The sequence below is a fragment of the Prionailurus bengalensis genome, chromosome C1, assembly GCF_016509475.1.
Source record: "Prionailurus bengalensis isolate Pbe53 chromosome C1, Fcat_Pben_1.1_paternal_pri, whole genome shotgun sequence".
In the NCBI taxonomy this organism is placed as follows: Eukaryota; Metazoa; Chordata; class Mammalia; order Carnivora; family Felidae; genus Prionailurus; species Prionailurus bengalensis.
Window position 1 is genome coordinate 141,840,384 of NC_057345.1, and position 72,089 is coordinate 141,912,472.

The window sequence follows — 72,089 nt, forward strand, 5'->3', positions numbered from 1 at the left end:
TGATACATCCTTTGATATGGGAAGTCCCTTAGATCCAGATAACAGGAGCAAGTACTCCAACTTGTAAGGTCAATGGGAATACACCTAGATCAGTGTTACCTGAGTTGAGATTTGAAGGAACAGAATGAGTTTACCGGAACGAAGAGAGAGAGAAGAATATTTCTGGGAAGAGAGAAGAGTATTTCTGGCCAATGGAATAGCATATGTGACAGAGAATACAATGACAGTGGCCTTTTTTCTAGTTTTCATGCAAACCAAGGAATGCAGGAGAATATATGTTAGTATTTTACTCTTTTATTTGGAAGGAGAAACAAGCTTACATCTATATATAGTATTATATAAATAATTCCCTTATAGGCAATCCCTACAAACTCTAGGATCAGATTATGACTGATGTGGGGGGACTAGTGGTCCACAGACTGTAAGAGTTATAGATTTAAGAGAACTTAAAGAAGCTCCTTAAGGTTGGAGCAGACCACAGAGGAGGGCAAACTAGACCGGGAAGAAGGAAAAGGTGGTAAAAGATGAGGTTCAACTGGCAAACAAGGAACAGAGGGGGCTGTACCTTATAAACTATGTAAAGACGGTAGCACGTGACTGTAAAAGTAATGGGAAGCCATCGTTTTAAGTCAATTTCTGTTGTTTCACAAGGAAAGGTAGCAGGTTGTATTTTATCCATCCCTTCCTTTCTTATGACTTCCTTTGCTCTCCATTAAACTAGAAATAACAGCAATAAAAAGTGAATTGAAATGATACTGTCTCCTATCCCAATTTTATGAGAAAGAGTCCCATTGATAATTCTAAGGTAGTTTGATTACAATAGATCCATATTTATTTTTTTTAATTTTTTTTCAACGTTTTTTATTTATTTTGGGGACAGAGAGAGACAGAGCATGAACGGGGGAGGGGCAGAGAGAGAGGGAGACACAGAATCAGAAACAGGCTCCAGGCTCTGAGCCATCAGCCCAGAGCCCGACGCGGGTCTCGAACTCACGGACCGGGAGATCGTGACCTGGCTGAAGTCGGACGCTTAACCGACTGCGCCACCCAGGCGCCCCGCAATAGATCCATATTTAAATTACCACCAGAAACATTTTCTCACCATCTAATTTTGGGCAGCCTTTAAAGGAGTAACAGCGTACAAAAAAATGCAGAGATCTGGGGTCTGCTGCTGAAAAGCTTATCATTTACTGGGGCCCCGTGGTTGGCTCAGTCCATGAAGCGTCTGACCTCAGCTCAGGTCATGATCTTGCAGTTTGTGAGTTCAAGCCCCATGTCGGGCTCTGTGCTGTCAGTTCAGAGCCTGGAGCTTGCTTCAGATTCTGTCTTCCTTTCTCTCTGCCCCTGCCCCACTCACTCTGTCTCTATCAAAAAATGAATAAACAGTAAAAAAAAAAAAAAAAAAAAAAAAAAGCTTATCATTTACTATTCTGCCTGTGTTCTCCCACAGACTATCATCATTTCTCCACCTTTCCTCAACCTGTTTTGTGTCACTAGGGAACTGGAAATCCAACCTAATTTTTCTTTTGTGTGATATCAAGAGATGCCAAGGAATTTAGCAAGTATTCTATCTGGAAAGATATTTTCTTCTCTCCCCAGCAGGACATCAGAGAGTGACAAAAAGTAGCCATGATATGAAACCTGACAAAGTTTTGGTCTCTCTTGGCTGACAGCTTCATTTCAGGGCCATGCTTTGCCAACCCACCCAGCCTTACGCAGCTGGAAGGTTTATTTCCATAAATCTAGATGACTCTTTAAAAATAGAAGCAATCTGTTCCTTTTTCTCCAGACACCCATTTCTTTATAATTAAGTCAGCATTAAGGGGATTTCCCACCATCTTTTATCTAAAGCTGCAGAGAGGATGACTCAGTTCTGCCTAAGGTGGGTTTAACAGATCCTGGGTAAGCAGTGTGAAAGTCTCACAAATTAAAAAATGGCTTGGTATGAGAAGGAAAGACACCACTCACACCGTCTCTCGTTAAGGAATTAAGGTTTCGGATTTGAATTGCTGAATTCTGTTCTTTAGGACAGCTCAGCTGTTACTGCCGCTTTGCTCTTGAAGTTAATTGGTCTTACCTTCTAGATCAGTGCCCTTTCTCCAGCAAGACACACTCATGTTATGGTGCTTGTGTCTTTATTAAGAAATCATTTCACTCCTTTTATTATTGATTATGGAAAGTAATACCCTCCTGCTTCTGTATATGGGATCAGGAGAACACCTGTGCCTTTTCTCTTTAATCCCAGGAAAATCATAAGCTTGCATTTGAAGGACAAACATCACTTTTTTTTTTTCATTGATAGAATTAGACTAGTCATTGTCCTCAATAGAATTATCAAGTAGGGGGTGGGGATAACTGCAATTTGTAATCTGATCTTATTTTTTGTTTTGTTTTGTTTTGTTTTCTAATTCTTCCAAGAATCTGTTTTGGAGATATACAGGAGCAGAATACACCAAAAACAGTAATAATAACAGAGAAAGGAGAGACCTGTTTACACTATCCCTATGTTACTTATCACTCTGAATTCTGATTTTACTTATATTTGTCTTTCTCACTGTTAGACTGGCATCTGTAAGTATAAGGGCAGGGTCTGATTTGTCACAGAGCACAGTGTCTGAAGGAAAAAAATACAAGAACACAGTGTCTGATACACAGAAAGTACTCAAAAAGCATTTGTTGACTATGGTAATGACTGTGTCCCCAAAAGCATAAGGCATCGCCCAAACAACAATTTCTGTTATATTATTTTTCACTCTCAGAAAAGTTTTGTTGCATTTTCCTGTAGGGCCGCATCCAGATTTGGAATAAACCACGTGAAATATTCCCATGAAATGGCAAATGCACAGTGACAGTGCCTCCCCATGCGATAGGCTGCTCATTGGTCCAGATTGGGGAAAATGGCGACTCGGGAATTCAAAGGCCTATGTTTAGTCTGTGCCGTTAGCTTACTTCTAGCGACCTTTGGCAGTCCCCAAATGTGACTGGGCTTCCATTCTCTTTGCATAATAGAGAAGTTGGACACAGGAATTTCTAGCCTGGAGAGCATAGATTTATGGATGAGTATGAAAGCAATCCTGTGAACTTCTGGAAATTAGGTGTAAAATGATATGTTTACATGAGTAAATGCATGTATGCATTTTTTTTTGAAAAAAAAAAATAAATTATCAAGTTTTTTTTTTTAAGAAAAATAACTTAAAAAGTAAAGGTGAATAAAATCCTGAATAGATAACTTTGATATCCCTTTCTCTTATAAAGTTTCTAGACTTCTAAGTAAACATCTAAAACTCCTTCAGCCACAATACTTTTTTCCTCTGATTGTCCATTTTGCCCCTGGTCATTCACTGCCTCATGATATCTATCATGATTTAAATATCTATGTATGTCTTGGGTAAACGCCATCTACATTATTTGAGTGTGGAGCTAAGCCCTTCAGTTCTCCAAATGCCCATAGTAAATATTGAATGACAATTTTTGTAGATGTGTTTTATCCTAGAACACTGACTATTTTCCCTCAAATACTCTGTGTCTTCTGGGATCAGATCTATAAATATTATTAACCCAAAAAGAGCTCAGGAGACAGTAGAAGGACTGTTTGCTGAGACTATCCACATAACATGCCAGTGGGTAAGACCGTAGCCTAGGAACTCTGGAGATAAGATTCCTGACACTCATCAGGAATGGGAGGCAGACATTTAGTGAAACGAGTAGCTTGGGTCTGTGGTAGCAATGCTATGAGCAAAGCCTGTTACCTCATAACATAAATGAGCCGAGAGTAAGGGATGAAGGAAGAGGAGAGTTTTGTTTAACATACCTGTATTAGCTTCCTATGGCTCCTTTAACAAATTGCCACAGATTCAGTGGCTTGAAACCACACAAATTTATTATAGTAGAGTTCTTGAGGTCAGAACTCTAAAATAGCTCTTCAGAGGTACATTCCTTCTGGAGGCTGCAGGGGAGAAATCTTTTCCTTGACCTTTCCAACTTCTAGAGGCCAGCTACATCCTTTGGCTGTTGGTCCCCTGCCTCTGTATTTAAAGCCAGCTGCTTAGCATCTTCAACTCTTTTTCTCTCTGTCCCTCTGCAGAGCCTCTGTCATCACATTGCCCCTGTCTGACTCTGAGTCCTTCTGTGTCCCTCTTATAAGGATTTATGATTACACTGGACCTAGCTGGATAATCCAGAATGGTGTCTTCATCTCAAGATCTTTAACTTGATCACATATGCAAAGTCCCTTTTGCCACGTAGGGTGACATTCACAGTTAATGAGGATTAGGAAGCAGTCATGCACGGGAGCCATTCTTCAGCCTATACAATACCTTATGTTTGCTTGCTTGTATTTATTTCTTATGCCACAGTTTTGTAGGAAGAGTCATGTTCACAGATATTATGTGCAGAGAAGGAAAAAGCAGAGAAGGAATTCATATAGCTAAGTATGAACAGGTGGTAAGAAAAGGGAGAAGGAACTATGTGCTTGGAGCTGAAGGCAACCTAAAGTTCTTAACAAGTCGTCAACTGCGTCTTGGAGACATAAGGAATGAATAAGTCTCCCTCCCCAGCAATTTGTCACATACTCCACTTCTACACTATTTATGTAGAAGGCTGGAATATTGGGAAGATTCTTGAGTAATAATATCATATTATATTGCAATAATATTATTATAATACATGAGCTGTGCATTATAACTAAATGAAATGAGAATGTTCTGTAACATTCTCATACATTGATGTTTTCCTGGCAGTAGAGATGTGTGCAGTGGAGCAGGGGAAAATGTGGGGAGTGGGTAAAGGTGGGGTGAGTATATTCCAGATGGCCACAGATACACAAAGATTTCCTGTGTAATCTTGTCCTATGAGGGTAATTCCAGATCCAGCAAGCTTCTTTAGGGCTGAGACAATCCTAAGAACTCTGCTTAATTCAGACTGTTAGAAATCATTCGAGTCAGACCTTAGCAACCCAAAGAGCACCCTTTCATTTGGTACTTCAAGTTGTGAATTAATTAATTAATTAACCTGCTAGCTACTGTTACAAATGATGGATATACATTGGTAAATAAAATATAGTCCCTTCCTTGCAGAGCTAAGAGTCAAGGGCATTCCAAGACACTCTGGATGTATGGCTGTCAGAGAAAGAGGTCCACACTCACAGATTGGGGAAAGTCTGGACAAAAAGTGGCCAAGGAAGTCCAGATCTTTTGAGACTTTTTGAGGATGTTAACATGATTTATAAATGTCATATTGCCTGATTGCGTTTGGCTTTCTTGCCACAGGATATGTTAGAAGAAAAATGAGCAAATGATTAGAAATGATTACTTAGTCCAGTTGGACCGCGAGTGGAGAAAGGGCAGAGCCTGAGAAAGTTGAGACCTACGCAAACAAGAGGAGTATGACAAATTTCTTTTCCAGAAGGATACAATGGCACTTAAAAAACAGGAAACCCTACCACACGATCCCGATAACAGGTGAATGTAGCATTTTCTCTCCCAGCTCTTTTATGGTTAGCTAAATCACCTTGGTGATGATCAGTCAAATGGAAGTCACTGCATTATTCGAATTGGGTCAAGTTTTCTCTGTCCATCTCTGTTCTCTAGAACTATGTCAGCTCCTGGTGAAGGAAAGTAAGTTCTAGCTACTCTTCGACATCCTTAAACAGCAATTTACTGGGGATGTACTCTTGGGAAACCAAAGTGAATAAGAGTAGCTTCCTCCTCTAATTGGCTTCCTGGGATTTTGAAAGGCCTTATGTGTCAGCCAACCCTGGGTCCTGCTATAGACTGAATTGTGTCCCCCAAATTCATACATTGCTGCCCTAAGCCCCAAAGTGACTATATTTGGAGATAAGTCTTTTAGGAGGTAATTAAGTTTAAAGGAAGTCATAATTGTTGGAGTCCTAATCCAATAGGATTGGTGGCTTTTTAAGAAGAGGAAGATTCTCTCTCTCTCTCTCTCTCTCTCTCTCTCTCTCGATCTCTACACGCACCAAGGAAAGGCCATGTGAGCACACAGTGAGCAGGTGGCCATTTATAATCCAGGAAGAGAGGTCTCACCAGGAACACAATGGGCTGGAACCTTGATCTTGGACTTCCATTTTCCAGAACTGTGACAAATAAATATACTTAGGCCACCCAATCTGTGGTATTTTGTTATGACAACCTTAGCAGACTCAGACAGGTCCTTTCATTGTCTCCTGGAAATGCTCTCACCACCCAAGAAGCAGGGAAAACATGCATAGAAATAAAGGCAGAAGTGAAAGAGGGAACAAAAGTGTGAGGAGAGTTGGGAAGTAGCTAGGATTATGGAAAAGACTAGTATGGGTACAGACCTGGGGAGATCAGGGTGGATGTATTCACACTGTAGCTCAGCAAGCAGATGCATGGCCATGATGTTCAGTTTTCATGCACTTGGGACACACACTATACACATGAAATTTTTGTCTATGGCAAGATAGTATGGTGAATAACGTGGAACTGCAGGGCCAGACTGCCCTCCCTGAGTTCTAATCTTGGGTTTTCCATGTGATCCTGAAGAAAATATCTGGTTCCTTATCTGAAAAAGAGGAACTTGATGGTACTTAACTTATTGAATATATTTGTGATGGGGAATGAGTAATTATATAAACCATTTAGAATATGTACAATTTCAGCGGTAACTATTACTTTGACAGGGTTGACCATACACTGACCTAGTTTTCATTTCCACTGTGGAATTCCTTTTAAAAATTTGTTTTAAAATAAAGGCCCACTGTCAGTATTTCACTATTCATGGAAGAAAGGCATTAATGATTCCCTTCAAAAGAAAATCTGAAAAAAAAAAAAATCCCAAATAGTGAATTGGCTTTGCCAATCCTGAGTTTTCATTTTTGGGTTCATTGGAATTTGTTTCCTGTGTTCCCAAGAGGGTCAGAGACAAAGAGTTTTAGAATTCACTGTTAGTCAATACTGTTAAAAAGATTTTTTAAACTCCCACCAAACACATATTTTCAACATTAGGTGAATAATGGGTTCTTCATCTTCACCCAGAGTGCTATTATAAATTCCCCAAGTTAATTCTGTAATCCCTTGAAAGGTCACTTCATTTTATTTCATTTATGACTTTTATTTCATTTATTTCAAACTTTATTTCCTTTTCACTTTTCCAGTATGTTTAACAAATGAAGACTTTACAGAAGGAAAGTACAAATTTCCACACATTTTATAACAAGCAGATTAAGGATCGTTCATGTTCAGTATGGGAAGGATGTTTTCCCCCAACGGACATCTAAGCAGCCACAGAAATCTGAGGTATTGTATAAACACTAGAATGATGACTGGCAACCGTCATTCACATTGCTCTTATACGATCCCCATACACGGACACCAGCTGTTAGGACACTCTTGAAAATTCCTTTTGCACCATCTTTATCGTAGCTTTAGAAATGTGGTGGAACACATGTGGCTATTGCCTTGGTGTACCTGGCTGCATGTTGGAATGTTTACCACTGACCCGGCATCTATGGCTCAGTTAATGTCCATAGCAATCACACCCAGACATCTTGCATGGTGACTGTCTCCCTCTACTAGATTGTAAACTCTCCGGGACAAAGATTTTTCTAGCAGTGATTCTGTTCCAAGTCTAGGAAAGTGCCAGGCACATAGTTGGTACTCAAAAATGTGTGGTCAATTAAAGAATGACATCAATAAAAACTGGCAGATTTAAAACAGAATACTAATGTCAAAATAATCCATCCAAAAGAGAATGTGAAGCTCTCAGAGTTTCAGGAGTCTTAAGGAAATGAGGCTTTTTTTTTTAATTCCTTTTAATAAAAAATACTTCCCTGGGTTATTTCTAAATTTGCATTTGAGGCACATTTTCTAAAAGACCAGAATCTTCCAAGCAACTATTCCTAGAAAAGATTAATAGAAGTGAGAGAGACACAATTAAAGTCTTACTCAAAGTTTGAAAATCACCTTTTAGTATTTAAAGAGGCATTAATCATGATCATTAATCAATAGAAAGGAATGTTCACAGAATGCTTAGAATAAATGTTTGCTGAAGCAAGAAGTCAGAGGAGAATAGGAAGGCATACATGCCCAGGGCTGAAGACAAAGTTTTTTTCTTTTTGGTTTAACAAATTAAAGCCGCTGGAAAAGAACAATTCACTAGAGGGAAATATTACTGTACAATCTATAAAATACTGCCAAGGTCAGCAGAACCTTAGCTGTTTTTTCTTTTTCTTTCTTTCTTTCTTTCTTTCTTTCTTTCTTTCTTTCTTTCTTTTTTTTCTGTGCTAGTCGATGTTGAGAAACAAGTTTCTCACAAGCCTGATTTAGATATTAAGCCTAGAAGTTACTCAACACCAAGGATTAGGAAAGTACTTTTATTTCCTTTACTGCTTACTGACAAGAATGAGTTACATTCTTGGTAATTCTTTTTAAATCTTTTTTCTAAGGCTATCCTATTATGTCAATGCTCTTTCATTTGTTCATTCATGCCAGCCCCTCTGGTTTTCCCCTTGGTTGGTGCTTCTGAGAATTATTTCCAAGGAACTATACCCCAAAGATTGCTAAAGCCATTTTTTAAAAAGCCACAAGGATGCAGTTTTCATATGAAGTGACTCAGCTGTACAGAAAGCTGAGTTTTGAAGTCCTACATGGAATATCTTTGGATGTTTATGGAACTCATGTGTGAGAGTTTTAGCTAAAGACTTTGAACCAACTAGATTTATGGGGACCCAGGCCACTCTTGGTTCCATGCTATTCCATGCTTACATCTTTCAAGTCCCTGGAGAAGTTCATATTGTCTCCCTGTGTTATTTAGAGATGCTGCCTTCAACAAGGGCAGTTTTTCTTGTCCTCTTTTCCCCCCTTCCCTGTAATTGTTATTAATAGCTAGGTCCTGGGTCATCTACCCAACTGACCTCTGAACAAAAACATGCAATCCAAGGTGGATGGCTGGGTTAGGGACTGAGGCTGGAAGTGAGGGATGGGTTGGGGGACAAAGGGCAAGAAAGCAAACAAAGCTCATAAGCAGAATTAAACGTGTGACCTGAGACTACCTCACACTGTCTCATTACTAAAGAGTTCAAGGCATTTCCATATTTTTTATCATTTAAAATTTTTTCCATGTTTTTTAATCTTATGCAGTATCGTAGCTCTTTTTCTATGATCGAACCACTTAGTCTGGTAATACTCCATTTTCTTCTTGTGATTTGAAATTGTTATGAAAAACCTCTTATCTACGCAGATTTAGCTTTTGCCCAAGAAACTTCCACCACCAGGAAGAATCAAAAACTTCCAAAGCTTACGAGTTTAGAAAACGTGAGGCTGGATGCTCTCATCATCTCCATTAAAGAACAAAACCAAACAGCTAAACCAGGAAGTAGATAATAAAGGACAAATCATATTTAGACAAAGACATGGTTACTTTTTTATTTGAAAGAAAAACAAAAGTATGTTTTAATAAATACTGCGGAAACATTGACCAAACAAACATACAAAGTGACTTCAACATTTAAAAAAATGCAACGCAAGTTCTGCTTTATAACAGTTATAACTTATTTTCTTTTTACAATATTTAAATACAGAAAGCACTTGCCAGCTATTTTGTAATACTGCCCAAAGCATAACGCTGCATCAATCAAAGCATATTATGTTGGTAAAACGTCTGTATTTCGTGGGAAATGACTGGAATGGTATTTTCTTGCAGAGACAAAACAAAGTGCTTGTAAGACAAAGGACTGAATGTTGTAATTACCTTAATCTCCTCTTCTGCTACAATTTAATGGGAGCACAGCTTCAACACTTCAAAAATGAAGCTTTATCACTGGAAAGAAAGCTCGTTTTCAACAAGCGCCAACAATAAACAGGTCAGATATGGTTTCTCCTCTGAAAGAAGTTCTAAAAGGAACTGGTCAAAAAATATCTGTAAACTATTTTAAATGCTGATTATTTTACGTTAACAACAGCAATCAAGTATTGAACATCGGCCTTGGCTGAATCTGGTTAAGTGAGGAATCTGGGTAAGCAATCGCTCTATGGAATTGCCCTAGTGTAGTGTCAGGACTGACATCACACTTTTCTTCTAAGGATTCTCTAAAGCTTAGGTAAGAAGGTCCTTCTCTTAGAGATGTTCTTTTAAAGAAAGTGAAATAAACCACGAGTTATCAGATGCTGTCAACTTTGGAGCTTCATCCCAAAATAATAGGCCTTTTGCTTTGTACTTTTGGTAACTTAATTCCAGACAGCTTTACTCACAAACTGTGCTTTCTGCTACTATTCCTTCATTATCTCTTCAGGTGAAAAGAGTACCTACATTTTAGATATTTTCCCCCCTTGGATCATTTTATGACGTCAAACCAAGACACCTCTCATTTGACTTTGCACTTTCATCAATGATGGCAAAAGAAATCACACACCCTCTTTTCTAAACAGCGCACAAAAATATTACATTGAGCAATTTACCACTTTTTAATGACAATCACAATGATGAACAGAACCATCAGACTGCATAAAAACGGACACCTTTTTTCTATTTGATCTATTTGATCTTTGTAGTGCTGGTCTGCATATCTTGCAAGACTCCAAAAGCCTTTCTTTAGAACCATCTCGCTCAGCTATCTTCAGGAAGGCAAGATTTCAAAGCCTTACAAACTTTTCCTCTGGATATCCCATGGGTCCTGATACAATTTCCATTTTAATGATGAGCTAGGAGGAAATTAGATCACATCCTCTAGAAAACTAAACGCTAAGGTCACAGTGCCAGTTCCCCAGTGAGGACGGTATATTAATATATACTTTTGTAAAGGAGATTAAAACATTTAAAAATTAAATCAAAGTAGAGATCCATGAAGAGATTGTAACAAAGAAAACAAAAACGCAAGCACCATTCAGAACGTGATTCTTCTTCTTGGAGGTCCTCTCGTTCCTCTTTATCTACTTCTAGCCCATTTGAATCTCTCTTTTTTGGCATATTTTTCAAGTCACACTTCAACACTCTTCAACGTATTCACTGAACTGCCTGTTCTACATGCCGAACCTAAGGACAGGATTCCAAAAAGATGAGCATCTTTCCAAACACCTCCTAAGCCTCCAGAATACGTGACTTTGGCTGTGCGCTTCATTCAGACTTCACCTTTCTGTTTTGTTGTTTGTGTTTTTTACACTAGACTTCCTTGTCCTCATTAAAGACAGAGATTCACATCACAGTGCAACTCTTCGCTTTGTCTTTTCGTAAGTCCGTAGCAACTGCAGAGAGTTCTGGTCTGCTGGGCATGTGTGAGATCCGCTTTGTGGCCCTCTGTGATTTGTTCCGCTTAACGTTTTTATTTGTCTTGTTTACACATGCCAAGGTGGCAACGTGAAAAATGTCTCTGACACTATTTTCTGACTGTAAAGCTGAGCATTCAATGTAAGTGGCTGCTCCAATCTGTTTGGCCATATTTGCCCCCTGAGAAGCAAAAGAATGGATTGCAATCAGCAATAAGTCCTTGGGAAAGTTATAAAGTGTCTTCCTAATACCACAGAATAATAATGCATTGCAAAACATTTCAAATATGTGAGCTGTGTTTTCCAAGTGTTGCTGCCTAAAAACCCTCCAGTTTTTAAAATGCATTCTTTTGTAATAAATTATAACATATTATTTCATAAATATTTGCAGTCAAGACTCGGTCTTAAAATGTTCAGTTATCATCACTCAGTAGACAGTGCTTGACTTCCCAGAGGTGTGAAAGCCTGATTTTTCTTGAGTCTAAATGGTGCTCAAAACTAGTCAATAGGCTGCATAAAAAACAAGGGTAAGGGGTGGAATTTAGAATCAAATTTGAAATGTATGTGATTATGTCTCAGGGCCAAAATAAACTGAGGAAATGAATAACACTGTTATGAGACCTATAACTTTGGGAAACACAAAATACAGAATTTCTAAACATGGACCGGACAGACAACCAGGGAACACAGTAATAAGCATGTGTGCATCAAAATGACTTCTTCAAGTAACTAGATTTTTATTAATTGCACATGTAAGACAAACATGACTACGGTATTTAAAATGATGAATACTAAGGAAAATTCTAGCTATTTCAACATGAACTCTCTTTAGAATCTGGTTGTTAAGTTTTCAGAGAATGAAGTTCTGAAACAAATTCTTTCTAGATACTTGGGGGAGATGCCCACAGAAATGATGAATCTCTAAAAGACAGTTTTATGCAGTGTTCTACTTTACTGGCAATGTCCTTCTTAAGTATTTTATTGTTCTGCTGAGTGTAAAGTAAGATGACCTCTCTCACAGAGTATTACTGATTTGACCACATTTTCCCTTAGATCCATCTAACTTTAAACCCAGGAAGAGCTGCAGAGATATACAAAGGGTAGAATATGATCCACTGTTTATATACTCAGTAACCAAATATCATGTGATTACCCTACTGAATGACAGAGCATTTCTCATTTTAAAAGATGTTTTCCAAACTCATCTTACTGATGCACACACATATCCTTATCTAATCCTTATAAAGTAAACTACCAAACAAATATTGGAACGCTTTTTGAGAGGGTCCAGCATCAAGGTACCATCAAAATCTCAGCTGAACCCTGCCCCAGATCACTTTGCAGTCTTCACAGTCTGAGCTATCAGCTGTCATGAGGGGCTTAGATGCTCGCTGTAGGAGGCACCAGGACAAAGAACGCCAGCTCTTTCCTCTGTGTTTTCAGATGGTCCATCCGGGCACATGGGTCTCAGAATGCACCTTACCCAAGGGTTTTTAACCTGGAGCTGACTACTGGTGGAGCCTTTAGAAAAGCAGCTACTTTTTCCTTTATTTATAATGAGTGATGTTCCACTTTCTTTAAAAAAATTTTTTTTTCAACGTTTATTTATTTTTGGGACAGAGAGAGACAGAGGATGAATGGGGGAGGGGCAGAGAGAGAGGGAGACACAGAATCGGAAACAGGCTCCAGGCTCTGAGCCATCAGCCCAGAGCCTGACGCGGGGCTCGAACTCCCGGACCGCGAGATCGTGACCTGGCTGAAGTCGGATGCTTAACCGACTGCACCACCCAGGCGCCCCAAGTGATGTTCCACTTTCGTCATCCTTTTTGAAATCCACATTTATACACTGACAACATACATACCTGATCATATGACACTGGTGTCTGTCTGTGATTTGAGAGCTCTACTAATGTACTAACATCTGTCCGAAGGTCAGATTTGCAGCCAACCAGCAGCATTTTGGTGTTGGGGCAAAACTCCTGGATTTCACCTTTCCACTGAGGGTGTGGGAAGAGAGAAACAAGATGAAAAATTAGCATAGTGCCGGCATCTATATATCAGCAAACAATTCCTCCACTGGCGGACGTCGGAAATGGAGACTCAAAAAGAACATTTGAAAGAAAATGTCACGTCAGATGAAGAAGCAAACTTGCCTGTATCTTTCGAGTAGATTATTAAGTTTTACTACTTTTTAAAGTGGATTCATTAAGGAACACTTATGTATGTTATTATCTCTTCTCCCTCTCTGTGACTCACTACCTATCCCTAAGCAAGAAACTTGTTGGGTGGTGTCAGAAGGTAGCTCCAATAATTTCTTAATTATTGGGGTATCTCTGAAGGATAAAAGTGCCTTAGGAATAATTATATATTCTAACACATGACTGTATCCTCAGATATGTTGAGCTGGTATGGTACTTCCCAGCCTGGAAGGTTGAGAATAAGGCAGAGCCAACACAAGCACAGGTATGCATTCACAAATCCCACCAAGAAAGGCTGAACAGCCACCACGTGCCAACATTTCCAATGAGATTTCAGGGACTGGAGACAGTGTTAATAAACAGAATGGCCTGCCTTTAAGGAACTTCCATTCAAGTGACTGAATCAACACAGATCATGAAGTTTACAAAGGCCCATCTCTAGGCTATCAGGAAGGCCTCTGGTCCTATAGCTGATATGCCCTTGAGTTAGTTTTAAATTGCACAAGTTGTTTAATATTTCAATTTAGTCCAACTTGGCTAGCTGTTTTCGTGACCTGACAAGACTTATTAGAGCCTCCAGAAATGCCTAGGAGGGAATTCCAGTTGTCCTCTTAAAGAGTGAACAGCTGACTTTGTGTGGTTTCATTTCCTCAAGCTTCAGATGACCATCATGATGGGAGACAGGGATTCAGAGTGTTCCCAGGAGAGCTCTGGCTCCTGGGGATGGGGGAATGGAAAGCCAAGATCAGGAACCAGGCTGGCTCTCCCAGCCCACACACACAAGTACACATTAAGTGATCTACTAAGTACTGTGGTTGTTACAAAGATGATTAAAACATAGCTGTGGGGGTGCCTGGGTGGCTCAGTCGGTTAAGCATCCGACTTCGGCTTAGGTCACGATCTCACAGTTCATGGGTTTGAGGCCTGAGTCAGGCTCTGTGCTGACAGCTCAGAGCCTGGAGCCTGCTTCAGATTCTGTGTCTCCCTCTCTCTCTGCTCCTCCACGCACGCCCTGTCTCCCTCTCTCTCTCTCCCTTTCACACACAAACACAAATAAATAAACATTAAAAAAAAAGAAAGAAAGAAAGACATAGCTGTGGAATCCACCCAAGAGCAGGGTTGACAAAGTCATGTATATAATACTAGATAAGAGGGACATGCTACCAGAGTCATTTAAAAGACCACTAAAGGGGACATCTCCAGATCTAGAGGTATACTTTGGGCAGACAAAAAGGTACAAACATGCTTTCCACAAGAGCCTAATTTTTCTGCCAAATCCCTCCTTCTCTCCTCCCTTCCTTCCAGAGTTATTTAGAAGCATCTACCATTTGCTAGATGACACTGGAGTTCGAACTGCAAGATGAATTGAAAAAGAAAAAAAGATCTATCCTGCTTTATGTCACTCTAAACTCTTTGATATTCGAGGACTTAAAGACTCAATTAATCAAGACAAACCACTGCACGGGTTATCACGAGCCTTAAACTTCACACAAATGTAAAACACATTCATTAATATCTCTAAGGCCAAAGTCACTATTCATTAGGTCTTAGAAGACAAAAGCAAAATAAAATAAGAGCAAGGCTTTTGATCATAAATTATGCACAACCTGATACTACATCAAGTAAAAACTCCAGTAAATAAGCAATCTCTTTGATCTACAGACAAGCGGTAGACATGTCGTTATGTTGTTCTTCAGCGGTGTAATGACTTTGGTTTCCTTCTGCATGTCTAGCAATTGTTTACAAGCACTGAAGATAGGAAAGGTGTATTCCTGCCTGAATCTGACAAACATTAGCATTATTTGTGTTAGATAACACATTACTCAAAATTGAAAGGAGTAAAAAGAGCCTTTGATCTTTCAAGAAATTCTTATTTCGTTAAGCTAACTAACTGTGTTTGTCATGTTCGGTAAAGAGACCGAGGTGAGGGGGGGAATAAATCACCTTCAAATCCTCATTTCATAATGACATCCAAGATGAGCAGTTAAACATAATAGGGGAATGTAAACTAATAAAAACACACAAAATACAAACACATTACCTTGCTCTCAACCACGGCCTTTGTCGTAGCCTTAGTGCATGGAGAAGAGGCAGGTGATCTACAGAAGGCTCTGACTCTGAAACCTCACAGCACTCAGGCCAGGACTGAGAAAACAGAGAGTGGCAAATACACGCTCATCCATGGACAAGCCTATGCCTTCTGTGACCAGCCAGGGGCTTAGTCCTAGGTCGGTGGCAGCCCAGACACTCCTCTCCCCCACTGGCCTCCCTAGGACTTATGATTATGATCCGTCCTACAACAGGCTCCCTTCCTCCTGACCTCCCCCTGGTTCCAGCCGGAGCTTGCTCAGGTCCCTTCTCCACCTACAGAACCTATGAACCTCCAGAAACCAAATGTGTTCTCTATAGCATGTTTACAACTACTGTTTTTATCACTCTCTGATACCTATCTGATCACTCTTCACCTTGTCTAATGTCTGAAAACACACCTCCACTCCTCCTTTAACAGTACTATTTCTAATAAATAACATCATAACCAAAGCACGGCTTCTTTATCAAAACAGCTATTATTACATTCATTTCAATATATGAACTGAGGTCAAATGTAAACCTGTAAACTAAGGCACAATCTATAGGAGAAATGAAGGATGGAAAAAGAAACACATGCTTGAGAGTAATCGAATATTAATATTTTTGGCTGCACCATTTTCACCCAAAGGGTAAAGACAGAAGCTCTTTAAAGGGCATGTACTTTCTTAAAATGAAACAAAATTTTAAGCAGGTTCATGGTCAAAACTTTGACATATGTGTGTAGAAACGCTGCTGTAGTATGAGAGTGTTGTTTACAGCATTTTAATTACAAAATATGCAGCAAAGTATTAACTGGAGTGTTTGAGCTCCCCCGGCCAACCCCTGTCTCTGTTTTACAGATGGGCCAGCACCGAACTGTGCCATTGTCTCCAGCACTTGCCTTTTTTAGCACACTGTCCAGAGTCTCTGGTCTACTGATGTCAAAGCAAATCAGCACGGCATCTGAATCTGGGTAAGAGAGAGGCCGAACGTTGTCATAGTAAGGAGAACCTGAGAAGAAACAAAGAAACACACATTTTCAGATAAGAATCCCATTTATTTGTCATCTATTAACTCTACCCTTTTGAGTTAAACCCCCTGAATATCACATGGCTCTATTCCCACCTTCTCAAATTCTTAGAGAAGAATGCAAACAAGCAACAGCCCAGTGGTAATATATTCATTTCTACCAGAAGATAAGGAGGCATCACTGGCATCTGTCTTAAATTCAAGGGGAGGAGCAAGGACTTTAAGCTGAAATCTGTATGGTTCAGGGTCCCCGAAGGCACCTGGGTGAAGTGTAGAGTAGAAGCATGAGGAGTCAGGTGGCCTGGGGTGCAAATCTACCTCCATCACTGAAGGAGGGGGGCAAGGCACATTTAGGGCTCTGTGTCTCTGATTCTTCATCCTAAAATGAAGATGACAACAATACCTACACCTGGGATTAAATGAACCCAGGCAATGACTGGGATTTAGTATGGGACTGATAAGTCTCAACTATGGTTATGGTTGTATTGTTGCTATTACAAGCTGAGTGGTAGCAAGCACCGTAAATGGAGCTACTTCTTGGGAAAGAGACAAGACCTCAAGATCGCTCTGGTAATCGGATGGGATGAGTGGGGGAGGGAGAGAAGGGCCAGCTCCGAAAAGAGAGCTACAGTAAACACAGAGTCACCCTATCTCAGTTACACATTTGGATGAGCCACCGATTTGTGCGCTTGCTTACTTGAACTTATCCCCAAACCCTATGTGGACTCTCTTTCTGTTACAACTGAAGAATGTACTAAATGCCATATTGGTCATGTCACTTTTCTACACAGTTCCATCTCTGAGAGTGACACTGAGGCATGATGCAGGGGTCTTGGCCTGAGTTAAATCCAGGGCACCCAAATGATTCAAGTTGCCAGCCAATTAATTTAACCACAGAAATGTCTCATTGTTTAGAAGAATTTCTATTTCTTTTAGAATCCCAAAGGATGAGCAATTACATGAAGTCAATTATTGTACAATGGTGTGACTATAAAATTAAATACAGCTTGCCAATGTTATTTATTTTTAAAATCATTTTCAGTATACTACCATTTTACAAGCATAGCATGAAAAATCATTTTACATATATAGGTATTTGACTCCAGAGGAGAAGAAGAAAATCTAAGCTACCAAAGTTTTTTTGAAACCCAATTTCATTTTGACATCACTCTCAGTTTCTAGCAGAAAAACATGACATGTTGTCCCCTGATAAATCAAAACCTCGGTAGTCAAAGTCAGGAGGAGAGAAAGACTATAAAGAACCTTTTAAAATAATCTTTTACAATTCTATCAAAACAACATTCTTCAGGAGGCTGCTCTTGAGACCTAGAAGTTACTGTGGTTAGGGTGCATCTGGTATTCACTATGCAACCCCAGGAACTCTGTGGCCTTTTCAATAGCTGCTTTCGGGATGGACAGTGACAACTCCAGGACAGCTGTGTCTACAAGCAACGAAGTAGGGAACGTTCTAGGAACCAAGAAGAAATCTAAACCAGAATTTTTCACAAGCTGCAGTAGCTCCCTACACACATCTGGAATCAGGACTCTGGTGTTACAGAGACTGACAACTGAAAGGCATTTTTCAAAAGCTTAAAGGGTTTAGAGTTAAAAAATATCAAGTCCTTTTAAAGGCATACTGGATATTAAGGCATACTGGAACGGCACTGTCTCTGAAAATGAGTTGTGACTGCTTTTTCAGCCACTAGAAGAAATTTAAGGTCAAGAGAATAATTCACAAACAACTCACTAATTTAAACATTTTTGAGAGGCATCAGAAATGAGATGGCTTATCACTGTTTCTAGGTATAATGGTTATTTCTGTATTTGTTTTGTGAAGTTCAATCTCAACCTCTCTCATTTCTGTGTTCAAAGTTAGACTTTGACTCAGCTTCCTCTGTAAATAAAGTTAGGAAATCTTTTTCAAAGTGCACTGTCAGAAAATTCCAGATTACAGAGTGGTATACAAATACCAGACACATACACAAAGACTTCCTCTGCTCTTCCAAGTTAGTAAGATATGACATGACCCCAAATTCATAGAGTACAGCTGTCTGACAATTCTGATGGCCAGGACCCTAACAGGGCCTCAGAGATCTTTCTTGGAAATCACTCACATTACAAAAGACAACTATCTCACTGTGGCTGCTTTCCAGCCTCAGTCAGGCCAACTGGAATTGGATGAAAGGCATATCCAGGTGCCTTCAGAACATGACCTATGTCTGGATGAGAGTATTCTATGTAACAGAGAGTATACTGATCTCCCTGTACTAAGAGTTCTCTATGTTAACAATGGGAAGACCCAAAGACCATCTTTCCCAAATACAAACTTTAGGAAAGACAACCGGAGAATTACAAAGGTGCTAAAATAGAGTAACATCGGGAATACCAGTAAATTCCAGAGGAATGATTTCAGCATTTAGGTCACCAGGTGACCGCAGAGAATACTCCTTCCTCCGGTTGTGTCCTGGGTTGGCCTCTCTCACCCATTTTTATGGACACAAGGAGGATCTGGCTTTGTCTTCAGCCCTCAGTCAAAGCTGGAGATTATTGCTCACTACTTTCTTTCTTTTTTTTTTTTTTAATGTTTTTATTTCTGAGACAGAGAGACAGAGCATGAGTAGGGTAAAGGCAGAGAGAGAGGGAGACACAGAATCCGAAGCAGGCTCCAGGCTCTGAGCTGTCAGCACAGAGCCTGCCGTGGGGCTCGAACTCATGGACTGTGAGATCATGACCTGAGCTGAAGTCGGACGCTCAACTGACTGGGCCACCCAGGAGCCCCAGTCTTGCTCAGTACTTTCAAGTGAGCTGCCTTCTGTGCTCAGTGGGTATGCCCATATATCTGCAAAATATAGACAGTGGCCAGGCCTGAAAATGAAACAGTGTGCAACTGAAACCAAATTCTTATGGAAGTTTGTTTCTGCTTTTGTTTTTATTTGGTTTAGTATTTTGAATGAAAATACATTTGTGTGTAAAGATTTTCATGGGCAGTAAAGCTCCTTGCTGGATGAAATAGAAGGGTGATTTTCAAGAGCTTTAACAAGACCCAGTTAGGAACAACACTTTGATCCTGTCTTACTACTTTTGCTAATGAACGGTACTTTTAGGTCAACAAGTGTCCAAAGGTGGTAGTAAAACTGATCCTCACATTTAGTACTTATAGGTGTAATTTGTCCAACCACGAACTACAAGAGTGATTTGGCATTAAAAATAGAAAGTCCATTTCTTCATTAAATTTTTGCTAGGGTAAGGTTAGAACTTTTTTTGGATAGAAAAATCTGTCTCTATTGTTTTGTAGTAAAGAAAAAAAAAGACAAAAGACAATACAGGATTATAAGAGAATTGTTCTACTGGGAAAAATCTAGCAATTCATCAGCGAAGCAGGACCTTCAGTTAAAAAAAAAAAAAATCCTGTGTGATTTGACAGTGTTCACTCTGTGTTTAAGCACTTTGAATTCTTCCCTATCTATAAAGCCCATGCTACTACACAAAGGAAGTGAGAAAAGCAAAGCTGGAGAGTCAGGGTGTAATCACTGGCATCCGGGGATAACTCTCCAGCCAAGGAGAAATGAAGAGGAATTCCAGGAATGCCCCTGTGAAGTGACAAGCAACATGGACAGGCAGAAGTGACACCAAAGTGAGGAGCAGAAAGCAAGCTGATGAAATGGACAGTATCTGCCTCGTACTCCTATATCCCTCCAGAAAAGTCTTAAAACATTCTGCTAGCCAAATGGCCAAAAAACAAAACAAAAACAAAACAAAACAAAACAAAACAAACAAACAAAAAAAGTCTATAGATTTAAAAGATGCACGTGAAAAGCTTCCAGGGTAAGTGTAGAACTGAACATGGCACACAGAAGAGCGCCAATCATTACGTAGTCAAGTACTGAACTAGAACCACCATACATGGTAGGTACTGAGGTACATATAGTGGGTGCTCCAGTATCCAGGAATGTTCCCAGGCCTAATTCAGTTAGTCTAAGCTTTGCTTGTCAAATACAACTCGTTCTCAGCATGTGAAATGGTCTCCATGCATATGGGAATTTCCACATGCTGCACGTCTCTTACACTACCTGAAACTCTTAAGCACACAGCACCATTCCAAAGTCCTTTCTAATCACCTATCAGAACACCAAAAGGAAAACTCCAGGAAACTCTATATTGTAAAGAAACAACCACGGCCCATGTGTAAAATGTGCCCACTCCCCCCCCAACCCCCCCCACCCCCCCCCCCTGCCCCATATAGTCAGAGGGCTTTGCTCTGGGTAAACTGGAATAAGTGCATGTTTGGGGTTCTCTTGAGTTCAAGTTTGGCAAACATCAGCAAAGTTCCAAATACGTTTTTGAAACTTCAGGTCTAACCATCTTTGTCTTCAGGATCATTAATTCTGGGTGACAGCAATACTTCCAGCCCAAGAATAGTCACCAAATGCCTCACCCAGAAACTAATTCTGCAGACACATACCTGCTTGCTTAAGTCATCCTTGCACAAAGATAGAACACACCATATATGCACATACTTAAATGTATATGTAAGAAGATTCATGCCCAAAAGGGAGGCTTTATGGAACCTTTTGCAAAACCAGTTCAAACGCTGAGGCTTTACAGGAGCTTGAGAACTGCAAACCCTTCTAGTTGAATATTTCATAATTGAAATACTCTTTTCCTTGAACCTGAAATTGAAAAGCTTCCCCTTCCCCAAAAAGAAATCCCTACCAAGAACAGTAAAATTTGGAATGTTGTATAATTTTGGCAGAGAAAACATATTAACTTTTGGTAGTTTTAGTGACTAGCAAGAGAACATCTGTACCAGAGAGCAGCTACCATGCGAGCCTCTATGATCTGCCCAATTATTACCAGATTCCATTTCCTCATGCCGTCTCTACTCAGAGTGAAAGCTTCAAGTCAGCAATAATCTCAAGAATGTGAATCAAGTCTGGGCAGAACTTTCGTGTCTGGCTCAGTACAAGACTCTGTTGAATTCATTTTCCCAAGGAGTCTGAAGGATAAGCGCCATGCCTGTAAAAATGCAGCAAACATTCCCAGAGAGGCTATTTCCTTTATTTCTTTATAGGTTCAGATTAACAGGAATTATGAACAGATTTTATGAAAATGTGAGCGCATTTCTGTGTTGCTACAAAAATACAATCTATGTTCTCAATTTCTGGGGACAATGCAGTTACATAGTTAGAGAAGAGGTCAAAGAGGTAGAAATGATTGCTATGTTTGAGCTTTACATTAAGCTTTAGCTTAAACTTTAAACTCCTAATTTTAATGAGATACTTAAAAAATAGAAGAATAAAAATACTTTATGTAAAGTAGAACCATGGGAGGTCACAGAACTTGAGGGATAAGGGTAGACAGGCATTTTAAAAATTACATTATCATTCTGTAACAGATTGAAGATTTTGTGTTTTATATTATACGTAAGTGTGTGATTCCTTGGAGGAGAGGCCCATGAGCAAGTCCACCTTGCCACATGCTATGTCATCAGGCTCATTTTTCAAAACCAATGTATACAACACCTGCCAAAACTTCTGAGGCAGCTTACCCTCCATCCATGTCAATGAAGTTTCAGTTTTGTCATGGGCATCTCTGAGTAAAGTTGCCAATATATAGTAACTGAGAAGATGTTTAAAGGGCATCAGGGGCACCTGGGGCACCTGGGTGGCTCAGTCTGTTAAGTGTCAGACTCTTGATTTAGGCTTGGGTCATGATCTCACAGTTAGTGAGATCAAGCCCCATGTTGGTTTCTGTGCTGACAGCGCAGAGCCTGCTTGGGATTCTCTCTTTTCCTCTCTATCTCTGCCCCTCCCCTGCTCATGCCTGTGCATGCATGCTCTCTCTTTCAATGAATAAACATTTTAAAAAACAAATAAAAATATAAAGGGCATCAGAAAATGGCTAAGGTACTACCAGTTCAGCAGGCATAGCCACCAGCTCTCCAATGAGCTAATTGGAGAAACTACTGGTCCTTGGTGTCATATCTACATGCAGGAACTGGATTAATGAGGAAATATCTGGCTATTTCAGGTGGCATCAGAATAACTAAACTGGATATCTCACCGAAATGTGCAACTTAGCAAGAAACAAGATCGGGGGGGGGGGGGGGGAGGAGGGGGGAACACACCAGACTAAATGAGATTTAAAAATAGGTCTAGAGATAGATAAGGACTTAGAAAGAGAATTTATACCTTTTTTTTTAAAATACATGGTGGACAAATCTCCAAATGTAGTTTTATATATTGCTTATTGGAAATTACCGTACAAATTCAGAGCTCTCTGTTTTGCCTTAATCCACATCTCTTACAGAGTTTCAGTGTGAAAACTGCATTGATCCTGGTTTTGAAACACTAAGCTAGTAGGGATCATTACCACCTTATGATCTAACTGGTTTTCTGCAATTCGTCCCTTGATATTCACATCACAAGTCCTCATGCTTCTTTGGCTTCTTTGTAAATTCTCTCTCTCCCTTTCTCTCACAAGGTCAAGTTAAGTGAGAATTCTTCAACTTTCAGAATCTTGTTTTCACTGATAGCCCTTAAGTGTAGGCATGTTTCCAAGTGGGAGGGATGTTAAAGACTTCTTAAGAATTGAGTCAACTTCTAGAGATAAGGATGGAATTGTGGTGGGCTTCAGTGAGAATGAGTGAGAATGAGTCAGGGGGCTTGGGCTGGCCCCATGGCCCTCAATTACTCTTTGGATCTTTTTGCTGGGAGGTGAATCTAGCTTTCAAACCTTTAGATTCACCCTCCTATAAACAAGGACTGCAGTACCAAGGAGGAGGCCATTACTACCTTGCGGGCAGGAACTGCTTTGCAATATACCCTCCCTTGCTCCCACAGCCTCTACCAGAATTCCTGCACACAGAATACCCTAAAAAGCATTTACTGGTTTTATAATCATTTCTGTAAGTCTTGCCTTTCTATGTTAATTTACATGTCAAATCACAAGAAAAGGGACCAATGAACTATTTATTTTGAAGCTGCTTTTCTGAACTAAATACATACTAATCCCCAACATTGCTGCAACAATTCTTTCTCTGTAAAGCAATATTTCAGTACAGTGATTGTCACAAAAACCATTTTTCAAATGTGATGTATAAGGTACAAATACAATATGCATTGACTTGTGTTTGTAGAGGAGTATGTCCTCAAAGTCAGGCCAGGAGTAATTAAGATTTCTCTTTCTTCCTTTGTCCTATAAGTCTAAAAATTAAAGAAAACTATATTTTCTGTTACTCTGCTAAAAACTAATACAGGAAGTGCTAACTTTAGCACTCATGGACTAAAAGCAGCTTGCATCACGACAAGATTCAAAACAGTGTTCATGAGGCAATGGCACAGTTATTGTAGAGGAATTTTAGCAGCTGAATTGAGTAGTTTATAAGTAATAACATGCCTTAAATAAAGTGGACATTAACGTGCATTGGTTAAAAGCTGGCATGAACGATTATTACTCCCTAAATTGCGTGTGCTGAAATTACACTGCAATCAAATCACTTAGGAAAAGATATGGTGATCCTCAAATGGCTGAGTTTCCATTATTAGGAGGCATTTGGCTTCATGCTACAAACTGCCTCCGTGTTTGGCAAATGTGGCACATTCTGATATTAGAACATTCACATTCAAGATATTAGAAATACTTTGGTCTCACTTACCACTTCAAAATGTTGAAACCATTACCCAGTGTCTTGCAGAAACTCAATGAGTGAATTTGAGAATCATTCAGAGCATTTCTGCAACTATTAACACAAATACTCGTCTTATCAATGAAAAGGGAGTTTTTCTCATTAAAATCAATTAAGGATGGACCGGCATCCAAAGACTACCTTTAAAAATCCCCTCTTTTAGAGAATTTATGGTGGCATTGTTTAAAAGGTTTTGTTTCCTGGCCCGGGGGGGGGGGGGGGGGGGGGGGCTGGAATAACTTCAAGCAGCTGGCAAATTGCCATTTGTGGTTGCTCTAATTGGGGTGTGCACTGAGGGTGGGAGGAGGGAAGTGTTTCCTACCTGAGGAGGATCCAAAGGATGTATCAGCACTAGTGATGCCTGACAAGGGAAATACACTGCAACCAGGTGGAACAGTGGACTTGAGTTCAAGAACCTGACAAAATTAGCTCAACATAGGTTGAATATTAGCTACACTAATAATCACGCAGGGAGAGCTTCCTTTTCCCCACTCCCTGCCCTACCAGGGTTCTATGACTCTTAGGAGCAGGACTGTATAATAATACTGCATCTCTAAGGCTTAACAGAAAGCCTATTCATGGTAGGTAAGGAAAGGAAGAAAGAAGGAAGGGATGGAGGGAGGGAGAGGGACAGAAAGAGACAGAGAGAGAGGTGGTGAGGGAATGGAAAGAACTGTCAAGTTACTGTGCCTCAAAAAGTGGGAAAGAATTCTCTTCTCTTGGTGCAAAGAGGTCCCACATATTCTAATTCCATTTGATGTTCTTTCCTCTACCCAAATTGGCCCTTTTGCCTATGCATAATTCCATGACTGCTGGGCGGGGGAAGGAGACCCCTTATGAGAAGCTGTCCAAGTACAGAAGTCAGCAAAGAGAACTGCTTTCTACGTAACATAAGTTAGGTATACCTCATTTTTCCTATTAATCTTTAACTTTCACAAAGTTCCAGAAGGGGGGAAAAATCTGGCATTTAGGACTTTAGAGTCTTGGGCTTGAATGTTCTCTCCAGAGTTAAACTGATCGATAGCAGTTGGAAAAAATAAATACCAGAATGCATCAGGCATATGCAATTATTTTCACAACCTGAACTAAACAAATGTCCTAGTGGGCAAAGAAAATGTCAAATATTTGTCAAAAAATAATCCTGTTTGGAAATTTGTCACAAAAATCTTGAGATGAAGTAGAAAAATGTTCAGAATTTGATATGATGAGCCGCTGATGAAGTGGCTCTTGTTAGATGCCTTTCGCTCGTGAATGATAAACCATTTTAGGTGAAAATAATCTATTTCGTAGAATTTAACCAGTACTTGGTGGCTATGCTTAGTTAACATTTCACTTCACAAACAACATAACAGGATTCTAAATAATACCCTTGTCCCTTTTTTTTCCATTTGTATAAATCTAAATTTCAACTAAGATTTCATTACTGGCTAATTCTGCAGTGTGATGTTTTCTTAATCACGGTTTTTTCAAACCTTTATGTTTGAGTTAAACATGCATAGTTTTTGTTACGTTAAATAAAAATAAAAGTGATTATTTTATTACAGACTTCATTTCAGGTGATTATCTTTAATCTGATGAAAGGCAGTGTTTATAAAGTTGCCATTCTTTGCGCACAGGTAATTCAGTGGTAATGAACGTCAGGGAATCTTATCTCCTTGGAAACTATGCATACAATTATTCATTTGTTCATTTAACAGATTTTCCTGGGTGACTACTGTGTGCAAGGCATGCTACATGTGTAGCATCATCATAGGGTGTACAAACTATTGAGTTTGGATTAAATATTTGAGGATATCTGAAGTGTTATTTATCTGCACATGGGAAGCATAGCCTCAACTATAAACTGACCACATTTTGTTTGTTTTCTAGCATTTGAAAAAACAATGTGCCTTTTCTTCCCTAAAAAAAAAAAAAAAGTCACTTTAGCTCTTTGGTCGCCTAATCTAAAATCTCCACTGGTGGTCTTGTGACTCATGGAGCATGACACAGGGGAGGCATAACCCTGCATTCCTGTAGGCCCAGCCATGCCTCCTCCCTCCTTCCTAACTCCACTAGGAAGCAGTGGCTGTGTTCAGAACCTGGCTTGCTTTGTAGGTGGTGAAAACCCCAGCAACGGGTGCCAGATCCATTGAGACTAAGAGCTGAAGGCAACCAACGTCCTGGGAAACAAAAAGACTTGCCTGTCTGGCATACTAAGGCCAAGAAGTATACAGCTGGGAGAGACCCTGCACATTGTCTAGCTCTGTATCTTTTCAGATGATGAAATGAGGCTCAGGGAGGTAGAAATTTGCACACAAAAAGCCCTGGTAACCAGTAGCTAAGATCTAAACACAGGTTTTTATCAAAGATGAGATCAGATTTACAGACCCCAACACTAAAGAATTCTTATCATGCATTAGGTCCAAAGAGATTGGGGGAGGAGGGTAAGTACCGATGCTAATTACCGGTACCATACCAGCGGTACCGCACTCTAGGTATAACAAATATCATGATATGTCTGGGAATCCGAGCCCATTAAATACTAGGCTATGTAACAATTCTGATAATAGGAGCTATTGAAATAAGAAAACACTGCAATTCTATCAACACCTTCCCCATAGTTGTGAGACCGTGTGCACACCCCGATACAGTACAGGGTGAGGTTCTGGTTCTGCTCTCTTTGGCCAAGCTTGAGGAAGAGCCTGCCTCTCCAGGGGGTAACAGAATCAGTGCTTCTCACTGCAACACTAGGAGCATCTGGCACCGGCCGTGAGAGGCGCTCGTGCGAGACTTCTCCTTTGCCTTTGTGCACGGACTGCCTCTGGCGACCCTGTCAGTCTGGTATCTTCCTCGTGTTCTTTAATCCCCTGAGTCCCTCGGGGCCTCCAGAGGTTAAAACCGAGGGCTGCGTGAAGCTCGCACAGTCCAGAAGCACCTCCACGAGGCCACTCCCAGCTGGGCTCAGGTCCATCTCTGGGGCCTCCCTGCCTGACCGCAACGCTTGCGTGTTGGCACTTGTGCGCTCCTCCAAGCTAGTTTCACCCGGGATTTGGCTCGGTTTGCCCGCAGCAGCCCAACTCCCCTCTAAGCTCCCAGAACTAAGCGCGGGGACCTTCAACCCCCTTCCCGGTGGCTCCTCCTCCTCCAGAGGTGTCACCCTTCTGGGAAACGGTACTCCTCCCTCTCACCCCCGCCCGCACTGCCGGGGGTGGGCGGGAACCGGTGCCAGCCGGTGATTCCAGGTCGAGCCTCCCGCCCTCACCAAGCTTGACCCAGCCCAAACCCCTAATAGCCACGCGCTGGGAGCCTCCCCACCGCGTGGTACCCGGCCCTCTCTACCACCGCGCGCCAGGTAGGTGGGTGGGCGCGTAGGAGGCGATAACCCGCCCTTGAACCCCAGACCCTTGAAAATAATTTACCGCGACGCCAATAATTCAACTAGACAGGAAGGTCAAAGGCGAATTGTGCTGCCCGCGGCCTTATAGGCTGGCAGAGGGTGATGCAACGGGGGTCAGGAGGGAAGGCGAGGGCCGGGGGTGGGGGGTGCGTGCGGCGGCGTGATCACTGGGGGCTTAGCGGGGGTGTCGGACCTACAGATTCGCGCGGAGGCTACGCGGGTGGCCGGCAGCGGGAGACAAGGGCAGGCGACCGCTCGGCCCGGTGCTGCCCGCGCCACCAGCGCATTCCTGGCAGTAGGCGTCACGAGCGTCGCGGTTGCTTGCGCTCACATTACAATCCCTCCAAGCGCTGAATACACACGTAACTGCGTCGCTTCAGGGATTTTCTCCCACCTCCCACTACTACCGCTGCGCTCCCAGCCTCTCCGACAACCATCAGGTTAGATGCCGGAGGGGCGCCCGTCGCGAGCCAGGTAGTTCTGAGGCGCCGCACGCATCTCCCCAGTACCGGGCCACCTTGGCCGCCCACAGGCGACTCCGGCATAACACCCCCACCCCCACCCTGGGCCCAGCCGCTCCCCGGCCACCTGGCTACAAGCAGTTCCCACGGCGGGGTCACCCAGCGGGCACACAGCGCCCTTCTCTCCCCGCTGCCATTCCTCCCTACCCATTGTCGTCCCCCACCCCCACCCAGAAGGGACAAAATTTTCACCGAGCAGGGACTGCGGGAATCCCACGGAAGAGGCAAAGTTAACCCAGGGGCGCCGAGTGCGCTGGTGGTGCGCGGTTGTGTGCTTGGGAGTGAGCCACGCGCGGGGTCGCGAGACCCGCCGCGCGCCCTGGAGCTGCTGGAAACCCGCCCCGAGGGCCACGCGGTCCGATGACTCTCTTACCCGAAGTGTCCCACAGGCTCAATTCTATTCTTTGTGTGTCGATTTCAAAACTGGCCGTGTAATTCTCAAACACTGTAGGGACGTAATTCTGGACAAACAAAATGGACAGAGGAAGGGAAGAGGGCAAAGAGATTATCTAAAATGTACGACACCCGCAGAACACCCTCCGAAAATCGCTTCCTCACTCCCCAATTAAAAAAAAAAAAAACATATATAATGTCGCACACACCAGATCACACACTAACCACGCAGACCCCTTCCGAAACCCCTGACTCACCACCCGCACCACCCTGCTCTCCAAGACCTGAGGATCCAAACCTCCCAACCCAGGGTTCCGCACACATGACTGAACAAGTTTCAGAAGCTAATAGAATGTGAAGATGCGTCCCCTACACGCTTCCAGCTCACTTTCCCTTTCCGGGCAGTCTAGCCAGGGGGAAAGTTGTAAGAAAGACTGCTTAAAAAAAGAAAATCGGGTGACGGAGGAAAAGCAAGGAGAAGCCCAACTCAAGACGGGGGGATTCCCGAGGGCCGACCCCCTCCTCCAAGCCTCCGCCGGCCACACTCACCTCAGGGAAGCAGTCTTTGGCGAAGACATGCAGCAGCGCAGTTTTCCCACACTGACTGTCTCCCACCACTACTATCTTGCATTTCACGTTCTGATTAGGATCCATGATAGATTTACTAGATAATTTCTGGCTGGCTCTTCTCTCCTTCATTGATCTTGCCTTATTTTCTCTTGGAACAGGAATTGTCTCTTAAGAGGAAAAATATATATATATTTCTCTCTATATAAAAAACATATAAAAATAAAACGCAAAGCTGGTGGGAACTCCTGAAGCGCAGCGCAGACGAGGGGCTAGAGGAGCAGGCTCGTTACTCCCCTCCAACAAGTTTTATGCCTGACTCCACACCGCGCTTCCCAAGTCCAATTCCGATCCGACTGCTTTGTTTCACGCTCTCTGCGCGGCTTTATACGCCCGGCCTTCCAATCCTCTTTCTCAATGAGAGAAGGAAACTGATCCGCCTCCTCCCCTTTTATGGAGCCTGGGAGCAAGCGCCGTCTGGTTACAGGCGGAAAATGTAAACAGTGCGCCCTCTAGGGTGACCGTGCGGGATCTATTTCCCTACTAAGTCTAGGGCAACTTGGAGATCCCAGCTTGCTTAGCCGAGGGATAGGACGGTACAAGTCCAGAAGGAGGTGGGAAATGGGAATCTGTGCATATTGATTTTTAGTAGGATTTCTTTAAAACGTTTTAGTAGGGGCTGCTTTCCATAAGCCTCATGAACATTGATGAAAGCAAAAACATTTCTCACCCAAGTTAAAACATAGTTTAAAAACATAAGAGGCAAATCTTGGGTTGGGAAGGGTTAAGTGTTTTTTTTTTTTTTTTTTTTTTTTTAAGAAAGAAATGGTTTGTATCACGTATATAGGCCATGGAACAATAGCTAAGCCAGGCTATTTCAGAAGCGGGAACTGGCTTGTCTGGGTCACAGCAACACACTGGTTTCTGAAAGCTGTCAGTTTCAGTCACTCAGGAGAAGGCAGAAAGGTCTGGGGGTGTGGGTAGAAGAGGTGGAAACAGAGAAAAGAAGATTCTTATAACTCAGTGCAAACACCGTTAGAGACTCAGCCCTAATGCACTAGGGACCCAAGCACACAAGGCAGCCCTTGCCCCTCTTGCAGTGAGGAGACTTGGTAGGAGGGGATCTGATCCTGACTTTATTTCCTCTATCTGTAGCCTCCCCCTCCCTAGAATCAAAGCAACTTCAGCTGTACCCAGAAAACACAAATATTCTTACGTGGAAAATGCAGGTACGACTTTCAGCTCCCTCCCCACCTCTTCTTCACATCCATCCGTCTCCCCACCCACCCCAAAAGTTTGAAAAAGGAGTAAAAATGGCCTTGCATTTGTTCTTTTTTCCCTATAAGAGGTCCTTCTTTTCTCATCTTCATCTGTGCTTCAAATGGAAAGATTTCAAATATTAAATTTTAGTAAGGACAGGGACACCTGGGTGGCTCAGTCGGTTAAGCGCTCTGACTCTTAATTTCCACTCAGGTCATGATCCCATGAGGTTGAGCCCCACATTGGGCTCAGGGCTGGGGGTGGAGCCTGCTTAAGATTCTCTCTCTCCCGCTCTCTCTTCCCCTTCCCCACGTTCTCTCTCCCCTCGCCCCCCACACAAAAAATTGTAGTAAGGACATTGGCCAAAAATCTCATAGGTACCCCTATGGAGACTTCTAGGCTTATAAAGGAGAAGGTGAGGTGAAAACCCACAGTGTTCAGTATGGGGAATGAAAAGGCACACAGAAAGGGGGTTAGAAGCACGGATACAAGTATTGGATGCTAAGACCATGAAGCCTCATGGGTCCAAGGATGGTCTTGTCTTCCTTTCAGAGCTGAGAAAATGGTGCCCTAACCCAAAGGAAGACTGTGACTCAGACCCAGCATGTGGGTCTGTGTTTACATACATGCTGGGCTAAACCACAGAGAAAGGGATAGCTGACCCTAATCAGGTTCCCAAAGCAGCATTGGCCAAAGTTTCCTCTGCAGAACTTTAAATGCTCCTCACAAAAAGTGTCCTGTGTCCCAATGAGTAGTGGAGACACTGTGCCCATATCAATCCCTGAAGATGCGCCAAGCACTTTGACATGTTACAGACTCTAAAACGTTCTAGGGAAAAGTAGCCTACTTAACATAGTTTAACCCAGCTTTTCCAAAATCTACTTCAGTACGGGAAACTTTTATCAAATTATTTGCTAGTTCATTTGAAAAGCAATGGGCACTATGGTTGGGGGCAGGAGGACACAAAGAAGTGTATCTGGGTGACCTTATTCAACCTCTCTAAGCCTCAATTTCATTGTCTGTAAAATAGGAATCTTAATAGTAATGATGAGGAAATGCAAGCGAATTTTGCAGAATAGTTTCTGGCACAGTAAAGAATCTCCAATCTATTTTATATTTTGCATGTAACTCTTATTTACACGTCTTAGAATTATTGAACATATCTTGGGAAATACTGGCCTCATTAGTGGACTCACTAATTGGAACTGGGAGAATAGATCCACCCCCACCTTTTTTTTCCCTCAGATTTTTAACTTAAGAAGTTGCCCTTTTCTAGAGCTATGATTTGATCTTCCACATTACTGAATTGATGTAGTCTATGTGGTTAAACCACTCTAACTAGCAATAATTATGAAGTATTAGTTTTTGGCTGACAATGAATAGGATAGCTATGTAATTTGTCATATAAGCTGGGCACTTTTGAGAGCAAAAGAGAGTACTACTAATGATTATGTCAGAACGGAGACTGTAAACAGGGTCTATCCCAGGCAAAATGAGAGGCATAATCACTTTACCAGTGAATAATCTAAAATCATAGTGGATAACTATTTTTGGAAATCAGGTGACCTGAATCTCCAGGAATCTGCCAGTTTCGGAGTGAAATTTAATGGCTGTGTAATAGAGTAGAAAACCAACTGCCTGAAGTTACCAGTCTCTGAATCTCATTAGAGCAAGAACCCTTTGCTTTACTTCTTGGGATATCTAGTGCTGAGTGTGTAATAGATACTCAATATTAAAAAAAATTCATTTAGTATTTAGTTCAACAAATATTTATTAAGCACCTGCTATATTCCAGGCACATTTCTAGGAGCTGTAAATAACAGTAAACAAGTCAGGCCTGTTTGCTGCTCTTACAGAGTACACATTCCAAACCAGAGACAGACAATAAATAAGGAAGCAAGTACATAAATAAGAATGCATGTGCTAAGCTCTTTGAAGAAAAAACAGGATGGCATGTTAAACTATAGTAGATAGGGATTAGACCCAGTGGCCTGGCAATGCCTCTCTAAGGAGGTTGAGTCTTCGATGATGAGAACAAATCAGCAATGAAACGGTCTATTGGAAGGCAAGGGAACAGAGAGTGAACAGGTCACACACAGGCAGAGTTGGGTGGGTATGAGGAACAGAAGGAGGGCTAGAAGGATTGGGGTCCCTGAAGGAGGGAGAAAATAGGTAGCAGAGCAGAGGAGAGCAGGCAAGAACTAAACAAACAATTGGGCCTTGGAGTCTGGGTGGCTCAGTCGGTTGAGCGTCCAACTTCGGTTCAGGTCATGATCTCACAGCTCAGTTCATGAGCTGTGGTGACAGCTCAGAGCCTGGAGCCTGCTTTGGATACTGTGTCTCCATCTCTTTCTGCTCTTCCCTACCTTGCACACACTCTAAAAAATTAAACATTAAAAAATTTAAAAAAAAAGAATGGAGATGTAATGATAGAAGTTGGATTTTATTCTAAAGGTATTATGTAGTCAGATATAGGAGGGCTTGAAGCATGGTAATGACATGATTATTTGAAAGAATGAATGAATGAATGAATGACTCCAGGTTTAGGTCTGCACCTGGCACTTCACTGTGAAACTCCGATGTAACTTCTCATCTTCAATGAGTTTTTCAGCTCTAAACGATACCTAGAAAAGACTAAAATTTTAGACTGCAATGAAAGTTTTTTTTTTAATTTTTTTAAATGTTTATTTTTGACAGAGAGAGAGAGAGAGAGAATGAGTGGGGGAGGGGCAGAGAGAGAGGGAGACATAGAATTCGAAGCAGGCTCCAGGCTCCAAGCTGTCAGCACGGAGCCCGATGTGGGTCTGGAACCCACGAACTGCGAGATCATGCCCTGAGCCAAAGTCGGACGCTCAACCAACTGAGCCACGCAGGCGCCCCTGAAAATCTTTTTCTTAAGAAAACAATCGTTTGGAAGATGTGAAACCCCATCTAGGGATCATACATTACTTAATGTCCTGCTTTTTCTTATTCTTCCTGTTTGTCTTCCTATTACTTTCTACTTTCTCTGCTTAACCCCCTAAGCTCAAGAGAAGAGAAAAAATAGCAAACACCTCAATATACATTGGTTAATAAACCATGTGTATTCAACATTCAATTGCCCTAAGAGGTCTGAGCTAAAGAATTCTTTGCTTTGTGGTTAACCCTTTATTTACTAGGGGGAAGCCACTCCTCCTACGGAAACTACATTTTATCTGACACAAACAGGGTTGGTTCCAGGCCTGGAGAGGAGGTTAACTGACAGAGAACAGCCATCTAGGGTTGGCATCAAATGATCAGCAATAACTCCGTGTTCTTGATGTGAGCACTGGACAACAAGTGAGGAAATTTGGGTTTTGGTCCAGGTTATGCTAATGCACTGTCTGACCTTGAGCAAATATTGACTGAATTATTTCCCTCAGTTTCATCCTTGCAAGAGGATGATGACATCTGCCTCCTTCAAGATGTAAAATAAGGCTGCTTAGAAAATCACATGCCCTGTACTTTCAAACATTCTTCTTTAGAAACGCACTACAGACACCCCCCTTTTCAGGTTCAGGGCATTTATAGAGATCTCAGCTCATGGTGGAATAATGGAAGGCCTGCTCCTAATTGTTTATTCATGGTTGCTGCCTCTCTGCAGATTCCAGCAGAAGTGTTTGAAGGAGCAAGTCCACCTTGAGGAGAAAGCACAGGTCTCTCAAAGGCATCATCAATGGAGCAGAGGGATGATATAAAAAACAAGAAAACATGCAGGATGCCTTCCTAGACGTCACGTCAGAAAATAGGGACATGAGCCATGGGCATTCTCTTTGAGAATTTAATAAAATGCTGGGGATGCAATAGCTTCAAAAACATGAATTTCAATATAAAAATAAGGGCAGGATGTACTACACTATTCTGAAGGGTGCCACTTCCACAGTTGTCTCTTTGGGACAGTCACTCAGCTGCCTTATGTAACATCAACAAAATATAAGGCTTTTTTTTTTTTTTTTTGAAAGAGGAATTGAGGAAAGAAGGTTCACAAAATTCAGTGAATTGAACTTGTTATCTGGGAAGAATTTGTTCTCTTGGAAGGCAATCTTTTTCTTTATTTCCTTTTAAAATTATGGCTGATTGCCCGGTCAAGGGCATTGCAGGAAGCTGTGTAGTCTGTTTGGTGAGAGTACTCCAGTCAAGTTGCAGAATTTGGTCTTGTTTTTCCTCATTAATGCTGACTGCTAATATGATTTACTGCTGCTGTGTAGACTGAGCTCTCACCCTTTAGCCAACAGGAAATGACACAGCTGTGTGAATGTTGAATAATAAGTGATTGCCCAACTGATCATCCTTCCCTCTGTTTATAGCATATTTGACAAAGAATTTGTTGCATTCTTCGGAGACCAGGACCACATAATTTTGGTGGTGGATATTACAGGGCACCCATAACTCTTCCCAAGTGCCCCTTCCAAACTTCAGTGTCTTTGATTCCCGATGGCATTTCTTTATCGTTCAGTATTTCCTAGGGGAAACAAAAAGATCAACACATAAAGGATTAATACAGGATTATAAGGCTCATTGATTACTTAATATACTAAACATCAGTATATACTTTATATCAGTTTGTCAGTGCAATATGAAAAAATATTTAAGGAAACTTTTAAGAAAAAAATTTTAAATGAGTGCTTCATAACTTGTTTTCTTTTTTTTTTTTTTTTTTTTTTTTAATTTTTTTTTTCAACGTTTATTTATTTTTGGGACAGAGAGAGACAGAGCATGAACGGGGGAAGGGCAGAGAGAGAGGGAGACACAGAATCGGAAACAGGCTCCAGCCTCTGAGCCATCAGCCCAGAGCCTGACGCGGGGCTCGAACTCACGGACCGCGAGATCGTGACCTGGCTAAAGTCGGACGCTTAACCGACTGCGCCACCCAGGCGCCCCCATAACTTGTTTTCTTTTAAGAGCATATAGTATATTCAAAAGATATACCTTTTTCAGTATTCTGGGAGTAGTCAAAGAAAAGCAAAGATTACTACTGAGCACAGATCAGTCCATCTTTCAGAGACTGCCAGAACCACATTGCTAATCTGATGAGATTTACAAACCTGAGTTACTTATGGCTCAATGCATGGTCAAGTAGCATTCAATATTTGAATCCAGGACTTAAAAGATGGAGTTATAGATGTCCTGTCAGGTTTCTGGAAAAATCCTTTGTGGAAATTCTTTCCCTTATGATGAAATGCTCAAAAACAAGTTGAGGTTACTATTTATTTAAAGAAAAAGCAGGGATTGTTAGATCAAACTTAAAAACACCCAGGAGCCACTGTTTTATTATTCCTGAGCTCAGTGTGAAGAAACAGAAAATGATTGGCTAGGTTGAATTGAAAGGGTTCATTAACTTAGGCAAAGACAAAGACAGTAGACTTTAATGCTTTTAACCTTAAATTGCATATATTATGTTTTAGACTAGTAGCTTTCCATGTATGATTGGGCAGAGGGCTACTACTTTCATAAGTAAAACCAACCAACCAACCAACCAAGAAAAAAAGCCCACAGATGTTCTCTGGGAAACTATCTCCAGAATTAGAAGTCAAACTGCAATAATTTTGATGGTAAGCCTATAAAGGGGTGTCTAGGTCTTGTACTCTATCTATAATATTTATTTAAAAAATGAATGCCTTAGATGAGTTATTTTTAAACTTGAAGCATGCATGATGCATGCGCAAGACTTATCACTAGTGGATCACTGGTGATTGCAGACCTAAAATTTAAGAATCGTTGCTCTAAACCAGATTTTAGAGGGGGAACATTTCTTTTTTGACGTTACCGATTTGCCTGTAGCAGACCAGATTCAGTACTTTAGATCATATTCTCTGCTGGAGGGACTTCTCTGCTGCACTTACCAAAGAGCTTATGGCTTCCCTGTTAAAGACCATAGACAATATGACAATATCAGTTCCTTCTTCTTTTTTGTTGCCGAATTGGAAGAAAAATTATTTTTTTTTGTTTTTAGATAGTCAAAATAGTTTATGTGTTATCCTAAAAGATGCTTTCAGTTAAGTTTTCTTTATATCTGGCTGTAAATTAAAATCTCAAATCTTATTCTTTCCTTTGGAGGGCGCCTATTTAAGGTAAAAGAGCATTCTGGAAAACACAGCCCAAAAGCTCAAAATGGTACTCAAGAGTATCCAAGATAATGCAGGTCCAGATAAGGTCTTGCAACCACTAATTTTTGAAAACGTATATGAGGGAGAAGAAAATTACTCTTTTATCCCCGGCCAGCAAGAGTCTTGTCTTCTATAAACATCTTCTAGACTTGAGGGTCCTCTGTACCCTCCTTCTCCACTCCAACCTCCAAGGAACCCTCTCTGAAAGGCACTGCTTTTCATAATGCTAGCTGTTATTGAGTGTTGTTGGACGTGATTATGAACTGTTAGCGCCTTAAAACTGGCCACCTAAGTAGAGGTCAGATGACTCACCACAATCTGATCCTGGCCCTTATCCAAGATGTTTCTGTAGGTCACATTACTGTCACCAAACCACTACAGACTGGCCTTAGGTTAAATGAATGTGTAAGTGTTATGATGCAATGTCTGGTAACCAGCAAGATGTGTAAGTTATATGGGAAAAAAAAACCCGTCTTGTGCTTTAAAAGCAAAGAGGAGGTGGTAATACATCAATTATACAATTCCTCTTAATTTTAGCTCAGAGCAAAAAGCTACCATCAGCACATTGTATATAGCCATTGATCTTAATAAATATTTACTGAGGATTTATGCCAGTACGCATGGTTCTGGCTTATAACCTCCATGCAGCCTCTGAATATGCCTCCTGGTGCTTCCACATTGTCCCAGCAGTGCTATGGAATCAGTCAAATGACTGCTCTTAGGTGTCCCCCGTGTCATCCAGTCCCACTTAGAGAATCTAGCTTCATGTTAGACAAGGTCACTAAGGCGGTTAACATGTTGGCACCAGGGCATTTATGGCAGCTCATATACAATTAAAACAGACCTTTGAAACCAAATTTTATAGTACATCAGAGATTTTGGCATGATGTGAAAGAAAAAGAATAAGGGTATTTATTTTTATTAAAAAGCATGAATTAGAAAGAAAGGCTAAGATTAGCATACTAAAGAGAGGCTTATTTATTATAATGTACAATGGAAGTCATTCAACTTTGATTCATTTTCCAAAAAAGCTAACAGCTATTGCCCAATTAATACATCTTAGAAATTTTTCCCAAATGGTGCTCTCCATATATATAAATTCATAGTTTTATTTCTCCCCAGAGTTCTCAGTTTGCATTTTCAATAGCCTTGTTGAGTGCTACCTGGCCTCTGCTTCTCAGTCAGAGGTACTGGAAAATCAGGTCAAAAGAATTGGAGAAAAGACTATCAGAAGACTTTGCAGTTTTCTGGAACTCACTGGGGTACTTTGTGATCTGTAAGACCTCTTAAAGGATGCTGAGCGAACTTACCGTGGGGCCCTTAAACAGACTCAGGTGAATGAATAGAAGACTGTAGGACCAGCAACTCTAATCATGAAAATTCATTCTGTACTACCCCCAACTGTCTGGGTGCAAGTGTAACAGAAGTATTTTACAAAGGAGGGGCAAATTGTTAGGATAATTCCAGGCCCCTGATATCCACTATTCCCACACACATAGGCCCCCATGGGTTTTCATTACTATGAGGAAAATCGGTTTGTATTAAAACATAAACAGACCATTAGACTACAAACCCTACCTCCAAAGGAAATCTGGGCTACAAGCATGATCTTTACGTTTCCTAAAATTACACAGGAGTAAAAACAATGAAGTTACAGTTTGGAGAGCAAAATTTTGCTTACATCTTGCAAATATAAATGATCCTTAAATTGTTTTAAAAAGCCCAATAAAATTACGGTTTCAATTAAGTGCAAATGAATGGTTCTGTTCACCTCCTGGAACAGAGGCAGTTTCAATTCAGTGATGCGTTGCACTTCCTTGTCTGATCTTAAAACCTCTGCGGAAAAGCTGCCGTAAGAAACTGAAATGCACTTCCTTGCAATGAAACCCTTTTTCAGTCATGAGCCAGTCCTAGAGGCCTATGGGCTCAGGCAACACCATTAGTTACTCACTCTTACCTTTCTGATTTAAATCTAGTTCAAATATCTCTCAAAGGAAGCCTTAAGGGATGGGGGAAACTCAAAAGGCAGTATCTACATGGAAGAGTGTAGGCACTGGTGGTCCATTCACTTTTACTTTGAAAATTGTGGGTAATTATAGGCGTGAGAGGCATCCAGATAGAATGACTTCACACTAGCTGTGTGATCTTGGGCAAATGTTTAACCTCTCTGGGTGTCAAGTTCTCCACCTGACCTAGATGACCTGTGAGATTTTGTATAGCTTTAATAAGCCATGGTTTATGACTTGGATTGTATTTTAGATCAATAGGAAGAACTAAGTCCTCCACTGCCTGGTTTCTATCAGCCTCCAGCACCTGGCTCCCAAACGTAGGGCTCTGAACACGGGTACCACGTTTCCAGGACCTGGATCCTCCACAGGCACTTTTATATTTCAACTCAAGGATCCGACTACGTGATATGTTGAGGTCATTTAATTTCTGTCCTGTCTAAACAGTATCTTTTATAAGGCATTAAGAAAAAATCCATTCAAATCTAATGCAGAATAGCAGATTGCCACATGGTCAAATGAGCTGGTTTCTTTATATGCACACCTGCAAACATAACTGTCCTTTCATACATGCCCATGATGATATATATGTATCATACAGATTTGGGAGTTTAGGAAGTTTTTTTCTTTATTTTATCTAATATAATTACATACAGTAGTAAGTATACACTTTTGAGTGTACACGTGAGTGAATCTTGACAAATGTATATGCTCATGTTATCAGTGTTCCAAAAAAGATATAAAACATTGCCTTTGAAATTTTCCTTAGGTCTTTTTCCACTCAATTTCTTTTCTGAAAGGAACAACTCTGATTTTGATTTTATCTGCATGGATAAGTTTTGCCTATTCCTGAACTTTGTATATTGCTTAATATAATGTTGTTTAGATTTAGGTATTTGATTGCATGTATTTATAATTTGTTCCTTTTTATTGCTAAGTACTATTCCATTGTGTGAATATGCCACAACTCATCTATGCTTCTGTTAATAGACAAATTGGCTCAATTCCAATTTTTCTCTATAATGAATAAAGTTACAGTGCACATTCCTGTACATGGCTTTTGGGGGACTTATGTTTTCATTGGCAGGGGAGGGGTGAGCATATGCAAATACCTAGGGGGAATTGGTGGGTCAAAGGTTAAGTACATATTTAACTTAGTGAGAAATTGCTAAACGACTTTCCAGTACTGATGTACTATCCCATCAGCAATGTGAGTGATTCCATTGCCCTACATTTTCCCTGACATATGGTATTTTTACTTTTAGCCATTCTAATGGATGTATAATGATATCTCTTTGTGGTTTTAACTTGCATTCCCTTATGTATTTCCCATTTTCATATGTCTATTGGGAATTTATATATTCTCTTTTATGAAGTATATATGCAAAACTTTTGCCCATTTTTATTGAGTGTTATTTTTTTACTGTTGATTTGTAGTTTTAAAAAATATTCTCCCATGCTAGTTATTTGTCACTTGTATACATTGTGAATATTTTATCCCAGGCTGTGGTTTACTTTTTCATTTCTGTAATGGTATCTTTTGAATGTTGGTAAGTTTTATTTATCAATTTTTCCATGTATAGCAAGTACTTTTTGCATTCTGTTTATATTTTCCTACCTCAACTTCACAAGTATACTCTCCCGCTGTTTTCTTTATAGGCTTAGCTTTTAGCTTCTATCTTAGGTCTGTAATCCTGTTCCAGTCAATTTATGTGTATAGAGCAAAACAACAACAACAACAACAACAACAAAACCCTGTATGGATATCCAGTTTATCTAGCATCTTTTCTTGGGGAAAATTATTTTACTATTAAATTTCATTGACATCTTTGTAAAAAAACATTTTGACCATAAATGTATGGTCTATTTCTTCACTCACTTTATCATTCCATGAATCTGTTATCTATTGTTACACGAATACCACACTTTCTCAATTATAACTTTATGTGAACTCTTCACATGTAGTGAAAATTCTCCAATTGTATTCTTCTTTTGCAATGATGTTTTAGTTATTCTAAGCCCTTTACGTTCTCAGTATCAATTTTAGTTTCAACTTGCCAAAAGAAAAAAACCAAAAAACTGTTGCTGGGTTTGTGACTGGAATTGCATTGAATCTATAGATGAATATGCAGAGAATTGGGATCTTAGCAACAAATATGGGGAGAATTGGGATCTTAGCAATATTCAGTCTTCTAACAGGAATCTGGCTCACCTCTCCATTTTTTAGGTGTTTGATTTTCTCAGCAATATTTTATCATTTCCCAAGTACAGGTCTTGCACCTAGTATGTTAAATATATTCCTAAGTATGTCATGTTTTGGTGTCATCATTTTGAAATATTTATTTCCACCTATTTGTTGCTGATATATAGAAATAGAATTGATTTTTTTTGTATACTGATCTTAAATCTTGTGATCTTGTTGAAATCACATAATCATTTATTACATTTAATAGGTTTTTGGTTTTGGTTTTGGATTTGTTTTGTTTTGTGTTGCTTTTGCTAAATTCCTAAGGATTCTCTCCATACACTAACCTGTTGGCTGAAATAAAGACAGTTTAAATTTTTCTTAGAATCAATACAGTGTTGGCTAGGGTTGGTGAATGTAAACACCCCTAGCTTGATATCTGCCTTGGTGAAAAGTGTTCAATATTTGTCCATTAAGTGTGCTGTTAGCCGCAGGTTTTTCACAGATTTCCTTTATCATATTAAGGAAGTTTCCTTCTGTTCCTGGCTTGCTGAGAATTTGTTGGATTTTTTCAAATGTTTTTTTCTATACCTATTGAAATTATTGGGTGATATTTGCATTTACTTTAATACAGTGATTTAAATTGATAGATGTTGGAATATTAGACCAATATTGTATTCTTCAGATGAGAGCTACTTGCTTATAATGTATTATCTTTTAAGTGTATTCTTGAATTTTGTTAAGGTTTTTGTGGGTATGTGTATTCATGAGGAACAATGATCTGTAATTTTCTTTTTCTGTAATGTCATTTTCAAATTTCAGTTATAAGGTTATTCTGGCCTCATAAAACACATTGAGATTCATACCATCTCTCTTATTTTCCAAAACTGTTTTGTGTAAGATTTTTTTTCCCTTTAAATGTTTAATAGAAGCTACCCTGGGCCAGTGTCTGGGCCAGGAATTTTCTTTATAGGAAAATTTGAATTACAAATTCTATTTCTTTGACAGAGATGCTTTTATTCGGGTTATATATCATCTTATATCCATTTTGGAAATAATGTTTCTAAAAAATTTTTCCCTTTCATTTATGTTGTTAAAATTGTTGGCATAGAGCTATTCATAGAAACTTTTTAAATTTCTTTATTTATTTTTGAGAGAGAGAGAGAGACAGAGACAGAGACAGAGGGAGCGGGGGAAGGGCAGAGAGAGAGGGAGACACAGAATCCAAAGCAGGCTCCAGGCACTGAGCTGTCAGCACAAAGCCTGATGCAGGGCTCAGACTCACAAACTATGAGATCATGACCTGAGCCCAAGTTGGATGCTTAACTGAACCATCCAGGCACCCCCAGAATTTTCTTAGTTTCTTTCTAAGGATCTGTGGTGAGAGTCCCTTTCATTCTTGATTTTGGTATTTTGTATTTTTCTTTAATTTTTGATTAATTTTGATGGAAGTTTATCAATCATATTAATTCTTTAGGAAAACCAACTTCTGATACTTCCAAATGTGTTAATCTTATTATTATTTAAGATTATTTCATTGACTTCTGTTCTTACAGTTATTATTTCCTTTCTTCCACTTACAGGGCTTAATTTGTTTTTCTTTTTCTATAATTTTAAAGTGGAAGGATAGATAATTAATTTTAGGCTTTTATTGTTTTTCTAATATAAGCACTTAAGCTATAAATTTCCTTTTAAACACTCTCTTAGCTGCATCTTACAATTTAAATATGTTGTGCTTTTTATTGTTCCATTTAAAATATTTTCTAACTTGTGACTTATTTCACTAATGGGTCATTTAGAAATATGTTGCTTAATATCCAAATATTTGGAGAAATTTATTTATTTATTTATTTGTTTATTTATTTTAGTTATTGATTCTAATACAATGCTGTTGAGATCAGATAAAATACTTTGTGATCTTAATCCTTTAAAATTTATTGAGAGTTTTTAATAGACTAGTATATTGGGTTGTTTTGTTTAATATTCCTTGTGTGATTGAAGAGAATTTGTATTCTGCAGCTGTCAGATACAGTGTTCTATAAAATTCTATTGGGTCACTTGTTGATAGTGCTGCTCAAATATTATATTTTACTATTGATTTTTTAAAAATTTACATCCAAGTTAGTTAGCATATAGTGCAATAATGATTTCAGGAGTATAATCCAGTGATTCATCCCCTATTTAAAACACCCAGTGCTCATATGAACAAGTGTCTTCCTTAATGCCCCTTGCCCATTTAGCCCATCCCCTGACCCATAACTCTTCCGGCAACCCTCAGTTTGTTCTCTATATTTAAGAGTCTCTTATATTTTGTCCCCCTCCCTGTTTTCATATTATTTTTGTCAACCTTCCCCTGTGTTCATTTGTTTTGTATCTTAAATTCCACATATGGGTGAAGTCATATGTTTGTCTTTCTCTAAGTTTGCTTAGCATAATACACTCTAGTTCCATCCATGTAGTTGCAAATGGCAAGATTTCATTCTTTTTGATTGCTGAGTAATATTCCATTATATATATATATGTATATATATACATATATATATATATACATATATATATATATATATATATATACCACATCTTCTTTATCCATTCATCTGTTGATGGACATTTGGCTCTTTCCATACTGTGGCTACTGTTGATAGCAAAATCTATTTGTTCTATCAATTGTTGAGAGTTGCCTGCTAAAGTTTCTAGTGATGATTATGAATTTATCTCCTTCCCCATTTAATTCTGTCAGTTTTTGTTTCATGTACTTTAAAGCTCTGTTATTAAGTGCATTATGTTCAAAATTATCATGTTGGTTGATATATTCAGTATTTTATCATTATAAAATATCCCTCTTCATCTCAGGCAATACTTCTTATTTGAAGTCTACTTTGTCTGATGTAAATTCAGTTACACTAGCTTTCTTCTGATTTGTGTTTGGATGGTGTATATTTTTTCTATCTTTTTACTTTTCAAGTATTTGAAACTCTATATTTAAAGCTGTGTATTCATATTGGTAACATATATTTCAGTTTTATATTATTATCCATTCTGATAATGTGTTTTTCATTGGAAATTTCAATCTAATCACATTTAATATAGTAATTAATATAGTTTAGTTGGTAATAATACTTATGTTGTTTTCTCTTTTTCCTTCCATGATAAATTTCCTTTTGTTATATGTTATCTAAATAGGTTCCTAGATGTCATCCTGTCAGCTTGGGCTGCTTTTCTATCTCTCAAGAAAAGTGGACCAATATAGCATACATGTACTAAATATAATCAAATAAATAAGGAAATGGAAAATAAGTCTATTGGGAACATAGTTCTAGGGTGGATCACACAACTCGTGGTCATTTTGCAGACAGGACTTAGCAGAGGGTCAGTGTCAACACTGGTGGTACTATTCTGGGACCAACACCATCCCTAATACTGCTAAGTATTTTCTTTGGTGATTTGTGAGAATAATAATTAATGAAGTAAATGATGTACTACTAGGTGGAAAGGTTGGTTAGTCCATGGTTGCCCAGATTATAAAAATAAAATAGTTATGTTGGAGAAACAATCAGTGGCAACAAAATGAATGTTAATTAGGTATGTCTTCAGCTGATACACTTAAAAACAAAGCTGAGAAAAAAATTGAAAGCTAGTAAGGATGAGAAAGATTAGTGAGGAAGAAAGTATTGAGATTAACATGGATAACAAAATGATTCTTTCACCACTTAAGTTCAATAATTTAAAGATATTGTGAGACAAGGATTCAGAAATTGTAATAAAGCATGTCTTATATACTAACTTCTATACTTAGCACCAACCTTCTGTGTCCAGTCATAGCTTTCCTAATTAATGTGGGAGAACTAGATAGATTTCAGGGAAGCATCAGAAATTTGGTTTTAGAGATAGATGAATAGAGATAATTCTGTCCAAACTCCACATTTCACTGATGACTAGACTCAGAAGGTTGAAGTATTTTATGGGAGAACTGTGACTAGAGCCTTAATGCTTACTTCCTTATCCAGTGTTCCTTCCAGTTCTCAGAGTAATTAGGGATTTTGAATTTTTTTTTTCAACGTTTATTTATTTTTGGGACAGAGACAGAGCATGAACGGGGGAGGGGCAGAGAGAGAGGGAGACACAGAATCGGAAACAGGCTCCAGGCTCTGAGCCATCAGCCCAGAGCCTGACGCGGGGCTCGAACTCCCGGACCGCGAGATCGTGACCTGGCTGAAGTCGGACGCTTAACCGACTGCGCCACCCAGGCGCCCCTAGGGATTTTGAAATTAGAGGAGACAGAGGAAACATGCAGGGAAGCAAGTTTATTCACTGTAGAGAAAAGAATGTTTAGATTATATATAATATTTATCAAGCCAATGAAAACTTCTTATTTAAAGGTTGGTGACTAGAAACTCTTCATCTCCTCTAACAAGGAACTTTATTTTTCCTGAGGACTAAATGGGAGGAAATGCATAATAAAGTGTAACAAGAGGAATTTAGGATATACATAAGGGAACTATTTCATGCAGCAAGAATCATTGCTCATTAGCATGGTAACTTATAATATCTGTTACCGTCCAATACCATTCCCAGAGTCAGCTGACTTTTTTATTTCATGATTTCAGCTTTCATCTTCTACTGTAAACCACAAGGTTGTGGTGTTAGGAGAGACCATTTACCTAAGCACTCCCTTGGCTGGCCAAGATCTATTGGAGAATATGACACTACTTGTCAGCAGCAAATGGAATTCTTGATAAATGCTATAGTAAAATTTTAAGTTGTCAAGTTGTGAATTGTTCAAAATAATAATGTGTTACCAGTTTATTAAGGAAATTTTTTTAAAAGCCCTAAATACTACAAACTACATGAAAAACTACAATTAGAAATAATTACCTGTGGTGGATTTTCCTTATAAGACAAAGGTTTGAAAAGCAAGTTCAGTTAACATTAAAATCTGTATTACATCATTTCAGACATATAAATTTGGAGCAATCTTAATGATCATCTAGAAATTCAGAGATTACTTTTTATTGTTATTTATCTTCTTCTCAAAAGCTCCTGTGCTACAAATAAAAGAGTTTTTTCCTTTCTTTCCTTTTTATTGTATTCATATGAGAAGATGGATGTTAGCTTAACCTATTGTGGTAATCATTTCACAATATGTGTAAATCAAACCATCACACTGTATGTCTTAAACTTATACAGTAATGTATGCCAATTATTTCTCAACAAAACTGGAAAGAAGTCCAGCATAGTATTGTTGATAGTTGAAAGCGAATTGAAATTCTTTTTTAGGTAAGTACTTTCAGTCAAGAAAAGTAACTGTGTTTTAGTTTATTTCCAGGTTGATTCTTTTCCATTATGGAAGAGCGTTTACAAATTATTTTGACAAAGGTTGCACAACCAAATCATGATTTTTCTTTCCAGAATGCACCTCTGTAAAAGACAACAAAATAAGAACCAGCCAAGGAAAGCAAATAAGTTTCTTGACTTCTTTTGAACGTGTGAGGACCATTTGACTTGTCCACATCCCAGGTAATTTATAAAGGAAAGAAAACAATTACACTACAACATGCAGTTGTTTGAAATAGCTGTAGTGTTAAAAAAAAAAAAAAAAGTATCTTGTATTTCAGGTTGTGTTCCATTGACTAACATGCACCTATTACAGGATATTATATTTTGTTATGCCATGGAATCCGTAGCACATATTTTTTAAGCCCAGTCATATTCTTCATGTACAGAGAGAGGAGCTATGTGTAGTAGACTGGAATTCGAGAGACCTGGATTCAGATTTGGACTATTTCTTTCCCATGAATGAGCACTGTGGGCAAGTCACTTAGTCTTTAGCTTCTCTGTACTTGTGGATGATGACTCAGTTGCATTCTTTTGATTCTAGTAATCATCTCTGACTTCTGTAATATTTTCTGTTTGTCTCCATGTTTATTTGAATGAAAGAAGGCAGAACTACCTCTGCAAGTCCAAGAAAGCTGGTACTGACAATGTTGTAGCTGAACCGGATACCCCACAATAGTCTCCAGCCTCGAGGAAGCAGCTCTACCTCTCTCTATCTTGGACAAAATGAATTTTAAGAGATCACCTTGAGTGTTTGTAAATAGACAGACTTTGCCACTGTTTATTTTTTTTAATGTTTATTTACTTTTGAGAGAGACAGAGAGAGAGAGAGAGGGAGAGAGAGAGACAGAGACAGAGGCATGAACAGAGGAGGGGCAGAGAGAGAGGGAGACACAGAATCTGAAGCAGAATCTGAAGCAGACACAGAATGCTTCAGACTCTGTGTCTCCCTCCGAGCTGTCAGCACAGAGCCCGACGAGGGGCTTGCACTCACGGACTGCGAAATCATGACCTGAGCCAAAGTCGGATGCTTAACCAACTGAGCCACCCAATCGCCCTGCCATTGGTTGGTTTAAAATTACTCATTTGGTTTACATTATGTGAATATTAATTCCACATAGTTTTATGGTAATTAGAGCTATACCAGGGCCAGAACTTCCTTCTTGCAACCCAATAAAGCGATTTTTTTAGAGTTACATGCCGCGATTTCCAAACAGTCAAGCACTCTAGACAGACCAGCACTACAGCTATTCTGAAAACTCCTTTGGAAATCTGTGGCATATTTTATTCATTTCTGTGCACTTTTAATAGATATGGAAAGTGTCTTAGTCAGCCTGGGCTGCCATAACAAAATACCACAGACTACATGACTTACACAACAGAAATTTATTTTCTCGTAGTTCTGGAGACTGGAAAGTCTAAGGTTAAGATCCAATGGAGTTCTGTTTCTGGTGAAGCCTTTCTTCCTAGTCTGCAGATAGCTGTCTTCCTTCGGTAACCTCACACGGCCTTTCGACTGTGTGCACAAGGAGACAGAGACAGAGAGACAGAGAAAGACATCTCTTCCTCTTCTTATAAGGCTATCAGTCTCAGCTGATTAAGGTTCCACCCTAATAATGTCATTTAATGTCATTACTTCCGTAAGATCCTATCTCCAAATACAGTCACATGGAGTTAGGGCTTCAACATATTCATTTCGGGGGCATAATTTAGTCCATAGCCAACCATAAATATGGAGATTTACTGGCATTGTCTTGATTTCTTAATGCATTTTTTCTAAAAAAAAAAAGCAATTATTTAAATGTAAAATTAAGTGTGATTTGATTTTTTTATTTCACTGGAGTCTTAAGGGTAAAATACTTCTGTATCGTTGCTCGACTTTACTAGAGTTTTATATTTACAAAGTATATTTAGATATGTTATAAATCTGAAAATGACCTTAATTAGGTCAACCGCTGTTGGGTTCAGAAGATTACCATAGCTTTATAAGGTGCTTTTAGAAAAACTACGTGGGGAGCAAGAACCGTGAACATCATCTTGTAAAGCCAGAGAAATGGAGCTAGGTGCCTCCTGAAGACTGTAAAGCTTGTGAACTTGGGGTCCATGGAAAATCACAGACACATAAGTGGCTGAGGCACTTCAGCAAACTTGATCAGCTCTCAGAGTCGCACTGAACTTTGCTTTCCTCATTAATTCATCCACACTCGTTCTTTTCTCCTACCCAGGTTCTTCCAAAGTCCAGAATTAAATGTAAAACTCTACTGGGGAATGCATACAAGGTGTAACCTGAGCCTACAGCTGAAAAACTTCTTGTGCTGTGAAGCACTGGCACAACTTTGACCTTACAAATTGATCCAATAAATCTGAATTTCTAAGTGAATAGACATTCTTAAGAATTCAATAGGTCACAAGATACCCTTTTTTAGACGAATAAATAAATAAATAAATAAAACACAGCCATGAAGAGAAAGACATCAACTCTAGACTAAAGTAAATTATTAAATACTTGAAATTGTTGGCATGTTTAACAATCATCAGATGGATCAGAACATTGATAAAGAATTATATGGGTTATTTTATAAAATACATCTCTAGGAGTTATCTAATCAACAATTGTCGTTTATTGAATACCTGCTCGGAACACAGTATCAAATAGTAAAATGGCATAATTGCTCTGCTTTCTAAATTGAGACAACCTTTCAAAGTCACCTACAGGTACTTTAAACTAATATGAAATATACATGCACTGTCTCATAAACAAAGGATGTCATAATAAGGGCAAAATAGTTAAAATTTTAAAATCAAAATCGTATGTAGTAAATATTTTATTACATTCAAAACTATTAAGTCCCATTGTAGTGAAAGCTGTCAATTCACTGCTCAGAACAGGTCAGACATGAGGGTGAAGAGACACCAAAAGGAAAGGGAAGAGCTCTGAATAAACGCTTGTCCTTGCTAAAGAGTCACTCAAGTCTCTCTTTGGGGTGCTGAAATCCACCTGACCTCAGCATACGGTTTCACTTAACTTCCACTTGTCTTTTGCCCCAGCCTGAGTGCCTCAGTGAGACAGTGGAGAGAAGTAACTCTTGGAATTAGCTGTAGGTTGTAAAATACTTTTGCTAATAACAGTGTAGGTGAGCACCTGGTTCAGAGGGGGTTAAATCAAGGGCATGGAGCATTCTTGCTTTGGGTGGCAGAAATCTCAAAGGTGTTACTGAGCTCGGATGTAATGTAAACTGCTGAAAAGCAATAATTAAACTTACCCCTTTAGCTTTGTTAGATGAATTATCTAAAAGCTCCACCCCTCTCTCTGAAAAAAAACAGATTAAGTAGCGTAAGTCTGCTGTTGGCAACTGCAGTGATTATACAGGACATGCTGTCTGGGATTATTTGGATTAAGGACAAATTGTATGCATGGGGTGTTCAAACACTGAGGAAATATTATGATTCTTCTAGGGCATGTTCATTATTACATGATATAAACATATATCAGATAAAGCCAAAATTCCACCAGAAAGGAATCGATTCGCAATTCTTGGGTCTGTGCGACCAAAAAAAAGTGGCAAAAAAATTAAATGTGCTATCTTTTAGATCTTAAAATAATATAATTCTCTATTATAAAATTTCCCCTAATGCCATTTATAAGGAAAATATTATCATATAGGCAAAGTGGAGGAAAAGTCAAGATTTATATAGATACTATATTGAACTATATTGCAAAAAAGTCAATATTTTCATAATAGAAAGGCAACAAAACTCAGTATAGCAACAGCTTCAGAAACCAAAGAAAGAGAGACCTCATTTAATCGAAAGAGAGAGAAGACTGATGGCTAAAAACAGGCAGGTGTTAAATTCTGCACCTTGTGTTGAGGTTATGGAGATTGCAAAGAACAATCTGCGACCTGTGCTTTTCCATTAAATTGTGGCTACTAAGTGTGTACGTATGTTTGCGAACATTTGACTCATTAGGTCTCTGATTCAGCTCCTGCCTCCCTTCTCTCTACGGATTTTTTTTTTTATTAAAAAAAAATTTTTTTAACGTTTATTTATTTTTGAGACAGAGAGAGCATGAACGGGGGAGGGTCAGAGAGAGGGAGACAGAATCCGAAACAGGCTCCAGGCTCTGAGCTGTCAGCACAGAGCCCAACGCGGGGCTCGAACTCACGGACCGCGAGATCGTGACCTGAGCCGAAGTCGGCCGCTCAACCGACTGAGCCACCCAGGCGCCCCCGGATTTGTTTCTTAATGTAGACTATCAAATTCTCTCTGGCAGACACCATACAAATATTCTGCTGTGGTACGCACGTATACTGAGTGTGCACTCCATACACTAAACCTAGCTCTCGATGAGTGCCTTCTCTCTGGAAGTAAGGGTGCCCTCTACTAATTGATCTTTACTAGCCGTCTAAAGAGTAATCTTCCTGGGAGAATTGATTCTTCTCACCTAGGAGAGATGATTTTTCTGGGGAAGAGTTTGCTCTTTCTGTGCTCTCTACTGACTTGCACTAACAGAATTATTTGAAGAAGCCCAAGGCATCACCAGTCTTCAGTCACCTCAAATTCTGCAGATAATACCACACAATCACCTAGAGGCATCTCAACTAAGTAAGCATGACTGTCCCAATTAGGCAAGAGTCCTCACTATTAAATATTATTAGACTTAATTTGGTGCCCGGGGAAAATTCTTGATGAAGCCCGTCCCACTAAGGACAGGGCATTGTGAATCCACAACAACATGCTCAGAAAACACTTCTATGGTAATGTTCCTTAAGTCCCAAACAATATCATGTGGTGACGTGTTCAGTAGGTTTATAGAAATATCAACCATTACAGCTGGAAATGCCATCCCGTATGACCCTGTCACTTTACAGATGAGGAAATAAAAGTCCACGGTGGTGTGGTGGATACAGTTAGGAGAAACAAGACTAGATTTTAGGCCTCCTGACTCTTCCAGCCCAGGGCTTTTTACACGATACCATCATACATCCTAAAATATGCCAGTGACTGAAAGCACATCTCTAAAGCTGTGATCTCTCAATGTAGGTGTGTTGGTGGTGATGAAATTAGAATACTTAACTTGGCATTTCTAACCAGTGTTTCACCTTGAGGAAATCAATGTGACTGCATCTCATTTTTAATTGTAAATTAGAGATAATTTTGCCTGTCTCATGAAGTTGTGGTGAAAATTTAATAAATATTGCATGACAAGGCAAATATAATGTGAACATGGAATGAAAATGTGCCTCTGGAAGCTTATCTGTGACTTCTGGTTCCAGATGGTGGGTTGAGTACATGTTTTGTTTTATGCAACGGACAAGCATAACAGCTCACCATTGTTTTAATTTTACTTTCTCTGATTGTTAGTGGAAGGCATCTTCTCTTCATACGCTTATTAACCCTTTGTATTTTTTTATTTGTATCTTTCAATTATTACTATTTTCCTATTTAGCTGTTTGTGGTTTTCTTGTTATTTTGTCGCTCTTTATCTCTTAGAAGTACTCCTTTTATTATACATGATGCAAGTATTTTCTCCCAGGCTGTTGTTTGTCTTCTATATTTTTAAATCAGAAGTGTCACAGCTGTCTGTGGGTTATCAGAGAAGTCATAGAGGGGAAAGAGCTGGTTTGTTATTTCTGTGAGTTCTTAATTTTTTATACACATCAGCTTGCCTTGATTGTTGAGTTCTTACTATATACAGTACTATATGAATCAAATCTAATATGCAACTTCTTAGTGTATGTCATGTTGAAATTAAAAAAAAAAATTAATAAAACTCTTTTCAGGGGCGCCTGGGTGGCTCAGTCAGTTAAGCATCTGACTCTTGATTTTGGCTCAGGTCATGATCTCACAGTTTGTGAGTTCAGACCCCATGTTGGGTTCTGCACTGACAGTACAGAGCCTGCTTGGGAGTCTCTGTCCCTCTCTCTCTCTGCCCCTCCCCTGCTCATGTTCTCTCTCTCAAAATAAATAAATAAACTTAAAAAAAAATCTCTTTTCAGAGATCCTGTTTCCCAAGCAAACATTTTCAGGAGTCTTTGAGGACAATCTTCAGCAAAATGAGAGAACAGACCAAGAAAAAGAAAAGCATGAACTCAAGTGTATCCAAACCAGGAGCACAGCTGAAGGGGTGCTACCCAGCAGGCTCACAGAGCGACTGGCACAGATGGGAGCAAGAAGGGCCCTCTTTTTCCGTATCATGTGATTTTTAAAAGCATATGTTTGTATTATCTGAAATACTTCAGATAAAAAAAAAACCCAGCTTACTTCATGTTACAAACTTTCTTCTAAGCATACACAATCCTCCCTCTGCATTTCTATTTTTAAAACATGGTGTGTTTAAGAATTACTCAGTGGTAACATCAGTCAATACAAAAGCATATGAAAGTCTCCGGCTGCCTCCTACACGCCCAGGAGTCAATCACTACTAGAGTTATGCATCTTCTCCAACTCTGGCATGCATAGTCTTTATTAAAATGTTTTACCAAAAACAAAAAAAATCATACTATATGTGTTCTTTCACAACTTGCTTTTTCACAGGGCGCTGTGTCACAGGTGTACCCCCTTGTCAATGAGCACATACTCAGCTTATTCTTTTTTATGACTGTACAGGTTTCTGCAGACGGACAGACCACAATTTATTTAACCTGCACCTTATTAATAGATATTTAGATTGCCTCCAATTTTTGACTAATGCAACAAATGCTTCCAGAAACAGTCAGACACATGCTTCTTTGTACAAGTATTTTTTTAAGATAAATTCCAAGATGTGAAATTGTTGGTTCAAAGGACACATGTGTTTTACATTTTAATAGATTAGAAAGTGAAAACCCCTTCCCCCAAAATGGGCTGTACTATTTTACACTCACACTAAAAATATATGAGTAGTCATTTCCCTACATTTTTACCAATCACTGACATTATTAACCTTTTAAGGTTTTGTTTCACGAAACCAGCAAACATGACAGCTCACTATTGTTTTAATTTGACTTTTTATTATTATTAGTGGGGTGTATCTTCCTTTCATATGCTTATTAGCCATTTGATATTTTTATTCATATCTTCCAATTATTATTATTTTCCCATTTGGCTGTTTGTGATTTTCTTGTTATTTTGTAGTTCTTTTTTTCTTAGGAGTACTCCTTTTATTATATATTATGCAAATATTTTCTTCCAGGCTGTTGTTTTTCTTTTAAGTTTTTTTTTTTAATTTTTTTTTCAACGTTTATTTATTTTTGGGACAGAGAGAGACAGAGCATGAACGGGGGAGGGGCAGAGAGAGAGGGAGACACAGAATCGGAAACAGGCTCCAGGCTCTGAGCCATCAGCCCAGAGCCTGACGCGGGGCTCGAACTCATGGACCGCGAGATCGTGACCTGGCTGAAGTCGGACGCTTAACCGACTGCGCCACCCAGGCGCCCCTCTTTTAAGTTTTTAATTTATAAGTGTCCCAAAATTACCATTGAGGTCTACCATTGAGGTATTAAAGAACTTGATTAAACCATGACCTTTCTGGGGCACCTTGGTGGCTCAGTCAGTTAAGTGTTCGACTTCGGCTCAGATCACGATCTCGTGGTCCATGAGTTCGAGCCCCGCATTGGGGGCTGTCTGTGCTGACAGCTCAGAGCCTGGAGCCGGCTTCGGATTCTGTGTCTCCCTCTGTGTCTTCCCTTTCTCTGCTTGCTCTCTCTCTCTCTCTCTAAAAAATAAACATTAAAAAAATTAAGAAAGAAAAAAGCATGACCTTTCTCTTTGCACTAAAAATAAAGCAGTACCAAGCTATTGAGCAAATTCTTATTGAATGCCCACTATGGAGAGTAGTTGCAGAGGGCACTAAGGTAGAAGGATGATCCCTGGGACGTTGGGTGGCTTAGTTGGTTAAGTGTTCGACTCTTGGTTTCGGCACAGGTCATGATCTCACGGTTTGGGTGGTTGAGCTCTGCACTGTCAGCATGGGGCCTGCTTGGAATTTCTCTCTCCCTCTATCCCTGCCCCTCCCTCCCTCTCTCTTTCTCTCTCAAAATAAATACATAAACTTAAAAAAAAAAGAAGGATGATCCCTGATTATAAAGATCACTTGGTACAAGGAGCAGATAGACCTGTAAATACACAAGTCCACTCCAATAAATTTATAACACAATATATACTGGGAGCAGAGGAGAAAGAATGCCAAAAACTACCCATGGATTATCAGAGAAGATCTCATAGAGGGGAAAGAGCTACTGTGTTGTTATTCCTCTGAGTTCTTAACTTTTTGTACACGTCAATTTCCCTTGACTGTGGAATTCCTATTATATGCTAATAGTATACAATCAAATACGGATTTGCAAGCTCTTAGTACCTTTCACCTTAAAATTTTTTTTTATTCTCAACATTTTAATAAGTGAATTCTTCAAATTGATCTTATGCCATTAAATCATGTAGGTATTTTTAAAGAACACCTGAAAAGTGAGTCATATGAATGTGAAACACAAAAACAATTTCATTTTTAAGTATTCATTCTAATATTTCAATTCCTATTTTTAATAATCCAAAATTATTCATATTTATAGGACTATAGCAATATTAGCTATAATATATTATATGTAATATATATAAACACATGTTATGTGAAAAATAACACTCCCAACACCCTACACAACCCCTCCATCCAAACACACCCACTGTACAGGAGGAAAATATGATAAAGTGTTTCTTTAAATCTTTGAAAACTTTCTTTTTTTGGTCCTCCCTCTTTGACTCTGGCATTTCCCTTGTCTTCCATGAGTCATTCCACAACGAACTCAAAATACGGTGATGAATGCAACTGCTCGTAATATCTCAAAACCTCTCATTATTTAAGGTGCTACATACAATTGGAAGGCTAGCCTACCATCAACAAGAAACCATAAGGCATTGAAACACTTATCACATGCCAATCCACAGCCCTCTTCTGCTCCTATGACCTTTACAACATTTTTCATTCTTCTCTACCCCATCCGCTGCTTGGTTCAGTACTTTTTCAATATTCATCTGAAAAAGATTTTCCAGGAAACCTCTGCTTCATGTAGAAGGTAAAGTGCTGACCTAGGCAAAATTTCTTCTCTAAATGTCTATTACTCCACCCCAAGAAAGACAGGGCATAGCCCTCAAATACCTTGAATTTTTTAATAATAAAAAAAAGTCAAAGTAAATTGGCTCTACCTATAGTTCTAAGCAATCAGAGATTTGTTTCTAAATAGCTCTGGGAGATTTCACCATATGACTCCTATTAATGGAAATTGCTGAGCTAATCTCTCCATGTGACATTACAAATATTAGCTTCCCATCCAACTTTGTTTGAAGCTTTTCTGTATTTCTTTTGCTGTTAGAACAAGAACTGTAAATCTGGAAAGAATTTTTGAGATCAATCAATTCAGTCTTCTAATATTACAGATGAAGGAATAGATTGCTAGAGGTTGTTACTGATTATTAAATGGCTGTGTGAGTTTGGGCAATTTGATCTGCTGACTTTAAAGACTGGATTGGAATTTAGGAAGCTGTTTTTAGGTACCATCTACATAAAAGATAAGAAGTGAGAAAGCTTGAAGAATAACCTAGATTATCTGCATTGAGTGTTGCAAGGGTTTTCTTTTATCCTACTACCATTATTACTAATGGCTGTGTCAATATTTGGAAGTTGTCCACGTAAAAGACTATATTAGGGAGAACATGGTAAGGGTCACCAGATCAGCCAATAAAGGGTTGTTGTTACGAATATGGGCTAACATGGTAGGATGATCTCCAGAGTGTATTTTGCTGTGGCTACCTGAATAAAAAGTTGCACATTGCAGCAACATCATAAAAATCAGATTTTAATAAGCTTTGGTTGAGTGGGTTCCTATTGTCTAGGTCACTATAAATCCTTCTTACATTTTTAATGAACTTAGAACAGTTCTGAATAGCTTTTGAATGGGAGATGAAAAAGTCACATGATAGCGTAAGCAGCCGCACCCGTAACTGTCAGTAACATTGCAATCCTCCTTGCAGACGTGGAAATTCTTCCACATTATAGGTTCAGTCCATTTATTTAGAGTAAAAGATGTGCCTGTTTTTCTTTCATGATATTCTGGGTTGTTTTGTTTTGTTTTGTTTACTTTGGTTTTTGATATGGAAGAAATAGGGTCTTCTCTTTTGGTGACTTTTTACAATTGAATATTTTAACACATTACTAGGATTACACAGGACATATGGAGTACTTTAAAAGCTCTTGTTGCCCTTTCAAACATCTTAGGTGGAGAAAAAACATTTGGCATTCATTCATGTATGATTCATGATCTTCTGACTTTGTTTTTGTGGGGGCCATAGTGACCCAGGTCTTAAAAAAAGACATGCTATTTCAAATACAAAATCTGACTTTTATCCTTGTCTCTTTAGCTTCTATTCCAATGAAGGTGGAAAATTGTGAAAACCAATAGTTCATGCAGTTTGTTTTGCCTCAGGGAGGCTCAAATGTGTGACTAATTAAAAGAAAGCCCATCAGTATTGGTGTCATAGGTTCAAACCTAACATTTTCTTTCTTTTTTTTTTTAATGTTTATTTATTTTTGAGAGACAGAGTATGAGCAGGGGAGGGGAAGAGAGAGAGGGAGACACAGAATCTGAAGCAGGCTTCAGGCTCTGAGCTGTCAGCACAGAGCCCAACACAGGGCTCGAATCCACAAACCTTGAGATCATGACCTGAGCCAAAGTTGGACGCTTAACCAACTAAGCCACGCAGGCGCCCCTAACATTTTCTAGAATTTTTTTTTTCTCATGTAGATATTTCTATCTGGAAAATTGTTTTTTTCATCAAAATATTTCTTTTGAGAAATGAATGATCCCATAACTAGAGCCACAAATATCACAGTTTTACATGTGGAAGGTTTTTGTTTTTGTTTTTTTAAATACTTTAATTTCTCGTACTGCATAGGCAACTGATGACTTTTATTTCACCATATATTGGGCTTTATCATGGTGGAAAGGTGAATTAATAATTGAAGCATAACTATTCATGTTATTTCTACTTTGTACTGCCTTAGGAATGGTTCATAACAAGACATCAAAGCCAAATTCTGCAATTAGAAAAGGGTTTGTATCAACTGGATTTTGAAAAGAGAAAGCAACAACAAAATCACCCAAAATTCTTGAAGCAGTAAAAGAGAAAATATAGGAAAAAAAAAAAGTCTTGGCATTTGCTCACTCTTTTAACATTTGCTCCTGATCATAAATAAAAACATGTTGGAAAATTGTTGTGAACCAAAGGTCTTAATTGGAAAAACTTCTTTAGTAATGTTTGACAGGAAATGACAGAGGAACACCTGGGTGGCTCAGTCAGTTGGGCATCCGACTCTTGATTTTGGCTCAGGTTGCGATCTCACGTTTGGCTGGTGAGTTTGGCTCTGTGTCGGGCTCTGCCCTGACTGTGCGGAGCCTGCCTGGGATTATCTTTCTCCCTTTCTCTGCCCTTCCCTCTCTCTCTACACCTCCCCCACTCTCTCTTTCTCTCTCTCAAAATAAATAAAGAAAAAAAAAAAAAGGAAATAACAGTATGTTTATTAAGCCTGGACCAAAACCACTTGCCTCATATTCTTCAGCTATGATATACCTAAATATTCATTAAGAATTGACAACATTGTGGGATTCTCTCACGTATGTTACATACAGAATAGTGGTGAACATGACACCAAGCTACCAACGAAGCAAAAGCATACTGAGAAACACAAGCTGTGAGACACAACCCATGCAAAGACATTTCATCCCAGGTAAGTTGAAACTTAAGAGCACCCTAAAGCTAGAGCCCCTGCACTGTTAGGAATGACCTTGGCTTCTGACAACGCCTTTCTAAAAAGTACCGAGATTTTTGGAAAGAAATGCACTGATGACAAGCTGACTCTTCCCCTCTCAGGAGGATGGAGAGGCAAAGTTGGGCACAAAAGCTTGCAGTATTCAAGTACTGTGATTTTTTTTTTCTTATGAAGATGGAAGCTATTATTTTTTAAAACATGTGGTTTCAATGGTGCATATTTGATTTATGACTAAGGATTCTTTTTCTCCACGCCATATTAGCACCCTCGTATAATTAATTTCCCTTCTGAAACTTAGATTAGGCTGGATTCTGTCTTACCAGGGTAGTGAATATGGTGTGGACAACCTAGGTTTAAAACACATCAGAAACGTGGCAACCCCGGACCTTTTTCTTCCTGAATTTCACATGGTAAAAATCTTGGCCATTCTACTACATTTTGCGGGCATAGCTCTACTGCTGGCCTGAACAACTTAGAAAAACCTTAGTTTCCTCTGCACCTCAGTCTTGTCAGAACGACACGGGGCGTGTGAACTCGGTTGGATTTAATAGGATATGAACCTGAGCACATATTACAAATGCAAATGAAGTCTCCATTTTTTTAACCATAAAAGGCGTGAACATAAATTCCAAAGATGATTCCACGTTAAGTGACGTGGGATAACAGTATTGCTTCCTTTTGTGGACCTGCTTCTCCTCCCACAAGCCTTAAAACTCCTTTACCTCTCTTGAGCTTGTCAGTGCAAGCCCATAAACATTTACCTGGGTAAACCTATAATTAAAAAAATATATCCTAATCCTTCAGCAAGTAATTATATTGAGTATTATTCACCCTTCACGAGAAATCCCTTAAAGATCTAAAGGGTGACAGCCTCATCAAGTTTTCGCTGCCTACCTTGATGCATTTCCATTTTTGGAAGTATCCTCTCACTTTCTGCTTAGCATACAGGAACACAAAAAGAAATTCAAAGGAAGGTACCTTGAAAGAAGAACTTCATTAAATAATTATCAAATTAGAAAATTGCATACCCAAATATTCCACACGTTATAATAAGATGAGATATACATGTGTTTGCATGCTTGTATGGGATATACAGTCTCGGCATATATAAATATGCATAATTTTCTCCTACAACATAATTAGAGAAAATTACATATCTTGCCAATTAGTCTTCAGAGCCATTTTCTTCATATTTTCTTTCTCTTCAGCTGAAATGGACTTAGAGCCCACTGCCACCTCCATTTTCAGCGGTCTGACTCTCAGCTGCCCCTCACTGCTAGCTCTCCTCCACCATGCTTAATATTTTATGCCTTCCTTGCAGGGCCACTGCCTTCCTCCCTCTCTGTTCTGTTCATTTTCCCACCCTCTTCCCAAGTCTCAGATACTGGGCAAGACTCCAGTAGTTTGTAGGTGGACAAAACAATTACACAGAAACTCCAATAGAAAAAAAGAAGACTCCCTCTCTGATGTCACGGATGGCCTCCGACCTCTCTTGGTTCCCTCCATCTGTTTGTCCCTCAGTTACAAAGAAGAGAATATGTCATCACCCCATGCAGAATTTGGTTACCAAGGTGGTCTTCCATTCCAGTCCACTGGCTTATGGGAAGCCTAAGGTAGCCAAACACTTCCTTTTGGAATATCTCCATATCCCATGAGTAGGGAGACTTGCAGGCTTTGGAAAGACAGCATTCATGGCTAAGCTCAACATGGCATGTTTGTCCCCAGGCACAGAGCAAATCAGGGTACCCCAGCTCTGTATAAGCCTGAACTCTAATGTGGGCTCTGGGAAATTCCCACCCTCAAGTCGAGCGTACACTCTGAAGCTGGCAGAGCCTGATTTTTCCCCAGCTGCCACTCAGTGAGCTCGTTCTGTAGCCTGGCAAGACCCAGGAATTTCATATTCTGCCATCAGCTCTCTGAATACCTACCGAATCCTTCTCCAGAGTGGATGCTACATATTCAAACGGCTCTGCCTTGGCTCTGGGGATGGAGTCAAGGTGGGCTCACAGATTTCCCTCTCTCTCCCTCTGTCCATTTCCACTGAACCCACAGTGGGGCAAGGTTGAGGCTCCTATGCCCCTATGATAATGTTGTTTTCATCATTGCTCTCCTAAGGAGCCTTTTAAGACATGGGTTTTTTCTTAATTAGTAAGTTAATAAAATTTCCCTCATGACAATTCAATACTGTTCATATACTGTATGTGTGTCTGTCTTTTACACATCACACAAGCTTGATGCTTTTACTCCCCGAGAACCAATCTTCTCCCTTTGGAGGCGATATCATCCCCATTAAATGTGTGCTCTGTGGATTTGTATCTCTGAGGTAGGACTGACATTGAGTGTGACATAACCAGGGTCTCGAGGCTTTAGATGTTCTACTTGTGCTGTTCTCCTGTGCACATCACCTCACTGCATTCTCATTCCATTTTGTACCCTCTCAACATAAGGAAGCACTAGGAATCCCCATAGGGCTGTTTGGGCCAGAGGTAGGCCTGTGGGGGAGATGGGGGTGGTTCAAAAATAAATTGTGGACATTTCTCTGCTGTTAACCACTGTACTAGCCCGAAAGCATTCTCCTGATATCAGGCTGATTGCTGCCCCGTTCTTTATCTAAGTACCTAGGGATACAGATGTGTTGCCTAGCACATACTGTTTATGAAACATTCCCAAGGGGATAGGATTGATGCTGGAGGGGGCTTGTCTGGCCACCCTGCACATGAAAGCCTGCTGGGGGCAAGTGGGGGTGAAGAAAGAAATGCAGGGCAACATGACGAGTAAGGAGGTAATATAGTCCCAGCACAGGTCCTTCTGGAGAGAAGGACTTGCTGTATACGAGGTCTTGTAGTCAAGGTAACATATGGTTAGAACTGCATGTAAAGAAGCTCAGTCAGTACACTTTAAAAACACATTTAATGAGTTTCAATTACCTATAGATCGCAATGCATTCTTATTAAACCAGCATTTTAGATTCTCCAGAGAATGGCCCTACTTATTTATCTGCTAGTCTTCTTTGACCTGCAGTCCACCTCCTCTATGACACCGGCTCTAAACTCATTAGGACCCAAATGCCAGCTTACATGCCTTTGCACTTTCAAAGTCAGCCTCTAGGAAGTAATTTCTGATTTTTCCAAATAGATATTCTTTTTCCTTCACACTTTCACTTCATTCCCTTGTGCAATCACCAAGGAAGAAATCAAATTACCATAAAAGGCAGAATAAGGTATTTAGCTCCTCGGCTAACCTGTGCATCCACGGACAACGGGATTCAATTACCTCCATCTTTGGATCTTCTACAGTGCCTACTGCTCATACTGAGGACACAATAACAGTATTGAATTTCTTGTGCTGATCAGGTTGTGTTGTTGCTTTGGGGCCAGAGTAGGACAGAACTTTACTGGAAACACCCATCTCATAACATTCCCATAATGGATAATGAGGCTTGAGCCAACTCTAAAACTAGAAATGTAGATTCATTTAGATAAACACAGACAAGGTGTGCGTTTTATTGTTCTTCTCAGTCTTTTCGTTTTGATTTGTTTCCCTAACTTCCTTACATTTTCTTTGAGGAAAAAAGAATTTTGAGAAGGCCAATGAGCCATATAACCTAGATAGTTTTTCCTCTTGTGTATTAATATTTCCTGCTAACTACAAAGCTAAAAATAATCCCTTTAACCAGAGCTGGCAGGGATCATTCACATGGTTTATTGACCTCAGCAATGCAATTCAAGTCATAATTCATTTTATTTGCTTTTATCATTATTTAAAAATTTTTATCAAATCACTTTTTTTCTGGTTGATCTTCCTACTGCCCAATTCCCTCAGATTATTAAACAATATAGCTAGTTACACAAATCTAGCTTTTATTATTATGCGTGTAGAAGATATGTTCATTGTTATTTGTTTGGAGTCTATTTTTTTTCATTGTTTTTAAAGATAAGTCAGGTCCAGAGTCAAATGAAAAGACCTGAAACCATCCGGAAGACATTGTTCAGGTGAAGGTCACTTTGTTGCTTGGGATTCAACAGCACAGCAGTTGAAATTTGAAGTCTGTTTTTTTTTTTTTTCTTTTTTCCCCTTTTGGTAACCATAGGGATAGCAGAGTATCTTAAATATGAAGCTTCTGGGAAGGAATAACCTTGGAAATTCTTCTACTGAAGAATGATTTAAGCCTTGTTCTGACACATGAATCATGGGGTGGTGCTTTCTGTCAACATTCTTTGCTCTCTCTTCAGAACCAGAAAAGCCAGTATCTGTCGTGTGGTTACTGGTACCGCCACGGCTGCTGGGAAAATGGCACTATGACAGGGGAGTTTTTCTGAAATCATTTTTAAATAGTCGCACATGCCCAGGAACACTCAAATGATATTTTCATCATAGATATCTTTTGGACGTATCACTGATATTCTGCACTCTATAAAATGACATTTGGAACAACTCAATTTATTCTTAACTTGGAGGAGAAAATACTCCAAGAAATTCTTTTAGCATCTGAAAATGTCTCTGAAAAGGTGTTGTGTATGATGAAAAGGATATGCTTCCTTTGTTTATTTCAATTCAGTATTATCTTCAGTAGTAATACCTTAAAGTGAGTATATGTCGATATAAGCATAGATATATAGTTATATATTGTATATATATTAATTCAAATGATTCGTATTTTTTCTTTTGTAGAAATTGTCGTTTTAGATCACACTTTTTCTTCAAAAACAAGAATACATGTGAAGATATACTAAAAACATTCTAGAAGTTATTAAATCAGGTCTTTTTATTAGTTTTTATCCGTTAAAAAGAGGAATATCGGAGAAAACCACATGGGTAGGTCACTAATTTTTTATTTACTTATCTGAACATTTTATCAAAAATAATTCTGTGTTGGGGGCCTGGGTGGCTCAGTTGATTAAGCATCTGACTTCGGCCTAGGTCATAATCTCTCCATTCCCGAGTTTGAGCCCTGCATCGGGCTCTGTGCTGACAGCTTGGAACCTGGAGCCTGTTTCAGATTCTGTGTCTCCCTCTCTCTCTCTCTCTGTCCCTCATCCACTCACACTATGTCTCTATCTCTCAAAAATAAATAAACATTAAAAAAAATTTTTTTTTAAATAACTCTGTGTTTTCTTTGCTGGCTATAGCTCCTTGAATAATTGCTTCTATTTTTCACTTTACAGCAGTCCCCTCTTTTCTGCAATTTTTTTTCCCATGGTTTCAGTTACCTGCAGTAGGGTAACAGATAATCCTTCCTCTTAGGTATTGTCAGAAGATCAGTAGTGGCCTAATGCTATGCCACAACATCTACATCATTCACCGCGTTTCATCTCATGATGTAGACATTTTATCATCTCACATTATCACAAAAAGAAGGGTGAATATAGTATGATAAGCTATTTTGAGAGAAAGACCACATTCACATAACTTTTATTATAGTACATTGCTGTAATTGCTCTATTTTATTATTAATTATGGTTGTTAATCTCTTATGGTACTAGCTTATAAATTAAACCTTCTCATAGCTGTGTATGTATAGGAAAAAGCATAGTATACATAGAGTTTGGTATTATCTGATGTTTCAGGCATTCTATTGGGGATCTTGGAATGTATCCCTCACAGATAAGGGGGGGATTGCTGTACATTTATTAACACAACTTCATTATAAATTGTTTCCTCCCCACCCCCATGAAAACACCAACAAAATTAACTTTAAAAAGTCTTCTTTCCAAACTCTCTTCATTTCAAACTTCCAGTTATAAATAAGTCATGGAGATAAAAAGTATAGCATAGGGAATATAGTCAATAATATTGTGATAACGATATATGATGACAGCTGGTGACTGTATTTATCACAGTGAGCACTGAGTAACGCAAAGAATTGTTCAAAGACTATGTTGTACACCTGAAACTAATATAACATCGCATATCAGCTATGCTTCAAAAATAAGTAAATACATAAATAAATAAATACTTTGTAAAAGTCTTCTTTCTTTCTTTCTTTCTTTCTTTCTTTCTTTCTTTCTCTCTTTCTTCCTTCTGAGAGAATGTGAGCTGGGAAGAGGGGCAGAGGGAGAGGGAGCAAGAGAAAGAGAAAGAGAGAGAGAGAATCTTAATCAGGTTCCATGCTCAGCACAGAGCCTGACATGGGGCTTGGTCCCACAATCCTGGGATCATGACCTAAGCTGAAATCAAGAGTTGGACGCTCAACTGAGCCACCCAAGCACCCCATAAAGTCTCCCTTTCATGTATCAAAAGATTATTCTAGTTTTTTCCATCACTGACTCTTTACTTTCCACCACACCTTGGCCAATTTTCTTTGCTGCAACTCAAATACATATTCATTAGGACACTGTGTTCAATGTCTAAACTCATAGGACACTTTTAACTCCACTTTCCCACCCCCAGCCAAAGGTTCCACATATGGTGGTCTTGTGTTATCCCTTAGAGTCACAGGAAACCTACTAGTTTCCATACATATGTATATATTTTAAAAATCATATAGTTTATATATTTATATATATATTTAAAGTATATAATAAAAACTTTATACATATGTATATTTAAAAATATTTAAATTAAAAAACCTACCACTTTTCATACATATATTAAAACTATATATTTTATATATATTTAAAAATTATATACAATTTCATACATATGTATACTGAAAATAAGATTATATATATATTTATAAAATATATATATAATATTGACTTGGATTCTCTTTTGCCCACTTAGCCCATGAATGGTGAACAAATTTTTATTTATAGGTTGAAGCTGCTTGAATTTGGTACCCAGATTCTAGGACCCCACATGTAACCAGGAGGGGAAGGCAGACACTTCTTGGTATTGATTCATCTATATTATCTTCCTGTCATTAGCCACTCATTACCATACCACTAGACTCTATGAATCCACTCGGCCTATGAACACTGAATATCAGAAATAGGTCCCACCACCCAAATACATTTTACATTGGCCCTGTTTCTTTGTTTTGCTCACACCAGACTGTAATGTTCACAATGTATTTAAACAATATATTTAAACACTCAATTGTTTTAATGTCTTTCCACGTTCGTCTTCCCAACAAGACTGATTTCCTTGAGGACAGAGACAACAACTTGTCCATAATTATGTGCTGCCTAGTACTTTGCTCAGTTTATAGCATATTCATATGTCCAATAATAGACAAATGCAGAGGGTTTCCTCTCCTCTGCCTAGCTCAATAAAAAGGCCTGCTTTTGTTATCACTTTGAAACAGTGTGTGCTTAGTATAGGAAGTCTTTAACTTATAAACTGGTTCTATTCCAGGAACTTCTTAGGTTGTATAAACCAGAAACCCATTGATGTTCTCTGTAGTTAATAGTCACCAAGATGCTGTGGTGGATTGGGTGCCATGAATGTGGTAAAGGGACTGTGACGAATTGACTCTGGCCACAGAACAGTGAAGGAAGAAGAAGAAGACAGGAAAAGAAGACAGTTTTTTGGTACCTGGTGTGGCTTTGTCAAAATTCTAAAATGGATGAAGGTCATTTGAGATATTCTTCCCCATTTAATTTTTTATTATTTGCAACTGCGTCCTCAACCATGTGGTGCTGTTCTTACCTCTACTTCCCACCCGCAGTGACTTTTTGCTGGTCTACCCCATCACTGCAAACTCTCTGCAGGAGTGGGCAAAGAGAAAGACTAAAAGAAGAAGCCAATGTTAATGGGAATGATGCCATCTCCGATTAAACTAATATCCATTCAGGTCTGAACGACTAATAGCATTCTTAATCTTTCTGTTATTTGGGTTTTGATGTCTTGCCCCATAGCAAAGCATATCAGTTCCTGCTTTTCCTAGGTTCCTTTCTCCACATGTATACTACACAACTTTTTCAAAGCTCTGTCTGTTTGTTTATTGCTGTGAAGTGTGTGTGTATGTGTGTATGTGTGTAGGAAGTGGGGGGGGGGGGAGGAGGCGTCTGTGCGTTTGCTTTGCCAGAACCACCAGGGCCTTTAGCATGAGAGAAAAAACAACACTGAAGAAGAAAGATCATAATGGTTCTAAGTATGGGTCATTAGTAAAACAAGTGTTTAAAACAGAAAAATTGCTTACACATTTAAATACCCTTTACAGTGTCTATGTTATAAATCAACACTTTTGTATAAAGGTGGATGTGGATTTTTTGGAGACAGTAAGCTTAGAATTCTGTGAGCCTGAAACTCTGATCTATGACTTTGTGTTTAGAAGTCAGGAATGTGTAGTATGTGGGAAAGTGTTATTGGGGCTCAGATCCCATTTTGGTTTCCATTTCATAGTCTTTGCAGCTTAAAAAAATAATCCATGGAAAATCTTTGGTGGGGAGTATAGCCTTCAAACAAGTTTTCTTCATTCTTCTGCAATTCTAGAAATTTGATTATATCAATTAAGGGGAGTTCACATTTCCTAAATGTCCTTAGGGAGTTTCATGTTATATTCTTTAGTAATTTACATAAAGTTTTGAGTGCAGATAAGCCTCAGACATCAGAGAACATCACCTGCTTCCTTGAAGAGTCTATATGAAAAGAATGTTCTTTGGATCAATAATCTGTGATACAAAAGAATTTATGAACGCTAATGATATTGGCCTCCTACATAAATAATGGAAATCTTTATGTATGGAGAAATTCTATAACATATATTTATAACATATGTTATACATACACAAACTTACATAGAGAATGTAAAAATAGATAGCTGAACAAATATATATGTAACCAATATGTATTTGTTGTATGTATTTATATAGGTTATATATAATTCTATTCAGGCAAACTGAAATACGGGTATTTCTGAAGCACAGTGATTATGCTAACACTATACGTTTGAATATAAAGTAATATAAATTAATGTATAGCCTGTAATCAAGCCCAGCCCACTTCTCTTCTCAACAAGAACATGTGCTGGGAAGGGCATGGCCAGAGCAGCTGTGTCATTGAACACATTCCCAGCTCTTTCTTGCCTTCAACCAACCATGTACCTTTAATCCATTTTGAAGTTGCATTAAAGTAGGGGTTGGTGTATTCTTATATCCTGTTCACGTATTCCTCCTTGTTCAGCTGGCACCCTTCTGTAGTCTAAAACCAGACTCTGCTGTAACTATGTTTCTTACGTTCTTTTTAATCATGTTTTCTTTGGTGCTTTGGATTCTGTGTCTCCCTCTATCTCTGCCCCTTCCCTGTTCGTGCTGTATCTCTCTTTCAATAATAAGTAAACATTAAAAAATTAAAAAAAGAGGGGGGCACCTGGGTGGCTCAATCGGTTAAGCATCTGACTTCGCCTCAGGTCATGATCTCCCTGTTCCTGAGTTGGAGCCCCACGTCGGGCTCTGTGCTGACAGCTCAGAGCCTGGAGCCTGCTTGGGATTCTGTGTCTCCCTCTCTATCTGCCCCTCCCATACTCCCATTCTGTTTCTCTCTCTCTCAGTAACAAATGAACATTAATTTTTTTTTTTAAATCATGGTTTCTTTGGGGCGCCTGGGTGGCTCAGTCGGTTCGGCATCCGACTTGGGCTCAGGTCATGATCTCGCGGTCCGTGAGTTTGAGCCCCGCATCGGGCTCTGGGCTGACAGCTCGGAGCCTGGAGCCTGTTTCCATTCTGTGTCTCCCTCTCTCTCTGACCCTCCCCTGCTCATGCTCTGTCTCTCTCTGTCTCAAAAATAAATAAATGTTAAAAAAAAATTGTTTAAATAAATCATGGTTTCTTTGGTCAACAAATATTTATCAAAGACCCACTATGAGGAAGACACTCTTCTTGCCTTTAGGGAACTCATCTTCTGGAAAGAGTTATTGCCTTTTATTGTATTATGTGTATAGAAATTTGTATTATAACTATGTGTTCAGGTTTACAGATTTAGGGGTTTTCTGTAAAGGGTCTTTACATGCAGATGTATTCAAATATAGTTACATTACATAGTTGTTTGCAATGAATTCTAACTGCAGAAATAGGACCAATTTTTTTTGACAAAGTCACTGTAATGAGAAGATAAAGTGTATCCTATAAACAAAAAATAGAGTTTTTAGGCTGTGAAGAGAAAAAAAAAACAATAGTGTGCATTTTTCTGACAGTGACTGGTGAGTTTCCAAATATCTCTAGCCTAACTTATTAAAGTTAAATAGTAAAACAATATATCTTCATAAGTCTTTGTGTAACTTTGACTCTATAACTAACTGTGTTATTGATCAAATGTGGTTTCCCTTTACAAAGAAAAAAAGGTTTTCAAAAATCTCATATAACTTATTGGTGATCAAGTACTTTGCAGAGAATAACATTTTGATAAAAAAAAAAGTGAGAGTAACTCAGGAACATATGGATTACATTTGCCTCCAAATGCATAAACTTTAAAGAAGTTATAAGGGAAATTCCTGGCAAAAAAAATGTCCCTTGATTTGGAGTATGAAATATATCTGAAAAAGACAAAAAGGTGGGTAACAGGAAAATTTAATATACAAAGTCTGCAAGAAGTTGAATGCTTTCTTATTCAAAAATGTCTAAGATGATTCTAAAAATACATAGCCAAGTCCTGGAGTGACTGCTGTGTTTTAAAAATTCAATTGTGAGTGAAAATCATGGAGTGGCCCAAGAGGCAGCCAGTTTGCACAACTGTACAAATATCACCCTGTATAATACAAGATTTCCAGTATGCAGCTTAGAAAAGCCTTTTCTAGTGGGTAGGGGAGTCTATACAGTGCTTGTGAGCACATGCGTTTAAAACATCTTCTAGCAACATGCTTTGGGAAATGGAGCATTTATATACAAATAATGCATTGTCTTACTTTTCATGATGCATCTGCATGAATTTCATTTATATGTGCAAGATTATTCACTTTTTTAAAACCTAGTTAACATGTATAATAACCTTTCTGAGAGATTAGGGTACATACCTGCATCTTTGGATGAAGATGAGGGAGAAACATAGGGTACCCTCTTTCTCCCACGTAGGGACAGTGGCATTGTCTGTGGGTTTCCTCTCCTCTCAGCTCTACTCCCGTCCATCTAACACCAGAAAAGAGTGATTCCAGGGTTTCTGAAAGAGCACCAAGTCAGCTTTTCACCAGCCTACTGCTGGAAAGCTCCTCACAGCAGGATGATTATAGATGCTCTGTGAATCTTCATGCAACCAGTGGGCATTCCCCTTCTCTCTTCCACTTCCTCCTAAGCAAGAGAAGGACACTGAGAAGTTCCAGGGAGGACTGGAGGAAAGAACTATTCACATAGCAAAGCAAAAGTAAGGTGGCAGCACAGTGGTGGTTGGTCCTCAAGCCTGACTGGTCCGTAATTACAGTCTGGGGGAGCCAGGTAATCGGGGGTGGCTCAACACATGGGGCCTCCTTGCTTAAGTTCCCCATAACTTCCAAATGTCTCACACTTCAGCGTTGTACCCAGAGCTAACTCCAAAACTTCAAAGAATTGCTCTTGTGGTCTTAAAATTGAACCTGAGGCTGAAGCAGAATGGTACTTGGAATCTCCCAAGGCATCGTGTCTGTGATCTCAGTGAACCAGCTGCCTCCCTCCCTGCACTGGCTCCTCTGAGAGCCACAGTTTCCCAAGAGCCAAAGATGTGCATAAGAGGGGCTTACTGACCATGAGGAATAGGATGAACTGTTTCCCACACTCCAGTGGAAGACTCTACATTCAGTTTCTTCATTTGTGTGAATGTTTCTTTTGTTAGTAAGTACTATTCGACCTTCTTGGTTGGTAACAATAATAACTATTACATTTTTCGACAATGCCAGACATTCATCACCTCTGTTGCTCATGTCCTGATTAAACATTCTTTCCCCAGAACACTGTAGGATTTCTGATCTTATAACACGGTTTTGGAATTTACAAAACATCTGTCTCATTCTTTTCTCAGCCAGAAACTACAAAGAAGGCTGATTCTTGCTTTGGCTCTATGAAGGAGCTAATACCACAGCCTTTGACACACGGATGAGAGGAAAACATAATTTTGCTCCCCACCCACAGATCTAGATCTTTCTTCACCACAGCTTCCACCCCAGTGTCACTGACAGCATGTGCAAATTCTGGCATAGGAGCCTGGTAGGCAAATCCTAAAGCTTCATGGCAACCATATCAGCAGCAGGATCACCAAGAGCACCTGGCAGTGGGCCTGCCCTTCCCAAACATTCTAGGGCATGTGGGCACGTGTATGGCCTGGTTATTGCTCAGCCCCGAGCTTGGACACCACCTAGGCTATTGCATCCTAGGGTGATTTTCTCCCTGTCCTCCCTTGGGGTCAGCCACAGAAACACCTGCAGAAGGATAGACTCTCAGCCTTGGAAAGCCTTGTCTTCCAGCCTCATACAAAGGGCAAAGTTGCAAAAAGCACACGATCCCCTGCTATGAGGTTCTAGATACATCCTCCAGTCTGCCACTTCTCCACCCAATTCTCTGTCAATGGTTCTCGAAGTTTTTTGACCATGATCCACAGAAGACTAAGCCCAGCATAAATGCACATGTACAATAACATACAGACTATGAAGAACAGATATAACAGTTTCACAAAACATCATTTAATTCTGCATGCTAATATATTCTGAGATTTTTTTCTTCTGTCATACTTACGTACTTTTCTTTTAATTCTTGTCATGACCCACCAATTTGATTTCATGAGCTGCCAATGGTCACAACCCACAGTTTTAAATGAAGTACTCTACACTACAGGGCTTACTTGCCCATTGGAAAAAATTTTAATAATGTAATAATGATGGCTGTGGTTTATTTACCATTACCATTAGTCAGGCAATGGGCTAAGTGCCTCCCATCCATCACTCTAATCCTTACAATAATTTTGTAAGTTAGATGTTATGCACATTTCAAAAAAAAGATTTCAACTTCAAATAACTTAAAATATTGTACTTAGAATGTTTAGACTTCATAGCATAGTTCAGCTTTTTGAAATATTTTTATTCACAAAGACTGGGTGAGAGGTATATTTATGTGTGTGTGTACATAGATAGATAGATAGATAGATATAGATATAGATATAGATATATACATATAGATATATATGTAAATATAGCCTATAAGACAGAGGGAATCAGAAGAAGGTAGATTGCCTGGGAAGGAGAGGGTCTCTGGAGAAAAATGACCCAGTGAACTTCATGTAATAATTCATGAAACAATTTTAAGGCCTGAGGTAGTGCAGCTATAAAAGGAAAGCCTGTCATGTATCAACCGGTAACATTTTTGTAGACTAAAATTTTTCTCTTCCTGAAGAGAACATTTGACATATTTGCTTTTGTCTCTTTTAAACTTTTATAAACTATTTCCTATACCTTATGTAGAGAAGTGAGTGTGCTACCTAAGCTTGTCTCAACATGCTGCTAAAAAACTAATTAAAAGCAGAAAAATGCACCCCAGAGTTCATGTTGTTGGGTCAACTGGTCTCTAAGCATGTGGTTAGGCTGACCCTCTTCGACAGGAAATGATTCAAAGACAGCAATAGTACTGCTTTTGCTTTTGTCCTGTTTTGTTTTTAATCTCCTCAAAACCGCTGATGCTGAAGAGTGAATCACAGTGATGTTTACAAATATTTTGTCTCTCTGGCTATGTTGTGGGATCACAGAGGAAAGCTACTCCCTTCACTAATGTCCCTGGTTGTGTTGCTGGCTCCTGGCATTTGTATTCTGTGCTAGAGTAGATGTTATCAAATGTGCGGCTTTCCCAGCCTTGATGCTTGCCATCTATCCATACTTAGGATGGTTATATTTTGTGGGTGACATAAAAAAGCAAGCGATCTCTCTGGATTGTTCTCTGTGCCCTGGAATGAGCCTTCTTGACCAATAGCCAGCAAAGCACAATCTGGTGTGGATCTCCAGCCAAATGCCAGCTACCTTATCTCCCTCCTCCTGGTTCATGAAGCTTCCCTTCCTCCTGGTTAGAGCTTCTCAATGACATCTGAACTCTTTATGTCCAATGACAATCATAAGACACTAAGTAAATCAGAAGTTGTCTGACCTTAACATAAGCTGCAGACCCAAAACCTCAATGTGAAAACAAGCAGGAATCTTTTGATTGCTCTTCTTTCCCTTTTTTGGTGGGGGAGGGAGAAAAGTAGGAAACCAGTCATGATTAAATCGGAAAGAAGTAACACACAGATGCTTTTAAGGAACTTTCAACGCTTCATGTGACTTTCCAGGAATAGCAAACCCTTAAGGCCAATGCAGACCTAAACATCTGAGGGATACGATCTGTCATGGGCCAAGGGTTCTAATGTAACAAAAGAGCAACAGGAAAGAAGAAAGCCACACTGAAGTTCTGCCACACTAAAATGAAACACTCTCCA

General features: G+C 39.4%; 1 protein-coding gene across 1 annotated transcript; it reads right to left on the reverse strand.

The window, feature by feature from the left end:
* Positions 1-9,390: 9,390 nt before the first annotated feature.
* On the reverse strand, positions 9,391-29,503 carry RND3 (Rho family GTPase 3). Its single transcript, XM_043576670.1, has 5 exons — positions 29,064-29,503; positions 28,495-28,582; positions 16,410-16,519; positions 13,103-13,237; positions 9,391-11,421 (listed from the first exon to the last, which is right to left on the reverse strand). The coding sequence occupies exons 1-5, from the start codon at positions 29,211-29,213 to the stop codon at positions 11,170-11,172; spliced, it is 735 nt and encodes a 244-aa protein (XP_043432605.1). The 5' UTR covers positions 29,214-29,503; the 3' UTR covers positions 9,391-11,169.
* Between the last annotated feature and the right edge of the window lie 42,586 nt (positions 29,504-72,089).

What these genes read in the sequence shown, in the direction of transcription:
- RND3 (XM_043576670.1), bottom strand. Translation starts at nt 29,213, where the DNA reads ATGAAGGAGAGAAGAGCCAGCCAGAAATTATCTAGTAAATCTATCATG. An exon ending in CCAAAGACTGCTTCCCTGAG is followed by an intron (nt 28,583 to 29,063) that starts GTGAGTGTGGCC and finishes TTGTTTGTCCAG; the next exon opens with AATTACGTCCCTACAGTGTT. An exon ending in TGGACAGTGTGCTAAAAAAG is followed by an intron (nt 13,238 to 16,409) that starts GCAAGTGCTGGA and finishes CCACACCCTCAG; the next exon opens with TGGAAAGGTGAAATCCAGGA.